Raw genomic sequence first — 72,089 nt, forward strand, 5'->3', positions numbered from 1 at the left:
ACACAGACACCATAAGTTTTGTTAACGAGGAAACCGCAAATGCAGAAAAACCCTGGGACTTAGTCCAGGTTGAACACACACTGTATTAAGCCGCTACAGACACTAGCCTACTACAAAATAACTTTGGTCTGGACTGTAGTTGAACCCCAATCAATATCACACTGATCCAAGGTACAATTGCGCTCCTTACGTCTTTGATCCCAGCAGGATACTACGTACTTGATTCCCTTAGCTGATCTCACCCACAACTAAGAGTTGCTACGACCCAAAGTCGAAGACTTTAATAAACAAATATGTATCACACTGAAAAGTCTATAGTAATAAATAAACTTGTCTCTCACAGAAATACCTACGAGTTTTGTTCTGTCTTTTGATAAATCAAGGTGAACATGAACCAATTGATATATCAGACGTATATTCCCGAAGAACAACCTAGAAATATCAATCACCTCACAATAATCTTAATCGACTAGAGATACAAGATATCATGGAATCACAAAAGATGAGACGAAGGTGTTTGTGACTACTTTTCCATCTTGCCTATCGGAGAAATTAATCTCGAGCCAATTTTACAATTGTACTCAATAGATAGAAACATTAAGATGAGATCACGCAACTACAGAGAAAATAGTTGGTTCTGGCTTCACAATCCCAATGAAGTCTTCAAGTCGTTAACCTACAGGGTCTCGGTAGAAACCTAAGGTTAAAGGTGAATCGACTCTAGCTTATACAACTAGTATCATACAGGAGGTGTGGGGATTAGGTTTCCCAATTGCTAGAGTTCTCCTTTATATAGTCTTCAAATCAGGGTTTGCAATCAATGCTACCTTGGTAACAAAGCATCCAATATTCACCGTTAGATGAAAAACTGATTAGATTCAAGATAATATCTTTCAACTGTTAGACCGAATCTTAGATTGTTATACAAAAATGAAATGCACGTTCATTTAGGTTTGTGTAATTGTACCTAAACGTGTACACCTAGTTGGTTCAACAGTATTTAACCAAATGGTTAGCCATATGAGCACTCTCATATCAACCTTATTCATCTTCACCATAACTAGTCCAAATGACTCAAATGAACTAGTTTGAGAGTTGTTCAATTTCTTAGATCTTATAGAAGTATACAAAACACAATCGAAGCAGAATCGGTTTTAGTTCACTCAAATCCATTCATGAACATTGTAGCCACGGTTTGCAAATTGCATTCCTTATTATATAAATGTTTTAGTTCATGAACAAACCAATTTTAGAAAGTAACACATTTAAGTATGCGTACGGGTATGCGTACTTAAGTAACCGAATTTGAGTTTGTTTTGGTTTTCAAAATCAGCAGAAATTCACGCACGTGAACTTTACGCCAGTATGCCTACGGGTACACATACTTAGGTAACCGAATTGAGTTGGTTTTGATTTCCAAACTCAGCAGAAATTCACTGTCGTGAACTTCCGCCAGTCTCCATCAACCATTTAGTACACACACAAGTATGCATACATTTGGTTCCCGGTTTTGGACTTATACACTAATGTGCGAACACATTATATGCTTATATCCAAAGATGGTTACATATTCTAAACTCTTTATTTCAATCATTGAAACATTCTTAGAGGATGTTATATAGAGGTTATTCACACTCTATTTTTCATCAAAGCGATTTTCAAGATATTGAAATAATCAACATGACTTTCGTCACTTGTAAAGATGAACTTGACCAAAGCGAAAGCTTACCAATAAATATTTCGAGAAATATATAAGCGAGATAAACTCGGCTCGAAATAGCAAATGTGTATAATCGAAGTCTATATAGCAATACGACTTTTGTCTCAAGATAGGAGATACAATAGATAGACTTTTGAGTGATAGATAAGTTCAAGTCTCCACATACCATTTATTCGATGAAGATCCACCAGTTCCTTGAGTAGTTCTTTGTCTTTGCATGATGAACGCCGTGGAGTCTAGATCTCAACTACAGTGTCTATCCTAGTCCGAGACATAGCTATAAGTAGACTAGAAATCAAGACTTATAGTTTTGGCAACTAAACTTGACAAACAAGCTTGAGATAGAAATGCTTGCGAGTTCGACCGAGCAGTGTTCTAACAATGATAATAGTTGTTTTCACGAACTATTAGCATCAAAGCAATTTTCAAGTTATTGAAATAATCATTACGAAATATTCCAAGTTTACACCAAATGATTGTATCACACAAACCATGTAAGATATTACTCGGCGATTTTCACATGATCATCTTTTGACTTTCGTCAAGAATATAAGATGAACTTGGTTGAAGAGAAAGCTTACCAACACATATTTCGAGAAATATATAAGCGAGTTAAACTCAGCTCGAAATCTCAAATGTGTATAATCGAATATTATATAGTAATACGATTTTTGTCTCAATATAGGAGATAGAGTAGAAATAGACTTTTCAAGTGATAGATGAGTTTTAGTCTCCACATACCTTTTGTTGATGAAGTTCCACAAGCTCTCCTTAGTAGTCCTTCGTCTTCTAATGATGAACGTCGTGAAGTATAATGCTCAACTACACAATCTATCCTAGTCCGAGATATCATTATAAGTAGACTAGAAAACAAGACTTATAGTTCTGATCACTAAAATTGACAAACAAGCTTGAGATAACAACGCTTGCGAGTTTGATCGAGTAGTGCTGTAACATGTACCCACATACAAACATTTATATTCTGCTTCAGCTGTAAATCTTGAGACTGTTGGTTGCTTTTTACTAGACTAAGAAACTAATGAATCACCAAGAAAAACTGCATATCCACAAGTTGATCTAGTTGTTTCAGGGCAATTTCTCCAGTCTGAATATGTATAAACTGTTAACTTTTCAATATCACCCTTTTCTCAATGTAATACTGTACCCAATAGTACCTTTCAAATACCTACGTATTATCTTGACCAACAACAGATGAACATCTGTAGGGGCGTGCACAAACTGACTGACATAGTTAACTCCAAAACAAATGTTAGGTCTAGTTAAACATAAGTACCGTAACAACCCAACTATAGTTCTACAGGCTGTAGCATCTTGTAACAAATGACCTTCATGAATAGATACTCTAGGACCTTTGGTTACTGGTGTACTACAAGGATTACACTTTGTCATGTATGTCTTATCTACTAACTCAAAGTGTACTTTTTATGTGTCAATAAAATGTCATTTTGTGTTCTTGTTGCCATTATATCTAAAAAGTAATGTAAATCACCCAATTGCTTTATTGCAAACACGGAACATAGATATTTCACAAGATGATCAAGTACAGTATTTGAAGTACCGGTAACAATAGTATCATCAACATATAACAACATCACCATCATATCTGAACCAACAACATATACAAACATTGAAAAAACTGAAACTGTTCTAACAAATCCATAAGAAATTAAAGCATAACTGAACTTTTGAAACCAAGCCCTTCGAGCTTGTTTTTAACCATATATGCTATTATTTAAATTACATATTTATTAGGGAATTCTGAACTGACAAGCTCTAGTGGTTTTTTCATATAGACATTTTCTATTTAATCACCATGTAGAAATGCATTTGAAACATATAATTGTCTAATAGGCCATTCTCTAGAAACAGCTATTCATAAGACTACTCCCACTGTTGTTGATTTGACAAAAGGAGTAAAAGTTTCTCCATAATCAATACCATCATGTTGATTATACCCTTGAGCAACTAGTATAGATTTGAATTTATCAACTGTCTCATCTGATTTCAGTGTAACCCCGTTTCAAGCCTAATATATTCATATGAGGTTCATGATCAACTAACTCCGAAGTACCATTTCTCTGTAATGAATTTTCATCTTTCATAGAAACTTGCCATTTTGGATCTTGCGTAGACAATTTAAAACTTTTTGGCTTTGAATGAGTATTGAGAATAGAAGTAAGAGTAAAAGAAAGAGGATGTTTAGTAGAATGATTTAAAACATGATCAGGAAAAGACTTTGGTTTGGAAATACCTCTTTGAGATCTTATGATAAATGCTGAAGAAGGAACATAAACAGATGAAATAGATTGAATATCTTCTAGAACAGGATAAACAAAAAGAGAAGTATGAAAAGAAAACTCATTTTATGAGAAAACAACATGTCTGTATAGAGCTTTTAGAAACAGGATTATAACATTTATAACCCTTATATATGTAAGGTGTTATATCCAAAAAAAAAACACATTTAACAGACTTTGGAGATAATTTGTCAACTCTTGAGTGTCCTAAAAAAGGATAACATACACATCCAAAGACTCTTAGGAAAGAATAATCTAGTGATTCATTATACAGAACTTGAAAAGGGGATTTATCATGAAGAATAGGTGTATGAGTTCTGTTTATAAGATAAGTAGCTGCCAAGAATGCATCACACCAATATTCTTTGAGATAACATGCATTAAAAAGCAATGTATTTCCCATTTCAGTAATGTGTTTATGCTTCCTTTCTTGGAGGGTCTCTGACTTTGTGAAAGATTGTGGGTTAAACGAGAGCCAGAGCTAGTTCATCATATTTAGGCTCAGCCTCAGCTTCAGCAAGACCATTCTGTTCTTGTGTTTTAGGACAAGTAATTCTCAAAAAAATACCAGAATTTTTTTTTTTTTAAAGAACCTTTAACTAGCTCACTAGCACCGCATGTTTGAAAAGCAAGAATTTTAGTATGAAACAAATTTTTATTTAAACATTTAAAATGTTGAAAATATTGTAAAGCTTCTGTTTTAACTTGCATTGGATAGATACAATGAGACCTACTAAAGTCATCAATAAAAATAATGTAATATCTACGTCCTGCTATTGAAGTAACAGGAGAAGGACTCCACTCATCACAGTGAACTAGTGCAAGTGGAGATAAAGCATGAGATGGAGAATGATGAAAATGAAGTCTTTTACTCTTTGCTAGTTGACAAGGATGACATAGAGTATGAGAATTAATTGACTTAACAATAATACTTTTGTGACTATGAAGCTGTTGAACAATTTTTGAAGAAGGATGACCTAACCTATTATGCCAAATATCAGAGGAAGCAACAAGAGAAGAAAAAGAATATCGTAGCATTGTAGAGTTAATAGGATATAAATTATTTATCAGTTTACCCTGTGCTAACAAATCATGATTGTGCAAACTTCTTATCTCATCATACCCATAAGGAACAAAAGTGATATAGCATGAATTTTCTTCCGTAAATCTAGCCACTGACAATAAGTTGTGTTTCATATCTGGAACATGTAAGGCATTATCTAACCTAAAGCAGGTTTTTGGTGTATAAAGATTTGCACCACCAGTAAGAGAAATAGATAAAGTCTTACCATTTCCAAGCATAACACTATCCTTGCCTTTGTAGTTAGAAGTATTTTGAAGTAATGTCCTATCTCCAGTCATGTGAGTAGAAGCACAACTTTCAGAAATCCACACTGTATTTGATGATGAAGGATCATCATTGACTGCAGCATCATTGATATTTAAGCTTGTGAATGCATGTTGAGTGTACCAGAGAAGGAACTGTACTAGTTGAGTGATTTACTTGACCATCAGAAGTAACAAAGTTTGCTTGAGCTTTCTGACCATTTGAACTACCAGTTGGTGGTGGTTGATATCTAAAAACGCAACTGGTTGGAATGTGCCCATTCTTCTTACATATCTGACAAAACATCTTTGAATAATCTATATAAGGTCTTCTGTCACCAGCTAGACCCATTTTGATATTGACCATTAGAGTTATTAGAAGTAGATCCATGTAGATATTGACTATTCTTGTAGTTTCCTCCACTAACATTCCCATTATTTCCACCACTTCTTATGTTATTATTATAAGCATTAGAACTATTTCTTGCATAGAAAGTTGTTGAATTATGATCATCATACATATGTGTACTTTGTTGTTGCCTCTCAGCTAAAAATCGCTCATGAGAAAGCAATTTTGCTTTCACTTCTCCAAAAGTGTATGGTTTTTCCCTACTCTGTGAAGATATCACAAAAATATCATACTCAATGCCTAACCCATTCATGACAAACATCATCAAATCTGCATCACTTACTTTCTCGCTAATTGATGTTAATGAATGATTTTCTGGAAAAATTGAACAATAGACATATTTCCCCTTTTAATGCCATTCAATTGACTCCTTAACATACTTTTCCTAGCAAGAAACTGAGTTCTAAAACTCATCTCAAGAGAGTCTCAAATTTCTTTTGCAGTAGACAAGCCAAGAACATCACCATTAACAATTGGTGTAAAAGTTGCTTTAAGACAAGTAGAGACAAATCTATCAAATCTCCTCTAAAATACCCATTCTGGGTTAACAGTTTCAACACCATCAACAATAACTTTCTGTGGTGGTTCTACTATGGCACCATTAACATATCTGTATAGATCACAAGAAAACAAGACACCCTCAAATTGATCTCGCCAAAGTAAAAAAATTGACGAATCTAATTTCATTGATACAAAATTTGATATATTCGTAAAAGGAAGAGCTTTAGAATTACCGGCGGAAGACGATATTGTGTTATGATTGTAATCAGGAAATCAATCATAACAGAGTGACAAAGATGAAAGAGAGAAAGCAATTGTATTATTGAAAAACAAAACTTACAGGCAGAATAATATTCAGACAAATTAAGTACTTGTCTGTTTACAGGACTAAGTCAAAGAGATTTGACAACTTATTGACTTTGTCAATACAAACTGACTTTGACTAACATTCCTATTGATGCAGCCGAAACACAAACCAAATTGCGGTCGCAAATGGACAACAGATACAGATAAATGGGTGATTATCTGTTTCTGGAGAGGATAAGTTTTGATTCTCAGGGCATAGTTTGGGTTAAGGTGTTTGGGTCGCTTGATAATCCAAGATGCTCGATTGGAGAAACTAGTCTTGCCTGCAGTGATGTTAAACTGGAAAACTCCTATGTAGAAATTTTATACAAAAACCTCTGGTATGCTAAATCAGAACCCATACAACCGAATAGTTATTATTAGGCACGGAAGCCAGAGAAACTAAAGTTTCTCCAAAATTCATCCCGAACGAAGGAAAAGACTGATCCCATGTGAACAACCAACCACTGGTGATGTTAAGAAGCAAAAACCTAAACTAAACTGAAAGTAAAAGCTACAACTACTCTTTACTTGGTTGTTACAACGAAAGACGGCACGAAGGCCACTCGTTAACTATAAAGACAAAAAAGACCAAGATATCTGTTTTAGTGAGGAGGTAGTAAGTAGTGGGTCAGATCACATCCGTGCGCAGCCTTCAGTTATTGTTGTAAGATGCCGTCATATTCCAAGGTTGGTTAAGGTTAGCTTCAGTATTGTTGATGCTGTTATTGAAGTGACTGCTGATGTTAAACGGGGTGGTGCTTCCATAAATCATACCCCGCCCGTAAAATTCAGATGGTGAAGACATTATTGGAGCAATGACCGGATGGGAGGAGGTGCCATTTGTGTAACTAAGCTGGTGGAAGAGATTCTGATGATATAAGGTGGCTGCAGAATCGTGGTACACACCAGGAACAGTGGAAATGCTGCTACAACAACTACCTGTTGGGGGTTGTTCACGGTGTACCTGTGGTGATTGTGTTTCTGATTCGGCTTCGAGGGAGAGCTTTAGACGCTTTGCAGCCCCACCAATGGGAAGTTCATTATTGGTGATGGCTTCAACATTGTATCTGTTCATCTCAAAATTGGTTACAGCATTCAAGCCTCTGAACTTTATTGCTGCTATGTCATATGCCTCCGCTGCTTCCTCTTCAGTTCCTATTTAAACATACACTTAACAGTTTAGCTTTTGCAACCAGAGATTATCTGAGTTCAACAAGAAAAACTCGTTACAAATGAGTTGAAAGACATAAGGCGCAAGTGTAGTCACTGAGAGTAACAAAACAAACAGATGCACCAACACAGAAGGCCACCAGCAAGCATTCTAGTTTTTACAATTGCCAATGAGGTGGGGTAACAGTCCATAGATCCTATTGTTAGCATACTCTACATAAGTCCCATTTTTCTTGCTACAAAACTCTCCAGAGATCGGACTTCGCAGAAAATGTTCCCAACAATTTTCAATTGTACCAAATGTCCCTTGTATTGAGTTATATGCACAGGTTTTAGTGTCTCAATTCTTAAATCAACAGAACTTTCAGTTGGAATATCTTCTCTAGATCGTTGATATCAAAATATCTTCAGTATTTTATGCGAAGGAAATCAATTTGCAGAAGAGTTAATTTGGTTGGTGAAATCTCAGAAAAGAGGTATTTACCAAATGTTCCAAGGTAGAGATCTTTATTCCCGGCAACTCGGCCTATCCTGGCTTGCCATCGGCCTTGCTGGTGATGCCTAAATAAATTTACAACACCATCCAGATAACAGATTTAGTAATCCAAAACATCAGGTATAACTTCAAAATGATGATGCAATTATCTCAGTCGACCATATAACTCGCTGGTCCTCTTATCTTACCTTGTTACTCCTCTGTACATAGAAGCTCCTCTTGAGAATCCACTACTCTTCCTGAGAGAAACAAATAGTTCATCTAATTAAAAAGAGATTCCAACACTGAAGGTGTCAATCGTTCGGCAAATATGCGATCGAAATTTAAAAGAGAAGGTATTTAACCTTCTAAGGGAAGCAATGAACTCTTGCTTGGTCATTGTCTTCATATCTTCCATTTCCTTGGAGTAATTTGTAACCTAAATAATAATAAGAAGAGAAAAAACCACCACCATGAGAAACTTAAGTTAGATTAGCAAGTTTTACATCAGGGATCAAAACCGTTGATACACTACTTTCGATATTTACCGGAAAATTAGTTGTTGCAGTTGGACCCCAGTATTTCAAAGCCGCTAAATCATACGCTCTTGCAGCTTTATCTTCCTTATCATACCCACCTAACCAAATTAAACACATATAACCCATTATTTCCGATTCCAGTTATAGTTGCATTACATATATTAGGCTAAACAAAGAAAATTACATATTGTAACAAGAATTTTGCGGCTTACCCAAGTACACTGTCGTAAGATAAGCCCAACATTTGAGACGCCCACGAAACAAAACCAAAATCAAATGTTAGACCATTAAATCAAAAACTGAAATCAAAATAAATTCACATTGAACTAATTAAAAAATAATTAACATAGAAATAAAATCATGAAAAAGTATTATCCTTTTTCTTCATTTAAATGTTTTTAGATGGTGGTCAACTAGTGATCTAAGGTAGGGTAGAGGGCTAAGAAAATCAAACAAGGAATTAGGGTCAAAGATACTGATGAGGATCTTTTCTATCACACATATCAAGAAAATCCAACGATGCAAATGCAAACAAAGGGACAACGTCGTTTCTTATTTACAGAAGTCATGTCAAATGAAAGACATCTAAGACAGTGAGAAGAAGAAGAAGAAAAGGAAAAAGCAAGGCTTGATTGAGAGTCTGAGAGATAAAAAACCAGAAGCCCTAATATTCAAAGATAGATTAAAATGGCGGCAAACAAGTACTATTACTACCCATATCCGTACACACTAGTCTATCTACCCATGACCCATATGCCCATCAATCACACCACTAAAAGATACCAAAAATTAATCCCCATCAACATCAAACTTATCCTCTGTCAATTTCCTTTGAAACTATTCATTGCCCATTTTATGCCGTTCAATTTAAATCTGAATTCCAAATCGATGGTCTAGGTATGAACACAGCTTATAGCTGAAGAAATAACAAACAAATACTCATGACAGTAATGGCGGTCTAAGAGAAACCTAGCTGGAGTGAGAGAGAGGACTACCTTGACGTCCTTTCCTACTTTGCCCTTCTCTTCTACAGCTATTATCCCATAGATGAGCTTCATATCTACCTGTCCATCTATGTCTGCAAACAATTTTTTTAACAGAAACCCCGATAGAGATTTTCAGAATCCAAATAAAATGAAGACTATTACATTTCTTTGTAGAGCTATTCAGAATGAAATGAGAAAACCATTAATGATAAACAACTGAAAATACCTTGTGACACCTCTGTAAATGGAAGTTCTCTGACCGAAAGTATCAGGAGTAATTTTCTTACATGACTCAGAATTAGCATCACCCACGGCCACAATAGCTTTTTCTGAATTCTGAGTTTTATTATTAGAAACCGCTAATGACAATCTCTGGTTGCTGTTGTTGTTATTATTGTTAGTAGTGGGTGTAGTGGTGTCTGAGTAAAGTAAATCATTTCTGGAGGATTCAAGAGATAAAGCTTGCTGGTGATGATGAGGATGAAAACCCATTGAACCAGTTACAGAAACAGATGAATCATCAACTTCAGAACCAGAATTAGCCGAAGAAAAAGTCCCCTGATGGAAACCAGTGATTGCTTTAAGATCTTGTTGATCTCCACCAAAATAACAACTACTTTGTTGTTCATGATAAACATTACTTAACGATGAATCTTCCTGAGTTTCTGTTTGACTATGTTGTTGATGATGCATGGATGAAGCAGACACAGAATCACCACCGAGAAAATCCTCAAGCTTCGGTACAATCTGTTGATGATTCAAACTTGTTAAAAATGAGAAATCCCCTGTTTTGATTTCTTTTATATCTTGAATTTCTTCAACTGCTGTGTAGCCATGAGAATCTTGATTCGTTGCTGCCCTCATACTATTCGTCCAGTAATCTGCAAATTAATAGCAACCCAGTAGTCAGTCAGTCAAATTAATGATTCACGTACATACCCATTTTTAACTAGGGTTTTACTTTGGATTGAAAAAGCAGAGAAAGTACTGTGAATGGGACTTACCATTGTTGTTGTTGGCATACAAGGAATCGAAGTTGTAGTACTGGTGGGAAGAATCAGAAGATAAGCTCTCGTAAGGCATGTATTTTGGTGTCGTAGCAGTAGTAGTAGGAGCAGCATCTTGATGACGATGAGTAGTATTGGTTGATTGGTAGAGGTCTAACGGTGATAGAGAAAACGATAGCCAGTTTGTAGGCGTCATTGTTTTCGGTGCTGCTGATGATGAAGTAAATAAAATCTGCAGTTTCAATAATGAAAACCCCAAAGGAAACTAGAGTTAATTAGATGAATGAATAATGATAAGTAAAACTAGAGTTATTACTATTATTACTTCTTCTTCTTGTACATATACTAGGTATTATAGGTAGAGGAAGGGGGTAGTCAGAATGAATGAGATTGATGAAGTAATAATGATACTGAAGTAGTAAGTAATAAGGAATCACAGAGTTTTAAGAAGATTTGTTTGAAGTTATAGCTTCCATGGTGGTGAACCTTAAAAACAAGCAAGTTGAGTAGTGTTAATAACGCATGAGAGAAAGAGAAAGGCCTCGATTGAAGGGTGAGAGAGAGATAGAGCTCGAAATCAAATGTGCATGTCGATGAATCCAATACAATACGATACTTTGAAGGAAGAGTTAGCAGTAGTAATACTAGTAGTAACAGAGAAGAAGAAGAGAGATGCACCTCGTAATAAACGGAAAACACGGATCAAGATATGGAGGAGCTCCGACACATAAAGAGAGATTTTGGCCACAATTTTAGACTATATCTCACTTCCAATCAAATTATATGATATCGTCTGGATTAACCGGCCCTTAAAACTAATTATTGTTTGTTTTCATTTCAAGCAGCTCTAGCTGTGTTGCAGATACAAAGAGAGATGAATATGGATTTGGGTTTTGAAAGAAGGGAGGATTAAAACAAGAGAGAAGAAGTAAAAACAAACTAAACTTAAAAAAATGAAGAAAAGAGCCAGGTGGAAATACTTTAATGGGAGGGTTTAGCGGTCATCTATCTCTTTCCTGACCAGAAATGAAGGTCCGTTTGATCATAGAATAGCATAGCAGTAGCATAGACTAGAGAGAGGGGTTTGCTTTGCTATTGAAGGTTAAGGTTTTGGTTTAATAAACTATTAATAAAAATAAATAATGATAGAGTGAATTTAAAATTAGTTACTGGAAGGTGGTGGTGACAGTGGAGAAATTTTGTCTGGTAGAAACAATGTTGCGGAAGATCGGGCGGCGTCCTAAAAGAGGAATTATCTATCTCTACGGAAGGAGGAGACTATGACTCTCTCTGTTTACATGGATTGAGTGCTCTGTATTATTACTCACTCCCCCAGTATCATCATCATGATATTATTATTATCATTATCAGGCATACAGGGTGACATATTCCATTTCTATTCTGATTTGCCCTTCTTATTCCCTACGGGGCATTACTTGTTAGGAGCAGTTACCAAAATTATTAAAGCTTGAGATATTAATCTTAATATTTTTGGGCCAACCGACCGGAGGATCCTGTCCCTTTTATGATCATTTTTTTTTTCTATGAAGCATAACACAAATTTGCAGGTTGATAAAAAAAATTGTAAATCGTTTGGTGGTAATCTTAATATCTTTCTACCTGAAATACCCAAGATCCACTATAGCCATCCCTTGAAATTTTGAAATGCCAAAAATGGAATGTGCACGAGTGGGTGCATTGAACGCCGATCCCACGACCGCTAATAATCCGACGGGTATAACGAAGCAAATAGGGAAAATAAAATAAAGCCCGGTATTCGCGCATTCCGTTTTACCGCCCCAAAAAACTTTACCTTTTCCGAGATAAAAGATTCAAAATTTATTTACTGTCCCCAAAACAAGGATAATTACGTCATTTTGTTGAAGCTGCGGATATACCCGTCATTGTAGTAAAAGCTGATGTCCAAATCTGTGATTTGCGCTAAAACAGAAAGCACGAGCGGGTTGAGCAATGGTGGTGGGCTGTACTGTTGTACGTATGCATCATTTCAACGATTGACACGGAATTAGGGTCTTGGACTGTGGCTTAAAGAGTGTGTGACATAGCGCAAACAGTTTGTTAATTTGTTTGGTTGATTATTCGGTGTATTCTATTCCAATCTAACGTGTCTCTCATGTGTGCCACGTGTGCAGTATCTGGTCTTTTTTTGGTTGTTCTTTTTTTGGGTTGCTCTCACATTATTTATTAAAGGTTTGTTTTGGTTGTTCTTGTGAAACAGAAATGAACTATAACAGTTTCTAGACCATTTGCATCTTCTTTCTTTCTTTCTTTCTCTTTAAGATCTAAACAAATGAAACGTTTGCATCTTTATTGGTTACTACGTCATGATTTGTTCTCTCATTCATGGCTCGATTTCGTTGGAACTGAGACAAACCAAAAATGCTTTTAGATCCAAGAAAACCTGCTTCAACACCTAGACGGGTTGGCAAATTGTCAAACATCTCATGTTTTCATGTATCTTCGGACCTTGGGTCCATTATAATGCGAACAGCACACGGTGATCCAAGAATCAACGGTCTCGCGTTCGTGTTTAGTGCCATTTGTATCTTTCTCTACAGGATATATGGAGATTACATGTAACAATAAAAGTACATGCCCTTTAGCTTCCCGTAGAATTTGCGAGGATAATAAATAAAATTGCATAACTAACTTTTTTTTCTTTTTTGTTTTAATAACCTCTATTCCAAAGACTTAAACAATTTTCGTAGATAAGAAACATGAAGGAATCCTAGCAACAAGCTGGGCCAATTCCTGAATAACAAAGTCTAATATGTGATAAAAGAAATTACATTTCTTAGCATTAACATTAAATCCAGACAGGTGATTATGTAATCTCGTATTAGGGGTGTGCATAAAATCCGGAACCGCGGATTTCATCCGCAACCGTCCGCAAAATTACGGCTGAAAACCAATTCGCAAGAGTCTATGGGCCGGTTACGGGTGAATTTTCAAATCCGCAAGGTTTAGCGGTTTGGTTGCGGTTGGTTTTATAAATCCGCGGATTTATCCGCACCGCAGGGTAGTGTGGGAATTTAATAAATATATTAAGGATAATATTGGAAGGTTCAGTTTTATATATAAACTTCTTTATCAGAAACCTAATTTCATCATCGACGATTCAAAACCTAACTCATGTCTCTCTTCCATGATTCCATCGATAAAATTCAAACCCTAGAATTTTCATTACGTTTTCCAAATTCGTTAGTTCCTCTCATTCTCGGTAAGTAACTCATCTTTAGGATTCTTCTTTGAGATTATGTAATGCGTAATAAATCAACCAGATCATCTCAGCTCACCAAAAGTCGTAAAAGTCAGGGCTCCAAAACCATAAACTTGAGCACAACATTTATCCATATATTTCTTACTTTGTTTTTGTAAACAATTAGGAAGTATTCACAAGATTAACAAATTCTATAATTTAGATTCAGATATGCGACTTCTAGTATATTATCTGGCCAATTATTCATAGTCAAAACATTTAATCATGGTTATATCATTTATTTGAGCAAGATTCAGATGCAGATCAAAATACTCAACGGATATAAACAGAAATTATACTTTCAAACAAGGATTTAGATCAACATTATCATATGATGATGCAATTTTCATCTCAAAATTCGTTTTTTCTCATCGGGAAAGGATTATTATATATCAGAATCATAATTTTAAAAAAAAAATCAAGATCAGAATCATTTATGATGTCCTCTTAGTCGGCACCAATGAAGATGCATGTTTTTCGTATCGTTTTATCGATCTTGCGAAACATGTACCTACACAATGTTATGATTTGATTATTGGTTTCAATCCTATTTTCAGACTCGATTTGCTCTTGAACTTCGTATGGAGATGATTAACATAGTTCACTGGGTGATTATTAAGTTATCTCTAAGTCGATGATCGCAATTTAGTAAGAGATGGAATGCGAGAAAGATAACTCTTATTTATGTAGTTAGACTGAATCATACGTATGTTCTGGTTACATAGTTACAAAAGGTCCAAATACTATGGCCTTGTTGAAACTTGGGCTTTCAATGAGTGCGGGTTTTCTCAGTTACCACTGGACCTGAAACCAGACTGGATTAAGAAAACTCTGGCCCAAATCCTCTTGTTTGAAGAAAACAGAGCACACGCCAAATTTTGGGAAATCAATTATGGATTTGAATAAAAAGAAATTTACCTTCTTTATGTTGACTTAAATCTAATTAATTTCCATATAAAGTTATTCTCGTATTTATATATGTTAGGAAACAGATTTACATCTGTGTGGAATGTGTGTTTGAAGACTGCATAGTCATGTGTCTTTGTACGTGTGGTAACTGTCAGGTGACAGTTAATATAAATGTTAGTCACCGGTTGAGAGAGTTTCAAGTTTCAAGTGTTTAAATACACAGAAGAGAATCATTGTTTGTAAAATTGAAATTGAATTTGAAATGAAATCAAAACCAGAAAATATTATCAAATGACATCTACTATTCTCGCATGGTATCAGATACCTTTCAAAACCCTAAATCAATTCCAATATTATTCAAAACTCAATAATCTTCAATGTATGATTCAAATAAACACACTACTTTAACCTTCAAACCTCCATCAAAGTTATCTACAACAAATTATCCTCTATGGAAATCTCAAATTATTCCATTACTTCGAAGTTATGATCTCTTTAAATTCGTTGATTGCTCTTTTCAGTGTCCGGTTAAATTTTTCAGAAAAATATTTGTTGGTGGTACTGCTATTGTGGAAGATCCTAATTTCATTGATCCAGATCCCGAAAATGAGTTTGTTCGCAATCCACGCCACACTTATTGGGTAAATCAAGACTCTGCTTGTTTATCTTGGTTGTTTACTACTTGTACTGAAGAGATTCACTCTCAGGTTGTAGATTGTACCTTTTCTCTAAAAACAGATCTCATAGGCTTAAAGAATAGCATAGATTGTATGCTTGTGTATTTCAATAAGGCTCGTTCAATTTCTCATTAGTTAGCTCAAATTGGTAGAGCAATTACTGATGAAGATTTGGTAATTCACATCCTACAAGGCTTACCTTCTGAGTTCAATTATTTTAAAACGTCGATCTGTACTCAACAGTTAAAGAATGAGAATCTCATCACTTCTTCAGAACTTCTTGGATTGTTGTTATCTGAAGAAACTAGAGTTGTTGCTGAATTTAAGATGGATCTCACTACTACTTCTGCGAATTTGACACAACCACAACAACAACACTCTTCTTCCTCAACACATGTAGGTGTAAATGCTTATCCTTATTATGAGTATCCACACTATTCAGGTATGTTAGAGCACTTCTCGGTCGAACTTGCAAGCGTTGCTATCTCAAGCTTGTTTGTCAAGTTTAGGTGTCAAAACTATAAGTCTGTATTTCTAGTCTACTTATAGCTATGTCTCGGATTAATATAAAATGTGTAGTTGAGCTTTAGACTTCACGGCGTTCATCGGTTGAAGATGGAGATCTACTAAGGGGAGCTTGGAGGAACTTCATCACCAAAAGGTATGTGGAGACTTGAACTCATCTATCACTCGGAAGTCTATTTTATTATATCTCCTATTGAGACTAAGTCGTATAGCTATATAGACTTTTACATTATACACATTTGATATATCGAGCAGAGTTTAACTCGCTTATATTTATCTCGAAATATGTGTTGGAAAGCTTTTTGCTTTAACTACGTTCATCATTATACTTGACGAGTTTAGTTGGAAACAATTTATTTGTTGGAAACTAAATAATGAGTCAAAAGATGATCATGCGAAAATCACCTTGTAACATCTTACATGATTTTTTAGAGACATTCATTTGATGTAGACTCAGAATGTTTCGTATTGATCATTCGATCACTTGAAAATTACTTATAAGCTGATAGTTTGTGTGAGACAGCTATTTTCGCCTTCTAAGGATGTTTCAATGACTGAAATGGGAGTTTAGAACAATTAACCATTATCTGATATAACACGGTATGCATATACGTACGCAAATTGTTGTAAGAATGAGTCAGGTTCGGGAACCAAATATAAATAACCGTATGCGAACGGTTTTTAGCTGTTAAAGTACGAGAACCAAGTTTGCGTACCCGTTTGCAAACTGTTTCACCTGAGTTCGGGATGGAACGACAGTATGCGTACTCGTTTGCGAACTGTTGGAAAAGATCAAAGTCCGAAACTCTAGTTTGCGTACCTGTTTGCAAACTGAGTTGGTTTAAGTTCTAAAATCGGTTAAGTATGATTTCATACTCATGAACAAATACATTTATAAATTAAGGAATGCAATCTTTGCAAATTGTGGCTAAAATGTTCATGAACTAATTCTTTTAAATCAATCTGATTTTGCTTCAATTGTGTCTTATATAATTCTATGAGAATATAAACAATTAAACAACTCTACGAGTAACACAATTAGGTTCATTTGATTATCATTTGATCTAGAAGTGTAAGATGAATGTTGTTAATACAAAAGTATTCATATGGCTAACTTCGGTTAACTATTGTTGAGCCAACTCAATATACACGTTTAGGTACGGTTACCCGTATCTAAATGAAGGTATATTTCATTTGTGTGTAGAAAGCTAAGACCATCTAACGGTGGAGATATATTCCTTTGGTTTTAAGCAAACTTAGCTTGAATCTTAAATCAGGTTTTCATCTAACAGTGAATATTGATTGCTTTGTTTCAGAGCTATCAAACCCTGATTTGAAGACTATATAAGGAAGAACTCTAGTAACTGGAAAACCTAATCCCCGCACCTCCTGTGTGATATTAGTTGCGACTAGAGTCGATTCTCCTTTAACCTAGGTTTTTCCTAAAACCATTATAGGTTAACGACTTAAAGACTTCATTGGGATTCTGAAGCCAGACCCAACTATTTTTTCTGTAGTTGCGTGTTCTGATCTTACTTGTTCTACCATATTGAGTACTATCTTCTCTAAGATTTGCTCGAGATTTAGCTTCGATAGGTAAGATACAAAAAATAATCACAAAGCTCTTTGTCTCATTCTTTGTGATTCCACAATAACTTGTTCTACTACCACATAGTTAAATTATTGTGAGGTGATTGATATTTCTAGGTTGTTCTTCGGGAATATAATACCATATTATCAATTGGTTCATGTTCACTTGATTTATCAAAAGACAAAACAAAACTTCATAGGTATTTTTGTAGGAGACAGATTTATCTATTAGAATACACATTTCCGTGGGAGACATATTTGTTTATAAGTCTTCGAATTTGGGTTGTAGCGACTCTTAGTTGTGGGTGAGATCAACTAAGGGAATCAAGTGCATAGAGTCTTGATGGGATTCAGAGACGTAAGGAACGCGACTGTACTTTAATCAGTGTGAGACTTGGTTAGAGATCAACTACATTCCAGTCTGAAGTTAACTTGTAGTAGGCTAGTGTCTGTAGCGGCTTAATATGGTGTGGTATTCAAATGTGGACCACGTAAGTTAACTTGTAGTAGGATAGTGTTTGTAGCAGCTTAATACAGTGTGGTATTCAAATCTGGACCACGTCCCAGGATTTTTTTGCATTTGGGGTTCCTCGTTAACAAAATATCTGGTATATGTGTTATTTCTTTTCCGCATTATATTTATTTATATAATTGAAATATCGCGGGTTGTGCGTAGTTCAATTAATTGGTAAATCCAACCTTTGGTTATTGATTGACACTTGAATATTGGTTTTTGATACCGTTCAAGTTATTTCTCATATCAATCGGGCTCACAGATTTCTATCTGTTCGATTGAAAATTGTGTTAATAAATTGAGATATAACTCTTGGGTATATTTCCTTGATTAAGTCTGACTGTCTAGTTGATTCTCTTGGAATTACATTGGAGTTAGTCCATGCAGATTGCCGAAAGAAATATTGGATGTGGTTGTTAGACCCCCGCTTTTTCAAGGCACCTCATATCCTAACCATTCTGGTTATTCACCTTGGAACAATACTTCAAATCGTGGTTATTATGGAAGAAATAGTAATTATGGCTTTAGAGGAAATAAAAATGGTGGTAGATTCAGAGGAGGTAAAAACTTTATTGGTGGTAGATTTGGCCATACTGGTAGATCAAACAATTTCTATCCTCCTTCACCAAGATATGACTATTGTAATAAACCAGGACACTTAGCTCCTGAATGCAGATACAGGTATATGTCTAATGATTATTCAATTATGCAAGCATATCATCCTTCTTATGACTCATATGGTGATGACTTTGAGGATTACTGGTGCTCTGAACCTGAGGCTTTTGTTGTCTATAATGAAGAGTGTGTTGCTTCATCATCTGGCTTGATACCTGACTCTGGGGTTATACATCACATCACTTTAGACTTATCCAATCTTAATCTGCATTCTGAATATCAAGGTTCTGATCAAGTCAAGGTTGGCAATGGATCAGGTTTGAACATTACTCATATTAGTTCTTCCACATTACATAATGATTCTGTTCAGTTTACCATTTCTAATATTCTTCATGTGCCATCTATTACCAAAAACTTGATATATGTTCTTCAATTTACTAAAGAGGATAATTGTTATTTTGAATTTTTCTTTGATAAATTTCTTATAAAGGATATGGGTACCCACAAGGTTCTCCTTCATGGTATTGTTAGAAATGGTCTCTATCACATGGAATTTACATATGCTGAGCTCAAGCAAGCACTATCTTCTGGAGTTTCCTTCATCACAAAGTTGGCATATAAGCTTTGTTATCCAACATATCAGACTCTCAAGCATGTTCTCTCTTCAGTTGATGAGGTCATTGATTCTCATTTATCTTCTACTATTTGCTCCTCCTGTCAATCAGCAAAAAGTCATACTCTACCTTATCCCACTAGTTCAAACAATAATGTGTCTGGTCCTTTGGGTTTGATATACTCAAATGTGTGGGTATCTGTTTTATTAATGGTTACGTATATTATGTGTCCTTTATTGACCCATTTAGTAGATTCACCTGGTTATATCCTTTAGCCTATAAATATGAATTACTTGCAACTTTTTTTAAATTCAAGGCATTTATGGAAAATCAGCTTAATAGGAGAATTAAAGTTGTTCAGTCTGATTGGGGATGTGAAAACAGGACTGTCTCAACTTATTTGGATACATGTGAAATTGGTCATAGAGTGTCTTGTCCTCATGCTCATTCTCAAAATGGCACGCTGAGAGAGAACATAGACATATGGTTGAAACAAGATTGGCATTACTTCATCATGCTTTTTTATCCTTATCTTTTTGGTCATATGCCTTTGAAACTGCAAATTTCTTGATTAATAGACTTCCCACACCAAAACTACAAAACTTGTCACCTATGGAATTCATGCTCATAGAATAAATTTCTTATATAGTTTTTCTCTATAGGTGGCATGATAAGAGCATAATTTATTGTGTTTTGATATCAGATCCATACCTTCAATTTCTTTTCCATTGTAAATTACTTTGTATTACTCTTGCTTTTTTTACTTGTCTTAGTTAAATTGGATAATTCAAATAATCTAAAGAGTACTAAAATGTGCTATGAAAAAAAGTACTACAAGTGCATACAGATCAAGTACCAAGTGGAACTCGTTCAGATTCAAAAATATTCAGCTTAATCTTGTAAAAAACCAAAGATACGATTTCAAGGGAGAAAGAATGAGGTCATGCGAACGTCTGACGGAAAGACGAGACTTTCTCACTGTATGGTTTCTGGTTTTATGAAACTGCAGACTGACTGATTTTGATGCTCTCTGTCTCTGTTTCAAAAACGGCTTTGACTTATCAGAACTACCTCTTGGATTTTCGGAATCCGGAGACATATGAATTTTAATAAGTTTTACATATTTTCGGCGCCTGTTTTAAAAATTGGCCTTTGGGTTTTCGAAAACTGAATCGAAATTAATTTCTCAAGTGAGAAAACTCGGTCCCGAGTGGATTCGATCCTTAGAATTGCTGGATCTATAAAAGGGGACTTCCACAACTCATTCACTGACGTTTTTCTGACAAAAAAGACAGTTTATGGGTCATCCCGACTTATTTGAAATCAAAGGACCCGTATTTAAACTGTCGTTCCAACTCATTCACCTCCCTAGACCCGGAAACGAAAGGGCCCGTATTTATTTTTAATACTTTTCAAAAAGAAATCAAATATTATATAATATAAAACAAAACAAAACAAAACTTGGATATCTTAGACAAGATAAATAGCGATCCACATTTATTCTTGCAATTAATAAATCTAAGATTGTAGTTGTCCATAAAAATGATGTCTTTGATTGAAAGTTTGAGATTATCCAACGGTATTAATTTATTTGTTATATTATTAACCATGTTATGCTCAACAAAAAAAAAACAAAAAAAACTTTGTTTCATAACAAGTGCTCCCTCCATTTGAAAATCATAGCCCGCTTCGATAAAGTCAAAATATTAAAGAGACCGTGGGATTTCCTATACAACTCATATCTGTTTTTATAAAAAAATTATTACAAAGAAATTACCCAAAATTAAAGAGTTTTAACTTACATAGGAAATGAAATAAAATAAATAAAAGATATTTCAAATTTTGAAAACTTCAAATCATATTCATGGAGTATATATTTTACAAGGAATCTAACTTTTGTAGTAAAAAAAGTTTTTTTTAACGGAATAAAGATAAAAAGATAAATAAAGATGTTAACCATATTTGTTACTCAATTAAGTTGATATTTTTAATGATATCAAATAGGTTCTTATCAAAATGTATTTCTAAAAGAATAAACTGAAGGGATAATTTAGAGTTTATTGAAAGAATATGACTATAAATAGAAATAGGACATAATTTTGAAACTAATGAAATTAAAATAGAGGACGGAAATATTTAAAAGGGGACGATATGTAATTAAGCATAATTGGAAAGACAGTTTATGGGTCACCCCGACTTATTTGAACATCTAGACATGTAATGGCGATGTAATAATTTACCGTAATTCTCTTATGGAGAATACGACCCTCTTTTATCGATATGTGATATGTAATACGAGGGAAACATTTTTTTTTCTAAAATAAAAAATTCTCCCTCCGTTTCAAAAAGACAATCCGCTTTGATTTTGTCAAAATATTAAGAAGACCATAATACTTTACTTGACTACCCTTAATTATTTACCTATTTTATGTTAATAAAAATGCAAAAATTAAAAACTGCCTAAAATTGTTAAGAGGAACGTAAATAGGAAATAAAAAAGAAAAATTAAAAGATATCGAATTTATGGAGTATAAACTCTTTAGGGAATTTAATTCTTGGAGCCAAATATATTGTATTTTAAAAGGAATGAAGGATATATTTGTTTACTTAATTGTACAAATCTCTTTAATATTTTAGATTAGGTCCCGTTAATATGTATTTATGAATATAAAAAAATAAAGGCTAAAATAGAGGCTTCATTGAAAAATACGCTTATAAACAGAAGTTGGACGCATTTTGAAATTGAGGGAAATGGAATAGAGGACGGTCTTTTTGAAACAGAGGGAGTATGAAACTTAATATAGGGACTTCATAATCCAATAGAAAGGCTTCACCCATGATCCTAATGTTTATTTAGTTAGTAGGGGGTGTCCTAAAGGCTTCTAAAAAGGCTAAATTTCCTTCCCTTCTATTTATACCTAATAATAACAAAACAACTAAAGTCAATATCAACTTTTATTTCATGTTTTCTCATAATCAACAACAATGGTACTACTAGGCAATAACCCAATAAAAAAATTGATAATCAATAAAACCAAGATGAAACTGATGCACAATTTCAAATTTCTCAACCGCACTCAACGATTTTGTGATGTTTATAGACCCATTTATTTTTTCCATGTTTTGCGTTTGAAATGGTTTGATTTATTGAAGTAAGTAGAAAAATTAGGTTTGCAGAACTAGTTACGGTTAGGTATGTTCAATTTGCTAACTGCAATTTTGTTCTATGAAGATGTTACAGTTAGCAAACTAAGAACCCCTAACCGTAAAATCAAAAATAATAAATGCATGTGTAGTTATGGCTAAACATTTTTATGGTTGGAATCGACTATCAGAAAAGCTAATCTTAAATATTCCTGAGTAACAACAGTTCAAGTTTTTGAGAATTTTGTGGTTGGGTTTGAATTCGTTATGGTTAGGTTTGAACTCGTTATGGTTGGATTTCAGTCGCGGTTACATTTGAATTCGTTACGACTGGATTTTAGTTACGATCGAGTTTTAATTACGTTTAAGTTTTAGTTACGATTGGGTTTTATTTATGGTTGGGTTGAAATCGTTATGGTTGGGTTGTAGTTACGGTTGAATTCGTTACGTTTAGGTTTTGATTACGATTGAATACGTTATGGTTGGGTTTTATTTATGGTTAGATATGAGAAATCAAAATCTCAACCGTAACTTGTTTACGATTGTACCAGGAAAACAAAAACCCACTCACAATTTTTTTATGATTAGGTTCTTCCCAATTTTAACAAGTTACGGCTAGGAGTTCATTATCACCTAATCGTAAATCAGTTTTATAGTAGCCTGATAATTTTGAGCAATAAAACGACATTGGAGTTAAGTTAGAGGTACACCTGATAATTTGTAGTCATTGGTTTCTTTACTTTGGATGAATCAAAATCTAGGATTTTGAAATAAAATGCCCCCAAAATAATTTTTCTATATTTTTTCTTCCCACTAAAACTAACATTAAATCTGATTCAGTTTATACACTTAGTATAAAAGAAAAATTAATTAGATTATGAACATTAACTAAATGGGGGTCGTTTAGTCATAATGAATAAAATTTAGATAAGGGGTTTAAAATTACTAACCGATGATCATTTTTTATCCTATTAATAAAGCCCCTCTATTAAAATATGATGCGCGCGTGTTAGGTTTCAAAAATGCTGGTTGGAAATCTATAGTTTATAATTAAGAAGGATATTATTGGGGCGTCACCATCCAATAGAGGGACTTCACTTGGATATTTAGTGACCAAAAATATGGTTTTGAGGTACTTTTGATTCAATGGTAACTGTCCAAACTACCCTTCAATTAAAATTTAAACTTAAAAACTGAAACAAAACCTAATTTATATTCTTCATTCTTCACATTTCAACTGCTCTTCTTCTTCCTATCATCTTTCTCTTCATCCTCTTCGTCGTAAATCCATTTGAATTCATTTCATCGAACAAACCCATGGTGCACGTAAGGTAATAATCGAACAAACCTATCTTTGTTTACTCGTTTTTGTGCTTAAAATAGGTTAGATTGAATGAAATTGAAGTAAAATTAGGGTTTCAGTAACGTGTCTGCTAGTGTTACGTCTAGGTTCGGTGCTTCTTTTCTAGACGTAGTTTTAGTTTATGAAGAAATCACGGCCAGGTTTGGATTAATTCCAACCGTATAATTTTTCTTGCATGTAGTTTTACGTCCAGGTTCCTTTTAATTCCAACCGTAGAAATTGATTTTACGTCCAGGTTTGGATTGATTCCAAACCGTAGAAATTGGTTTTACGTCCAGGTTTGGATTGATTCCAACCATAGAAGTTGATTTTACGGCCAGATTTGGATTAATTCCAACCGAAGAATTTTATTTGCATGTAGTTTTACGTCCAGGTTCCTTTTAATTTCAACCGTAGAAATTGATTTTACGTTCAGGTTTGGATTGATTCCAACCGTATAAATTGGTTTTACGTCCAGGTTTGGATTGATTCCAACCATAGAAATTAATTATTATCTAATTAAATTAAATTAAAATTAACTAAAAAGTTATTCGGTCATTATAAAATTATTTGAGATAAGAGATTTTTGATATTATTTATGGATGATTCATTTTTATTCTACTAGGTGACGTCCCTCTAATGGAATGTAACGCCCAATAATAGCGTTCATAATTAACCTAACTCGTGCGTACAGTATTTCTTAATTAGTCGAGTTTAATTCTGATACGAATATATGTTAACAGAGAACAGAAGCAACACACGCGGCACGGTATTTAACTTTTCTTCCTTTACGAAATAGCATGTGAGATTGCACGTGGGGTGTTAATTTAATAATAATTACTATATAAAATGATTACTAAAATGTGGACCCAATATTGATTGGATAGTGCTAAGTCATTCGTGAATCACCGGAAACAAATCTTGGTGCTGACTCAGCTAATCAAATATTGCCACGTTTAGGACACGTAAACGGATCTTTATGGTCTATCTGCACCGGTAGTAACATGCAATTTTCGTATCGAACTTTCGTATTTTACTCCTGTTGTTTGATTTAGTCAGCAAACTTAGAAACTTTTTTTTTTTTTTTTTGCTTTTCTTCTTCTTTATTTTTGTTGACTTGAAAGGTTAATTGAAGTATTGAACAAAACAAAATGTAAAAAAACGAGGCTCACGGTAAGCCCAGTTCCCATTTTTAGAGTATTACCTTACAATATTTGAGTTATCTATAACAACCTTCCAGAATGTGATTAGTTCTCTAAGCACATTATATGTAAACCAGTTTTGATCTTCACCCAGTTGTATACCAAAAGTTTGATCTTAGTAATTATATCTTCCTCAAATTTGGATCTTTTATGAGTCATTATCTTTTTGGTTCTTTCATTCCAAATGATCCAAACAACTGCAAATATGATGAATGGCCAGATCTTCCTACCCCTATTTCTATCTTTTCTTAACTTCCAAGCTTGAAGTTGAGTTGTTAGGGATCCTCCTTGCACCCATTTGGTGTCGCATCCATTGAGAAAATAGCTCCAGATTTTGTGAGAAAAACACAATGTAAAAGTAAATGAGTGACAAATTTTGGCTAATCATTGCAGAGAGAACATTGTAGGTTCCGGTTTTGGCAACCTCTTCTTAGCAAATTAAAAGTAGTGGGGATGGCATTTTGAGATGCATACCACCTAAAGAATTGTACCTTTGAAGGAACATGTTTGATCCAAATGCAAGAATAAGGAACATTATGCTGAGGATCTGGCGGTTGTTCTACTAACCATCTGTAGCAAACTTTTGTAATAAAACCTCTTGCTTGAGAATAAAAAAGTGAGTCTTCACTATCTTCATCAAAGTTTGGTGGAACTTCTAGTTCCTCAAAAAGTTGAAGCATGTCTGTGATTTCAGTTGGAAGCAGATTTCTTCTTAATTTGATATCCCATGCTCCCTGCAGAGTAATCATATCCCTGACAGCAACATCTTTCATAGTTGAGAGTTTGAAAATTCTTGGATATTGTGTTTTTAATACATGTGTGCCATTCCAAGCATCCCACCAGAAATATACAACACCCTCTTTATTCATTTGTAGGGTAGTCATCTTTTCCACTATTTCTTTTTGCTTTTGAATATTCATCCATACTCCTCTGCCATGAGCTTGAGTTGAATCTTTCACTAGCAATGCTTCTGGTTTTGTCTTCATTTTTTCTTGAATAACTTTCGTCCACAAAAACTGATTTTCTCTTGAAAATCTCCATGTTCATTTAGCTAAGAGAGCTTTATTGGTGGGCTTTAGATTTCTTATCCTTAGACCTCCAAGATTCTTTGGTTTGTTAACTTTCTCTCATTTAATCCAATTAGTCATTTTATTGTCAGCTATAAAACCCCACAGACAATTCCTCATGATTTGGTATAACTTTTTCTGAACTTTCACAGGTATTTGAAAGATGGACATGTAATATACCGCAGACTAGCTATTGACACATAATCCTGTGATAGCTTCAAACATCTGCAGAATTAGCACTAGATTTTCAGTTTCTTCTTCTACATACTTATAAACCTAATAATTAGCATTTCGGAGGCCAACGATAATTCGGGTAGATAAAAATGTACATATTCTCCAGCTAGATATTGTCATTCAGAAAGGTGTCGGGCCGAGCTTGTAGCTAGGCTCCACCCAGCTCCCTGTAAACCTTTCATTTCGATAATAACATGAAAAAAGTTTGATGTATTTTTTTTTTTTAAAACTTGAACTAAAAATAAAAATATTAGTTAAATTGATAACATGAAAGTTATTCGGAAAGTATAGATAAGACTTTCCTCAAGACGTTCATGTTTATTTTGGCATACTTGTGATATCTTAGATGGACTCAACATCTATGATAAAGACCCTAAAATTATTTCGTTTACATATTGCTGCAGTCCATGAATGCATGTTATCGAAAAGCCAGAGAATTATAGTTGTATTCCGGCAACCGGTACAAACGAACATGAAGACCTTATTATGGGTGCAGCCGTAGAAAATCCTTTAACAGTCAATACAATGTCTTCGATATGAACTGCTAATGATCTCTTTACTCAGGCCATTGAGATTGGTGAACCATGTGATACAATGTTTTTAGCCTCCGATGAGATCTTCTACTCCGACGGTTTTTCTGGAGCTATGGTTTATAACAATTTTCAGGCGAAAGTTGAGGGTGCTTCAGGTGACCTAGCTAAAAGTCAAGTCTCCTCTTTTGACCTAAGTCTTGGTCTGGAGTATGTGGATATTGGGCTTATGCGAAACTTCTTAGCCTGTTGGAGTTTATTTTACATGTGTGGTTTGCTGGGCTTTTCCAATGATATGAGTTTGGAAAGTAAAAGTATAAAGGATGTTACTGTTAGGTTAATGATTTTTCTTGGATGGTGTGGTAATTATCTGAGATTTTCAGACGACCTAGATGTCGGTCAAATCATTTTTCGATCTGTCAGAAGTCAATGCTTTGGTCAAGTCAAGGTTTGGTCCGGTCAATGTTAAAGGTTAGATCAAGTCAAGATTAAACTGGGTCAAGTCAACTTCATACCCTGCTTTCAGAACCTCGTGTTGCTAACAATTTTAAGCACAGGTAAAATCTTGGCAAGTATCAAGTACTCCTTTGATTGTACTTACTTCATAATATATATATATATACCTCTATGACTCCCTTTGCATAATTATCTCTAAGGATTCCAGACATATTAGACGTGACTTTTATTTGTTCTTGCCTGAGTTGAAGGGCTTAAACTTTCTGTCCTCTAAGAAGTATATTATGCCTTGTATATTCATCTTGGTGAGTGGTTTTGGTTTGTGGCTTTGCTGTCATGGTTGTACTTTGAGTTTTAAAAATCGACTGGATTTGTACTTGTTTGAGCTGGAGGATAAGGGTCAGAACTGTCAAACTTGTATGATAACCCATCTAAGAACTAACTATCTAATGATTTTTATTGATGAAGAAAATAAGAATGATCAGTATGATAAGGAGAGTTGTGGCTTAGGTCAAGTTCAAAAAGTTGTTCTTGTTTTTAGCGATACTCAAAGACCTTTTTGCTTGCTGGTAATTATTAGATTTGTTGGTTCTAGACAGGTCAAATTAGACTTTTACCTATTTTCTGATGATTGGATGGGCTTAACTTTGGTTGCTCTTTTGGAGTATGGAATAAGTTGTGTGATTAAGATAGAAGATGAGAGTGCTTGTTTGAAATACTTCATGAGTTGGTTCAGTATTGACTTTAGTAAGGGGAGTAGTTTATCATGGTTAGTTATGCAGGTTCTTGTTTGTTTAATTTTTGAAATAGATTTTAAAGAAATCGATATTACTTCTTATTGGCTTGGTAGTAAGTTTACTTTGGAGATGGTCAGTGGATTCCTTTAGAAGTTCATTGGGTTATCTATCTCTTTTTTGTATCGAGGGCTTTTAAAGATCATTCAAGTAATTGGGATCTTAAGCTGGATTAATTTTGCACTTATATTGGATATACCTCGACGTAAGACCTTTAAGCCATTTTACTCCTCCGGTGAGGGCTCGGGAATTAAGTACATATATTTGGTGTAAATACAAGGTATATTTTATTTCCGATTTCATTTGGCTTACTTGTTTGTTTAAAGGGTTTTTCTTTCCTTCTCGGTGGGCCTTTCAAGATCTATTAACCATTCTCTTTCTTTTGGATCAGTCTGTTATCTTAAATACTTGGAATGATTTATGGAATTTCAGTTTGCACTTCAATTAGATATACCTCGACATAGACCCTTAAGCCATTAGACTCCTTCGGAAAGGGCTTGAGCAGTAAGTACATATATCAACTACAGGTGTAGGTTGTATTCTGTTGGTGGTCAGAAGGGATTGCTTGTTTATGGAAAGAGTATGTGTTTGAAGTTCTTCTTAGATTGTACCCTAACTATTTAGTCTTTGGAAAATGCAACTTTGTGGTTGTATCATCCAATTTCTTTAGATTTTTTTTTTGCTAGGTATCAATTTCTTTTGAGGTTGATTCTGTTGTTGATGTTTGAGTTATTAGCTGCAAGTTTTCGGATTTACAACACTATTATTTCTTATATTATTACTATCATTCTTCTACTAGAAGCGTGACATTATTCCTTTAAGTCAGAACTCCTCGGAGGGCTTGGGAGCGGTATGGTGTGAGTCGATCTTCCTGTTGGTTGTAATTCTTTGTTTCCTCAAAGTCATCCGGGAACTTATCTATCATGATAGAATTATCGTGTGGTTCGAGTTATTCTCCTACAATTGGTTTGTAGTTTTGGCAATATTTTTAGTCGTGGATCAAGCCTCTACAGTCTTTGATGTTTTCCTCTCTTATTTAGTTGCAGCATGGAGGAGTAGCATCTATCTAGATATTTATCTATGTTGTCTTTTGTTGTTATTTTACACTTCTTGTTGTTCCTTCTTTTGCTGGCATGTTATCTATATACGCCTTGTTCTACTGCTTGCCTTTTTGAATCCCCTTGATTAAAAAGAACAAAAGAAAAAAACAATCACAAAATTGGTTTAAAAGACCAAAACCAATAATTCCTGGAGGATACTTAGATTTTGATACTGTTTAAATGGACAAAAATGTAAAAATAACCATGATGTAAACAGTTTCATCCTGCCAATTTTCAAATACTTTTTCTTAGTTTTTAATTTACACAGGATGCATCCAGTTTCATCCTAGCTATTTTTTAAGTTTAAGCAAGGATGAATCCAATTTCGTCCTTGCTAATTTTTTTTTGTCCATTTCACCTATACTAATTTTTACTCGTACATTTAAATCATGTTTTAAAAATATTTGGACAAATGACCCATTTTCTAATTTTTTTTTAATATTCTTATTACAATTTTTAAGATGTGTAATAATTCTGGACGGAAACTTAACAGAAAGGTTTAGATCGTAGGTATTAGATTCCCTATCCCACCTCTTCCTCCTCATGATCATCATCATCAACGATCTTATCTTGTAAACACGTCTCTACAGATGAATGCCACGTCGAGTAAGCCGCTTAGAATATTTAACTACCTGCCACGTATGCAGCTTCTTTTGATTGCCACGCGTAACTAACTTTAAAGCGCAGTAGCTTTTGACTTGCCTTACAATGATCACTTTTATTTTCAACTCTCTGCAACAGTACCCGCACGTGCACATGCATGTGAAGTCATTTTTAATTCATTAATTACTTTTAATTAGGAGTAGTTAATTAATCAGAACTTATACAATGCTAAAATGTAACAGTGCCCAACGTAGTTTGGCTTCTACGGCCCTAGTTGAGCTAGCTAGTAGTGATAGAGCTATGGGGTCCACAAGCAGAGACACGTAGGATACACATCGAGAAAGAGTGGAAGACAGTGGGTAAAACTAAGAAAAGTTTTACTTTTTGCTTTTTACTGTTAAAGTAGATATTTAAAGTAAGAAGCTGTGGTTTGATGAACTGAGAAGACAAGTAAGTAAAGCAGATATTTAGGAAGGGATTAAGTCTAAATTGTCGGGGAAGATAATTAGAAGTAGATAGTTAGGAAATATTTATCTATCTGGGAGTCTACAAAAAAAATATTTGGCGTTGAATGGGAATTGTGGTATCCCATGTTTACTTTTTACTCAGAGTAGTAATAAAAACACATGTGGGTCATTTGCCCCCCTATGATAAAGAAATACTAGCATGAAGGAGTACTCCTTCAGATTCTCTACCTATCGGTAATAAAGATGAGATACCACATTTATAGTTGTATATAGTTTTGAGTTCATATAGGAAATCATACTTTTATCCTTTAAAGTGGTTCGCTGGTCCCATCCTTCCTTACGACGTATAGAGTTTGGGAGTATTTCATATTTGTCAATTTGAATGTTGACATGGCTTCTAAAGGCAACAGATTTGCAGGCATTCGAGGAGTCATTTGTCGGGATAATGGGGAAGTTTATTGTTGCTTTTTCCGTATTACTTCATATTCTGTATTCAGAAATGGCAACAGATAGTTGCAATTAGCCGTCAACCTAAGCTTTAGGGGAGGGAGAGCTACTCTCTAGCTAAGAGAGCTGCAAATGAAAGTCTCAACAAATGCGTTTTGGTCCAGTTGTCCTCGGAGAGCTAGGTTAACGTCTTAACGTTTTGCCGGATGCCGGAGGTTTATGTAGGTTGTGCGGAGGTCTACCTCGATACACACGAACGAGGCCCAGTTACGTTTTGTTAAATGAAGTGAGACAAATGTAAATTTCAATAGAATTCAGGAAACTGAAACAAAAGAGATTTAAAAACTAGCAATCATGAATCATCTGTATATTGTTGTAAAATAGTGAGATAGCGGCCCAACCTGAACGTCTAAATTAATCTCTCCTCAACGGGATTTACAAAAAAACATGCACCTCAGTTGATTATCGTTCAATGGTACAAAATTAACGGAATCCTAGCTTTGATTTACTTACTGTGCGAGGAACATGAAGCTGGTCTTTTCTACTCTTTGGTCAAGTTCAACAATGGGCAGGCATGCGAGTTGGTAGCTGGTTCAACCAATCCAGACACGATCGTTACGGAGAAAAACCTTGGTCATCTTGAATTTCTATTTTGGCATCTTGAAAGCTTTGTTTTTCTTCGTCCAGAAACCTTTCTAAACCACTTGCGGTTGCATTTTGTAATTCAGAATTCTGAAGAAACCCTTGGTCATTTTCTACTTCCATTTTGATCTCTTGAAGGCTTTTTTGTGCTTCGGCCGGAAACCATTCTAAACCACTATTTTGTAATTCAGAATTCTGAAGAAACCCTTGGTCATTTTCTACTTCCATTTTGATCTCTTGAAGGCTTTTTTGTGCTTCGGCAGGCAACCCTTCTAAGCCACTTGCAGTTCCATTTTGCAATTCAAAATCCTGAAGAAACCCCTGGCCATTTTCTACTTCCACATTGATCTCTTGAAGGCTTTTTTGTGCTTCGTCCAGTTCTAGACCACTTGCACTTCCATTTTGTAATTCAAAATTCTGAAAAAACCCTTGGTCATTTTGTACTTCCATTATAATCTCTTGAAGGCTTTTTTGTTCTTCGTCCGGTAACCTTTGTAAACCACTTCCACTACCATTTTGAGAAAACCCTTGGTCATTTTGAACTTCTGAACTGGTCTCTGGAAAGCTTTGTTTTGCTTCAGCCGACAACCTTTGTAAACCACTTCCAGTTCCATTTTCTGATTCACAATTTCTTGAAAACCCTTGGTCATTTTGAACTTCCATTTTGATTTCTTGATAAGTTAATTTTGCTTCAGCCAACAATGTCTCCCCACCACTTTCAGGTATATTTTCTGAACCACCAATTTGCACAAACCTAGGATTCACAATGGCCTCGGCCACTCCCAAACCCTGGGCTTGGATTTGGTTGGTATTTTCAGTGTTTCCAGAAGCTTCTCCTGTTGCCATCCTTTCTAAACCACTTTCATTTGCTAATCCACCAATTTGCGTACACTGAATATCCATATCCAAATGGGCCTCCGCCGCTGCTGCACCATGATGGGCTTGGATTTCGGTAGTATTTTCTGTGTTTCTAACAACTATCATTCCACAGACTTCTCCTGCTGGCAACCTTTCCAAACCACTTCCATTTGCTGATCCAACATCTTGTGCAGTTCGAATTTCCATATCCATCATGGTCTCCTCTGCTGCTGAGCCTAAGGTTTGGATGTCGCTAGTATTAAGTGTGTGTCCAGAAGCTTCCTCTGTTGGAAACCTTTCTATACCACTTCCATCTGATGATGTAACGTTTTGCATAGACTGATCATTCATATCGGCATCCAACACCCCCGAACTTTGGGCATGAATTTCGTCACAATTTCCAGCATTTACTATAACTGTACTTCCAGAAGCTTCCCCTGTTGGGTCAGTAGTTACCTGGTCACCATTCTTCTTGAGGAATTTCATTTTCTGCCATCGTTTCTTAAATTTATTCTTTCTCGGTTTGAGATTTTTTTTTGTAATATCAACTGCAGCAGCTGGCTCAGGAGCCTTCTTAATAGGTGGGAGAACTGTAAGCTGACAGTCACCACTAGGATTTGTGTGGGATCCATTAGTACTGGATTGGATTGCTAAGAGAGCAGTTCGGGCAGCTTTGAGTTTCGCTTCCTTTTTGGTTCTTGCAGCAGCTCCTATATACTTTATTCCCCCAATATCAACAGTAGAAGTATAAGATGTCCCTTTTCCCCGTGTTTCAGTCATCCGACACACATAAGATGGAACCGCATAGTTCATTTTCTGCGCGTATTCTTGGAGCAGATTTTTGCATAAACCTGATTCATGCTTTACAAGACAAAATAAAGTTTTAGTAGGAGAAGTTTTAGTAGGAGTCCTGACACAGAAGTCATTCCAAGAACAGAAACACATGCATGCTGATTGCAAGTAAGAAAAAGAAACAGCTATAATTTAGTATAACAGGCGTCAGAGAAAAATGCAATGCCATATCAGCAACACAAAACTAGATGCTTTGCAAATTAACTATTTGCTTCATTCGTTTATCAGTGTCACCATCAACTTTTTTTAGTGTGGTGATCTTCAAAATTAAGAACTCAGAGGCAGAGGCAGGAAGTAGCTCCATTCGTGTTTTAGCAAAGAAGAGAAGTGAAATATACTTGAAGATGAACTTACCACTGGATTCCTGATGCTATCATCAGTGTTTCCCAACTTAGCTAATTCTACAAGCGCAACTTCCGCAGCTGATTGCTCAGCCGCCTTGCGATTGCAAAATCCAGGGAGAGAATCATATTTAAAATCATTTACAATCACTGAGGATCTGAAGTAAGGCTCATGAGGAGGGCCTTCCTTCAAAGTTTCATAAACAGGAGCAAGAAATTTATTCTTCTGAGCGTATTCTTGCAACCGGCTCTTAAAGACATAGCAACTAGATACACCTGTAAAAATGACCGTTGTGAGTCCCGAAATAAGTGTATAATTCAATCCACATATCCATGTAACAGAAACAAACATGCTTCAAAATATTGAAAACGTATTTTACGGCTATGCCTAATGCTCAGGGTATACTTTGTAACTTAAACTGTTACACATCACAATATGTAGTATAAACATATTTATTTTGTCACTAGCATAAGTATTCCAACTACAAATTAACAGATTTTGTGCTCCTAACATATATATACTTATATATCATATTTAAGTAGGTTATTGCTCCAACCTTCTTGACTGTACAGTTAGGGAGTAAACATTTATTCTGTAATTTGGACCCTAAACTCGGTACTGAGGCAGCGTGTTGCTTAGCAAAACAAACCCACCTTACCTCAGAAAAACAGATTTTTAAACATTAGGTTTTCAGTTCCATTGCACACATGCACGGTATAACTACAAACATACTTGTTTTTGTTCTTCCAGTTCAAGTCTGAATAGAGTCTAACATAACATAAACACCGATCAATGATATCGAGAACCATACAAATCATATAGACACCGCAGAAAGTAACAAAGTTAATCGCTCATCCAATTCTTTGCTTAAATGAATCTTTGCACTATGTTCATACACTGAATTAATTGAAATAGAGAGTACCAATATCAAATCAAGTGCTCAGGACTTCTTTGTTCCAAGGAAATGTGGGTTTTAGGGTAAAACAAGGGTTTTAATAAAGAAATCTCTTTTTTTGTTTCTTTCTATCATAACATTAAAAGAGAAGCCAGGAAACAAATTAATCACAGCCCAAACTCAGAGCAAACTAAGCATACAAAGTAGTAGCAATTGAACATGAGAAAAAGGAAAACAACAACTGACCTTGAAATTCTTTAGAGGTGGACATATTTTCTTAATCACTTCCCAGGCAGCTAAATTTAGAATCTCTACCACACCCAAGAGAAGCAAAACCCTAGATTCTTTAGAGTTTGATTTCACCAGAAACCCGTAAATTTGACGAGAGAAAAAGGGCAAAAACCCTCGTCCTTTGCTTTTAAACAGAAAATACAGACTTCAAGTGGGTGCTCCTAGTAAAACAAAACATCATACCTCTCTTTAGTTTTAGGACAGTTGGATTTTGGTTGCACAAATCTCGAAGTGTATCATCCGACGGCTGTCCAAAACTTTAACTGTGTTCGATTACAGAAGTAGCACGGAAACCCTAACTTTCAACTATTTTTGTCCCCAATTTTGTTGTGTCTCTCTACTTGTCTTTCTTACACACAGTCTCGCTATCTTGGTCTAATCGGGCATTACGTATTTTTAAGGTAAGTGTTTCATAAAATTGAGAAAATTATATATCATCAATCTGATCTTATGATTAAAGAGTAGTAGAAATTTCTAGGGTTTGTATTGGCATTGAATCACTGAAATTCTAGGTTTTTTCTTATATATAAGTTCTAAAGTTTGTATTGAATAGCAGAACTATTTATTGGTAGTTCTGATTGAATTTGTGATAATAAACAATGTGACAAGGTGTTTTACCTATGCAAATCCACCTCCTCATCCTTGGTATGATTGCCCAACTCAATTTTGAATTCTCATACGTCTCTAGCATAGATTTGTCAAATTAGCGTAGTTTTAGAAGTCAGCTTCTTACTGCCTTATTTTACTTGTTTCCTAGTTTTAGGTCTCTAGTTTTATGCTTATATATAAGCAGGGCGATGATTTGTCTTATGGAATCTCCAGCAATCTCTGTATTGCTTTGTCCGAGTTCGACATTGTTGTTTGCCTTTGTTAGAATGATAACAGTCCCCCTATATCAATCTGTTTTGCTAATCTACGTTCTGTTTGGATTAAGTCTTCTCTTCAGCCTTTTGTAAGATTTTGCTGTTGGTTTTATTAATCTAATAGATTCTATGGAAGAGTCGGAGAAAAGAAGAGAAAGATTGAAAGCAATGCGTGAAGAAGCTAACTCTGAAGCTTCTCACAGTGTTGGCACCTCTACGCCAACTATTAACCTTGCTAATCCTTTAGTAGAGACTTCTTCAGTTCCGCAGAGACCAACTGGTGCTCGAAGGTTTGACTATTATACGGATCCAATGGCAGCTTTCTCCGGAAATAAAAGGACTAACAACCACTTGTACCAGGCTCCACCAAATTCTCTTCCTTCTCCTATTACTCAGCCAACACAATCATATCCTTCAGGTTCCTTTCACAAACCATTTCTGTTCTTCTTTTTAAGTATTATATTGATACAATAATGTTGAGTTTTGATTTGGTGCTTCATCATAACTATGAAGTTCACTATTCAAGGTTGGAAATGTTTTGGTCTATACGAAGAGTTGAATTATAGTGGCACAAAGAGAATTTTCCTTGTAATTATTTGATTAACTATAAACTATATGGACTCAATAATATTCAGGTCCAACAAACATCAAATATTTCTCATTATTCTCATACTGATTCAGCAGGACCAAGGAACTTTTACCCAATTCCTCCTCCCAGTCATCAACCGCAGAGAGCGTTTGAAGCTAATCCTCATCACAGTCCCAATTCTTGGAGAAGCCCTGTTGCCCCTCCATTTTATAGGAATCGCGGTCCTCCACCTGAAGCTTGGAATAGACCTAGTGGCACAGGTGGGTATGGCTACCCATCCAACTCCTCGGGTTTTGGTGGTTATCGGGGCACTGGTTTTGGGCGTGGAGTCAGTCCTCGCCCGAGTGTCAACCCCTATCCAGGAAGCGGTAGTAGTTACACGTTCAGCAACAGTCCAAACCATGGTACAGGACGAGGTGGTGGAAGAGGAAGGGTTTCTCATGCTTGCACATCTGCAAGGGAGAGACCTGAAATGTTTTACAACAAGTCCATGATGGAAGACCCATGGAAATTATTGAAACCTGTTGTAAGGAATTCAGTTGGATCAGAGGATTGGCTTCCGAAATCCATCACTAAGAAAAAGCCCAGAACCTCGGAATCTACCAGCAATGTGGGTTCTCAACAAAGCCTTGCCGAGTTCTTGGCTGCTGCTTTAGTGGAGGCTACTAGCGATGCCTCCAATTTATAAGAGGGTTTGTGTGGAGGAAGTGGGCAAACATATTCGTAGAGCCTTCGTTGAACTTCTCACCTACTTTCGTAAATGCAGCAGGATCCATCGATTTATGTACTTTCTGTTGGCATTTGTGACGTCTACAGAAAGCTGTAGGAGCTGCAACTATGTTCCCCCACCCATGTCAATGACACTTCCGACATTTCACATATTTGAAATGAACCGGTTACAACAGAACAGATCGCGGATAGGAAAGAAAATTTTCTGTTGAGAATTCTCTTTTCCCAAATTCTATGAGAAAACAGCAATTGAGGTGATGAATTTTATCAGTTCATAAATTCTAAGAGAGTGCTGTTTTTGAGTTTTTTGATTCTTTTTCTGGTTGATGTAAATGTATGAAAAGTTTAGGTGTTGGTTGCACTAAGGAATCCTAACTGCTAATGATTCAAGAAATTCATATCTCATTCCCTGTATGAATCAGAGATAGTTGGATGAAATTGAAAACTCACAGAGCAAGTAATCCGACTCTTTCCCCCCTTATATATTCTACAAGAATACATGAAAAATTGAAATGTTGGTACAACTTGTGGCATTTACTGTCTCGTGATAGAAGGTGTGGGATATAGAACCATAACGGATAAATAAGTGTAAAGAAGCCAAGGCAAAATAGTCCAAATGCAGTTTACTTAACCCCTCTTGATAGAGGGTGTGGGGTGTAGAACTATAACGGGTAAATAGGTTATAGATCAAAAAAACTTTGTCATCCCTCCTTGAAACATGAAATGGAGGTGCGGGGAATCGAACCCCGTGCCTCTCGCATGCGAAGCGAGCGCTCTACCATATGAGCTACACCCCCTTGTGTCTTGGCTTCATCTAACAAGCTATTGTTGAATATCGTATTTGCGTTTGCATCGACATTACACGGAGACCACAGCAGTGATAAATTTTTTAACAAAGAGCGATAGAACCGGGGTCCTTTTTCCATTATCAAAGTGGAAAGAAGGAAAAAAAATGTCATTTTCTCACCACACGACATGTAACTTCAAGATTTAATGGAGGCTTTTTGCTATTGTTTTGCGGTTATTTTTTCCACCTCAAGAACACTAAGATTACCCGGCTAATTTGGGGTCTAGTGTGATTATTTGAGACCTACGACTACAAGATAAAAAAAATATTTTTGAAGTAAAATGGATAACCCCTTATCCAACTATTTTTCTAAATGGCAAAACTATCACCGATTAATTAGTGCTAGTTTGGGTGATTAAATAATGTTTAATTCATCGTCAAAAGAAAAAAAATTAATTTTTTTTCTTGAAAACTCGAACCAGAATCGGTTGATGTTAGTGCAGTTGTAAACCGATTATGGGTTGTGTTTTTTCAAATGACGAAGTAAACCTAGAATCGGGTTTTTTTCAATACCCACATAAACCGATTATTGGAATCGGTGTTTAATGATGTTAACATAATCCATTTATACCTTACTTTCAGAAACAAACATAGTTTAGGAATTAGCGCATTACATATATAGAAAAATTCATTATGGGACTTCTAGATTTTGACAAATCAAATGTTCTTCAATGAATCTCCGAGCACGTCGGTACAACGTCGTGTATTCTTTGTGGTGAATGAACTTAGTTTCCCCATTACGAATTCTCCATAACCCATTGAAACCTTCCAGCTGAAATTCAATGAATTCTTAAATGTTAGTATGCGAACTTTTAACGATGACAGAAGTATAAATATTATCGGACTACTCACTTTTTCCATAAGAGGAGCTTGTGGATGATGTTGGTACACCATATTTCTAATTTTAACATACTCTCGCATTGCACTTTTTTATGTTGTTGAATCGAAATGCCAAGTCTCTCCATTTGTGGTTATTGGGATTCACGGTACGCCCCTAAAAGAATTCTTTAACTCTCTTCCAAAACATTGAATAGATTTCTTTCGGACGTTCACGAAATGTATTAGCAAATGATTTGACGAGACACAAATCTTCATATGGTTCCCATTTCACGAGATGCTTATCTACTTCTGATGTAGTTTTTACAGTGATAAGTAGGGAATTCATTTCTCGGACTTGGGAATATATTGATTTTAGACTTAATAAAAGAAAATATTAAAACTAGCAAAAATATGCAACATAAGGTAACAAAATGAAGAGTTACTAGGACTCAAAATTCCACCAAACTCATGATCTTATGGTTCAATTATTAATTCTTTGATAATTATAGCTCCAAAAATAATAACTATTGACTCTAAATCTTTGTCAAGGTAGATTTTATAAAACATTAATTGTAAATGGTAAGCATGGGTTATCAAAACACTAAAGCTAATTAAGCATAACGCATCAAACTAAATGACAACTATTAATTTAAAATCATAATTCAATTTATATTAATGCAACAATCATAAAAATAAAATAAATAAAGTTACCACAGTGATGAGAATTGGCTTCCTCCGTCATCCCAGTGATGGAGTTTAGCTCCTCATGCTCAAAACACACTCAAAAGACTGATTCATGGCTCAAAAATGTGTTTTATTGAAGAATAATAATATTACAACGGATTTGCAATGTTTATAAATGTTGCAATATACTGTTACAGGAAACAACAATACAGAAGTGCAGTAAAATAAACGACATTTCTGAAGCGTTATTTGTTCTTCATGTTCTTGAGTTTCTGCAGCAGCAGAAACTTTTCCCGCAACTCTTTTCTTCAACTCTGCAGCTCACCAATCTTCTCTATCTTAACGCCAAACTCTCGATAACCTTTATCTGCTACCCAAGCATCCTTTTTATACACCACAGGACGTTCAAATCTTCCTGCAGTTACTCCAAATCTTCGACACTAAAGAGAAAATATTTTCTTCATGTTAGGGATTTGCTTCCCATTTTCTCTCTTTCACACGTCTAATGGTTGTGTAAACTCCTCATAGAGTGATACACACACGCCAACCTTCACCTAATAATCCCGAGCATACTCCAAACTCTGTTCTCACGAGAGAACCACATAACTTCCCTGTTTTATAGAATCTACGTGGAAACTTCCTTTGTTTTCGAATTCAACCCAATTACCAGCTTTAGTCCAATCCAATCCAAAGAAACACGCCTGTGAACCCGAGATTAACATCTCACTGTGTTTCTTCAACTCCACGATTCCATCCAATTTTAGAAAAATTAATAGCCACTACCCTCTCTGTTTAACTCATAAAAGTCATCCCAAAATTATTCCAGCCATTGAATCTCTCTGATTCACGTTCAATTTCCAAACAGAAATATCCCATGACCTCTATTCTATTCTCACCGATTTTCCAACCAATTTTTAACAAATCAAAACCCATTAGTAGCCCTGTTTAACTCAATAGATCAATCCCACCAAGTTCCAACGATTTAGTCTCAGTGGAACACCTCCAAAACGTAAACCCTAATTCTGTTTATTTCAAACCAAATTTTCCATCCAAAATTTCAGACTTAAAAGGTTGAAGATGACTACCCCTTATCCAGTTCCGGTGTCCCTTTAGCAATTTGGGGGCATAAATAGCAATTCCTTGGGTGTGAATAACAATTTGTGAGGTACAAAGAGTAATTTTTGGGCTGTAAATAGTGAAACACCTGTGGTGCCTTTTAACACATTTATGGGGGTGCCTTTATCCAAATTTGGGGTGCCCTTATTCCCTTCAAAAGACTTAAAAACAAGTTTATTAGCAATAAAACGAGTCCTAACTAATGTAATTATGGGTGAAAAAATGCCGCAATTACGTTCTTATCAAATTCCTCACACTTACATTTTGCTAGTCCTCGAGAAAAACTGAAAATATATCTGCTCAATAGCTGGATAAATATCCGCTAAACAGCTGGATATGGAGAGATGTCTGCTAAACAGCGAGACGAAACCACTAAACAGTGGTTTAGGTATATCTGCTAAACAGTGAGACAGATAATCAGAAAGACCCGCTCAAGAGCCGGTCATGCCGTAATTAAATTTTTTTTTAAAAAAACCCGCTCAACAACTGATCATATATATTATTTTTATTTTATTGTTAGACCCGCTCAACAACTGGTCATAAAATGCAAGAAAACGATTACAAATATATATCTTTTTCCTTTCTTTTTTTTTTAAATTTTTTATTTATTTATGGATTTAACTTGCAAGAAAATGCATATGCCCTATAATAGACCCGCTCAACAGATGGTCATAAAATGCAAGAAAATACAATACACCAACAGCTGGTCAGAATATGCAAGGAAATACCCAAAAGTTAACCGCTCCCCCAGACTTAAATCTAACATTGTCCTCAACCTAACTAATATAAAGAAAATACTCAATTGTTCGGTGAAGCCTTTCTTTTTGGTGAAGCTTTTTCTTATGACAAAAATTACCCTCCTAATTTTAATTTTCAGTTCCTAAAGTCACGTAAAAAAGAAATGCAGAGAGGTTAGTTCTGTCAAATGTCGACTTAACTGTTTCGAGTTCGAATCCCGGTGTCTCCATTTTCGCTTTTGTTTTTTTACCTTTCCTTTTTCTTCAACTTTTTTTTCTTTCGTATCTACAGAAAACCAAAACTTCTTCATCCATGAAAGTTTCTTCATCGTTCTCCTCGATTAACTATGAAATTGAGAATTTTTTTTATGAAAACGTCTGTGTTCTTCGTTCTCCTCGATTAACTTAACATATCACCGAAACAAAAATACAAAAAAACGAAGATTTGGGTTTTTTCCCCCTTCCCGATCATCCATGACAAAGGTGGTAGCAGATGAACAAGATAAAACGACGAAACTTCGGAGAGATTTCCCAAGTAAGTGAACATGATCTACGGCCAATTTGTGGCTGAAAACTTTTTTGATTTTTTAATTTCAAATTTTAGGGTTAGGTTAGGGCCAATTTGTCGCTGAAATTTTCTTTTGATTGTGTAATTTCAAATTCTAGGATTAGTTAGGGCCAATTTTTAGCTCAAGATTGCTTTTGATAGTGTAATTTCAATTCAACTTCTAGGGTTAATTTTGTATGTGCAGCTCGGGCCAAATTTTTTTTCGTTTTGATTTTGCAAATTGTTTTTCATCCTTTTCTTTCACCTGTTACTTTCCCAGCTTCATTTTGTTGTCTTGATGTTTGAATGGAAGCAAATGTTTGAATTGGGTATCTGGGTTTGAATTTGGTAGATGGGACTACAACATGAACCATAGTGACATTAAAAAACTATTTCGACTAGCCAATGACCCAATAATGCTTATCTTTATTTTACAGTTTTGAATTTAGTACTGTTTCGACTAGCCATTCATGCAACTATAAGTAATCTGATTAGTTCCACTTTAAGGAGGCCGAATAGCATTAATAACTATCAGGAAACGAAATAGGAACAAATTATAGATAAGATTTCCTTTGAAGAAAGTCCCGTGTACATATAACTTTACATCCAGAGAAGTATTGTCGTTTTCACTTCTCCTCCCAAGTTGCTTGGAAACTCAAAAGGTTGAAGGGGCTTTGGTTTATTATTTCAGATCCGCCTCTCTGCTGTTTCTTCTTCTTCTTTCAGCATTTCTTATTTGTTATCACTACATCATCACAACAGGTATGGATAGATAGATTCATCACCAGCACAATAGATGGTGTTTCTAATGAAAGCACATTACCAAAATTTTTGAGGAATCAGTAAAGAGAAAAGTCAGAAAGATAGTATCTGGATGAAGCGTAGTAATCCTTCCATGGGGAACAACAAAATTCCACTAATGTGCAACAAGAGTATGGGTTTCCTCCCATAGAGCGCTAAGTTTAAAGTCTTCAGCCAGACATCAAATATCATAAAATGGCTAGTCACCTTGGAAAATCATATACCAATAGCTGAAACAACTATGGATCAGCAATACCAAATAGAGATGACACAAATATAAGAGACCTGCACTAGATTAGATAAATGAACAAATTGAGCACAACCTTCTCCAAGGTTTCTAAGGTTTTGTTCAAGACAACTAGACTTATATGGGGTGCCCCTTTGGGATCTATATGAGTGTCTATAAAAACAAGCTCAATTGAAAGGCGGGTCTCTAAAAGATGGATTTTCTCATGGAAAATATCAGGAGGATCGGGTTGCAGAGTTTGAAGAAACTCAAGTAATACCTTAGATGCACAAAGTTCGAGTCCCAAGTTAGGGACTTCAATAAAGGACACTTGACGATCGCAAGAGTCATCATTACCCCAAACATAGAGTAAGCAATATCCTCAAATGGACCCAAACCTATAGGATGGTTTCTAGGGTCTGTATGGTCATCACACTGCCTAGCTTACTTTGTGGATTGGTCATCTAAATGAACACCATCATCAAAATCATATAATGGATTATCAAAGAAAGTCTCTCGCAAAGGATCATCGACTTCCTCCAACTCACTGAAAGGTTCATCAAATAAAGGATTGTCAAACACAGTGCAGGCAAAAGGAACATGGACTAAAGTGTTAATCATGTTCACCTATTCTAGATCATCCATTTCAGAAGACTTAATAATATTAAAGAAATTTAGCTCAGTAGTCATATTACCAAAAGATATGTTCATAAGCCCATTTCTACAATTTATGACAACACTAGAAGTGGCTAAAAATGGCCGACCTAGAATCACTGGTATTTGAGCACTAGGGTCCTGAGCTGGATGTGTATCCAGAACAACAAAATCCGCTGGATAAATGACACCACGAGGGACTTTGACATACCTATCAGCTAATTGAAGTGTCATTTTATTTGGCTTCAACTCCCCAAGACCTAGCTGGTTATACACATGCTACGTAAGTAAGTTAACACTAGCCCCTAAGTCAAGAAATGCCTTATACACTAAATGATTACCGATTACACAAGATATAGTGGGGCATCCAGGGTCTTTGTACTTAGGGGCTGTTTGGTACAGAAGAATTGAACTTACCTGACCAGCTAAGAAGGCTTTCTTGTGGACATTAAGCTTACGCTTTCATGTACAAAGATCCTTAAGGAACTTGGCATAAGCAGGCATTTGCCTAATTGCTTCTAATAGTGGAATGTTAATGTTCACCTGCTTAAATATTTCCTTTATTTCGTTGAAAGTCGATTCCCTCTTGGTTGGAGCTAACAATTGCGGAAATGGGGCTCTAGGAACAAAGGTAGTCCTATCAGGGACCGCATTGGACTCTTTAGAGACTTTACCAGTCTCTTTAGCTATGGGATCTTCTTCGGAAGTAGAGGGTGGAACTACAGTATGTCCATTATCAGGTATATCTACCTTATTGTCAACCGTTTTACCACTTCTAAGGGTTACTATAGAGTTCACATGAATGAACTTTTTCTCTCTAGAGGATATTTCATAAATTCCTCTAGGATTGGATAGTGGTTGATTGGGGGACTTTTCTTTTTCTCTTTCGCTCAAAAACTCTGCAATTATACTAACCTAATTTTATAGCTCTGAAATAGCCTGAGAGTTTTCCTGTAAACCTTTCTCAACCGTTTGCTTAAACAATGCACTGTTATGAGATAAGATGGTGAGAGACTCTTCTAATCTCATGATTTTTTTATCCGACAGGTTCTGATATATATCTGGACCTAAATGGCTTTTAGTATACCCAAAACCCAGGAGAGTATGAGAACTACTAGGCTGACCTTGACTCTGGCCCTTAGACCAACAAAAATTAGGGTGATTCCTCCAACCAGGGTTATAAGTATCTGAATATGGATCAAATCTCTGACGGTTTTGCAAACTGTTTGAGGGTGAAAACAGTTTCTGCTGGTTTCGGTAATTTCGTGTGTTGTGGGTGAGAAACGAGTCTTAACCCTAAACAATGTACTGCAAGGGAGTAATTTAGATTCGAGAGATCAATCTGTACAAATCCGGCCTAAACTAAGAAATGGCCATTCCAGACTTGCTTCGGTCACAAAGTGAAGGAGAAGGGTTGGTTTTGGGGAGGGAAGCGAAGAGAGTGTTGAGACAGCAGTAGTTGATTCTGGAAGAGTAGTTGTGTGACTTGTATCAGAAAGTGAAAGCTAACATATGGGAAAGCTAACAAGTGATTTCTGAGTGTTGTATGCTCTTGACCAAAACTTGTTGTTTGGTGGAAATAGGTGAAACCTATTTATACAAGTCGCAACGAAACGTACCCTGGCCTCGTAAGAATTGGAACGTTTTGAGTAAATGGAAGGAAACGGTAATGGGTAACGCCTGGAATTGATGTTTCCATAATGAAGGAAATGTTTCACCATTACTCCTTGTATTTACTAACCGCCTCATTCTTATGACACTTTCTTGTAACGGGCGTAATGTACGCCACACGCTGTAAACCGCCAAACCAATACCCTAATGAGCATCCCCCAGTTTGCGACATGTGTTGATATCTCGAGTGTTTTCATGGAAAACATGTAGCATGTTGCTGTTGTTTGGAAAGTTGAGCTTGGGAGACTTGCCGGCTCGGTAGTGACCCTCGACGGTCGAGATTTTGCATCTTGAGAGGAAGGGTAGCCGTTGATTATTGCAACCCTTCATTTGGTAGCCAGCGACATGAAATCATGGCCGGCATGGCTTTGACCTAGTTAGGTGTGGCCAAGCTAGGATTTTGGCATATTTTAGGCGCGGCCAAAAACTAGGGTTTTGGCATAGTTTGGGCGCGACCAGAATTAGGGATTGGCGTTGGGCCAAAGGCTGCCACGCGTTGGCTGGTGACCTTTGACGGCTATGATCTGCATCTTAGATGGAAGAGTGGCTGTTCATTATTGCAACCCTTCGTTTTGGCAGTCAGCGACGTGAAGGAAAGGATGACATGGTTTTGGCACAGCGGTGCGTCTGGCATGGTTGGCATGACTTGGCGCGGAGATGTGGATGGCACGACATGCCTTAGCGCGGAGATGTGGCTGGAAAGGCATGCCATTGGCACATGCGGGATGGTTGGCATGCCTTGGCGCGGTGATGTGGCTGGCACGGCATGCCATTGGCACATGTGGCATGGTTGACATGCCTTGGCGCGAAGATATGGCTGGAACGGCATGCCATTGGCACATGCGGCATGGTTAGCATGCCTTGGCGCGGAGATGTGGCACGACATGTCATTGGAACATGCGACATGGTTGGCATGCCTTGGCGCGGATATGTGGTACGACATGCCATTGGAACATGCGGCATGGTTGGCATGCCTTGGCGCGAAGATGTGGCTGGCACGACATGCCATTGGCACATGCGTCATGGTTGGCATGCCTTGGCGCGAAAAAGTTGCACTGCATGCCATTGGCACAGGTGGTGCCACTGACATGGTTGGCATGCCTTGGGTGGCGAGCTTGGACGGTTGATATCTGCATCTTAGATGGAAGGGTAGCCGTTGATTGTAGCAACTCTCCATTTTGGCAGCCAGCGACATGTGGTAGGGCCGACATGGCTTTGGCATAGTTTAGGCGCGGCCAAAATTAAGGATTAATACAAACCGTGATGTTTGGCTTTGGTACGGAAGTTGCCATGAGTTAGGTGGCAAACTTGTGTGGATGAGATTTGCATCTCAGAAGGAAGGGCAACCGTTGATTATTGCAACCCTTCGTTTTGGCAGCCAGCGTCGTGCATGGCTTTGGCATGTGTTAGGTGCGGACAAAATGAGGGTTTGCATGAACCGTGATGTTTAGATTTGGGCCTCAAGTTGCCATGCGTTAGGTGGCGAATTTGTGTGGCTGAGATTTGCATCTCAGAAGGAAGGGCAGTCGTTGATTATTGCAACCCTTCGTTTTGGCAGCCAGCATCGTGCATGGATTTGGCATGTGTTAGGCGCGACCAAAATTAGGGTTTGCATGAACCGTGATGTTTGGCCTTGGGCCGCAAGTTTCCATGCGTTAGGTGGCGAACTTGTGTGGCTGAGATTTGCATCTCATAAGGAAGGGCAGCCGTTGATTATTGCAACCCTTCGTTTTGGTAGCCAGCGTCGTGCATGGAAAGTTGGGACTGCTGGCATGGTCGGCATGCCTCGGCAAGAATATGCGGTTGGAACGACATGCCATTAGCACATGTGGCCTGGATGGCATTCCTTGGTGTGGAAAGGTTGTACGGCATGCCATTGGCACATGTGGTGCGGCTGGCATGGTTGGCATCCCTTGGCGCAGAGATTTGGGTGGCACGGCATGCCATTGGCACATGTGGTGCGGCTGTCATGGTTGGCATGCCTTGGCGTGGAGATGTGGCTGGCACGTCATGCCATTGGCACATGTGGTGCGGCTGGCATGGTTGGCATTCATTGGCGCGGAGACGTGGCTGACACGGTTTTCCATTAGCACGGTGGTGCGGCTGGCATGGTTGGCCTGCCTTGGCTCGGGGACGTGGATCGCATGGTTTTCCATTGGCACATGTGGTGCGGCTGGCATGGTTGGCATTCCTTGGCGCGGAGACGTGGATGGCATGGTTTGCCATTGGCACGGTGGTGCGGCTGGCATGGTTGGCATGCCTTGGCGCGGAGACGTGGATGGCATGGTTTGCCATTTGCACGGTGGTGCGGATCGAATGGTTGGCATGCCTTGGCGTAGAGATGTGGCTGGCGCGGCATGCCATTGGCACATGTCGTGTGGATATTAGGGTTTGTCCTATCGAAACCCTAATTAGCATTAAAAAAGGTACCCTGGTAATTTTATCGCAGACATATTAAAGGGCTCAATAAATGCGCTTGGCGGAGACATTATTACTCAAGTTCTGTGAAGTCACTGTCTGAGTAGGGTTTTACGATTTTAACCCTAAGCTAAAAACCACCATCAACATTAAGTCCCCTGCTTAGCTCGGAACAGGGGCATTGTTGCGAGGTAAGCATGAGATGGTTACAGACGAGGAAAGAAACGAAACGCAAGTCATGAAAGATGGTCGGGAAGATTCGTCTAACCTTTTTCGAGAAATAAGGAGGATCCGTGATCCTTGCATTTGGCGGCTTTGCATAAATTCTGCTCGTGGCACTGCAGGTTAGGCCGCGGAGTGGTGGAGACGATTGCTGGCCGGGATGCAGACTGTTGGCATCGGTTTGGAAGGGATCCATTAGCATTCGTCGGCTTGGAATGGATCCGCCAGCATTGGTCGGCTTGGAATGGAGCCGTCAGCATTAATCGACTTGGAATGGGTCCGCTTGCATTGCGCGGCTTGGAGTGGAGCTATCTTGCGTTCCCCGGAAGGATGATGACTGGCTTCAGTTCCGTGGAAGGATGGCAACTTTGTCTAAATTAGGGTTTGGCATGCCGAAACCCTAATTAACTCCCTTTACTAGAGTCTTTGTTGAATTCTCGTACGAACTCGTATTTTGACAGTCCGCCCCTCCATTCTGAACGGAAAAGAATTTCCTATCTCCGTATAAAGGAATATTTAGGTTTTGAGCTCGTTCGGGAGGTGAAAACAGCTCGACAGTAAAATTCAGGAAGAATTCAGGAGGAATGTTGCGGGCCCGAGGTGGCATAGTCGCGCCCAGTCACCTATTCCCGCTCATGGAGCAAGAAGGAATCTTCATTCTGTTCAAACTCTAGAAACTCCGTCCGCATGAAAAGAGGTATCGACCTTCTTCTGTTGCTCGTCTGGATCTGTGCTTTGCAGTGTCTCTCCAGTGGATTCCAAAATTTACCAAAAATCCACTGCATTCTTGGGATGGATGGATGAAATATATGCTCGGCAACGATCACGTCAGGGCTAATCTTGGAGATTGTTGTTGCGTTGTCGGTCCATCCTTGACTTTAGGTTGTTCAGTGTCTGGACCTTCTGGCGATGATTGATATGTTGTGGATGATTGTATGGTAGAAATCTTCCGAAGACATAAGATGAAATAGATGAGTTGGGAGACATTTTGTTGCCGATGTGCTGCTATCAAGTCTTCAAGGACTTTGTTCCAAGAGACATCCTTCGAACCAGCTTCTGAATCTTGGAAAATCGTATGGAATGGGATGCAGTGAGCAGTCCCCAGTTATATTTATGTTAGATCTGATGGCATGGCCGAATATGTGAATGTATCTTTGTGGCATACTTTTGGAGTTTTCGATGCACATGTACGGCTTCATGTTGAGAAATTCCCGCGGCTCGTAAAACTTTGGCAGTGATGATGTTGAAATCAGAAATAACCAAGTTGAGGGGAGTGAAAGCGTCTCATGCTGGTAGTCCCCACGTGTAGCCTACTTTTATCGCATCGCCTTGAATCCATGTCCACGGGATTTGATACAAGCTTATTGTACTCTTCTGAATGTGACGCTGGGATGCACATGGACGAAATATTCTGTATAACGAATATGAAGGAATGAGAGGGTTATGTTGTTTATCGTGGCTCCCTCTGTTTCTTCAAGAAAATGTTTCATCCGCGTCTCTGGAGTTATCTCATGAGTCTTTGATGGTCGTCGGGATGGACTGTGATGAGTAGTCCCCGGTCGCATTTTTCTTTAGTTTCTGAAGTTGTTTTCCTCTGAGAAGGCTTGGGATCCGCCGCGGCCTCATAAAGTGTTGAAAGCATCTTCTATACAGAGAGGTGATGATATTCTTGCGCTACACCCTTGAAGAATATATGACTTTGTTGTGGTTATGGCCTTTTGGTTGACTGTGTCTTATGAGCTTTGACAATGAAAGGATTCTGTGTGGATACTCAGTCCCCAAGTATGGTTTAATGTTTCCATCTTGTATGGTCAGTGGGTTGACCATGATAAAGACATCACTATCGTGCGTTCGTACTGGTGATTTTGTTACTTCTTCCACGTGAAACTAAAATATGGAGGAGTACGGGTTACCTTTGTAGTGATTGCTGCTGCGGTGAAGCTCTGGCTAGTATTAAAAAATGAGCGACAACATTTCTTGGTAGCAGATGTAATCAGAAGGGACTACATTGTCGTGGGAACAAAGTAGGTTGGCTAGAATTGTATGGACATCCATGGAAGTAAAAGGATTGGATGGATGCATAAGCGAGCAAACTGTCCATGGTCACGAGTTTTGGTGGGATTGATCAAAAGGTGGCCATGACTACGAAGATTGGCTGGATGCGATCATGATCCTTGACATGGGGAGTGTGGTGGCACAACCCTTTGCAGGAAGGAGTGGTGTTGAAGCGGCTTAGGCTCTTGGAGAGGACGTTGAAACTTAAGGAGCCAAATGATGTTTCGGATCCTGGAGCAGCTTATGGAGATATCTCTGAAGCGGAGCGGCTGCTGGAGCGAACGTTGAAGCGGAACCGCTGCTGGAGAACGTTGAAGCGGAGCCACTTCTGGAGAGAACGTCGAAACGACGCCTTGAAACTCTTAGAGCCTTGACGGTTACAATGTTGAAGCCGGAGACTGCGTCACTAAGCGTTCTGTCAAACTAGACATCCCTCAAGTGAACAGTGGTTAGGAGTCCCCGGTTCCATCTATCGATCGTGCTTTCCAAGAGAGGTTGGGGTTTGGGAACGGCTTCCCTGGCTGGAAATAGATGCTTTTCTGATGCAATGCGGTTGAGGGATGCAAATATGTCTTGACGCTACGCCTTGGAGAAATATAGAATCTCACATAACTGTCTCATCATAGACTGCACAATTTTGTGGGAGAAGTCCCCAGAAATCATGCATCTCCTGACGGGAAGAGGGTCTCTGTGAATTCAGGAGGGTTGCTGATTTCCTTTGCCTCGATTTTGGAGAAGTCATTCCTGATCTTTACGTGTGATGAAATTGGATTGCTGATTCCCTTCTACTGGGCGTTCAAGAACAACGCGAGCCCCTTCATCTATAAACGCACGTCCTTCTGAAGGGCCTGCGCCGGATGTTAAAAGTATTCCTTGTCAGATCCATCTTGGGTTGACGTGACTCTTATGGTGGCCGCTCCGTCAGTTTCTTGAGGAAATATGTATCTCTTTCCCAGTTATAAACACGTCTGTCTGAACCTTATGAGAACCTTTTGTCTTTCCATCGAATCAACACTGGTAAAAGGAGGTCGGCTTCTTCCGGCTCTTCCATTATCTTGCCATGATGGTGGAGGAGCAGCGTATCTGGTGACGGTTGGAGCTGTCATACTTGAAGAACGTTGGGGTGGCGGAAGGGGCTCTGGTTCTGGTGATCGTAGGTGTATCGTGCAGAGATGGCGCGGTTTTGATCACGGAGTGTTGGAACCATAGCGCGGTTTCGAAGAGTGAGGATGGCGCTGATTTGGCTGGTTGTGCAGCGAAGAAGATGGCGCTGGAAGGGTGCAAGTTGTTAGCGTTGTAAAGGATGCAAGCTGCTGGCACTGGAAAGATGCAAGTTGTTAGCTGGAAGGATGCGAGCTGCTGGCGCTAGAAATATGCAAGATGTTAGTGCTGGAAGGATGCAAGTTGTTAGCGCTGGAAAGATGCAAGCTGCTGGCGCTGGAAGGATGCAAGCTGTTAGCGCTGGATCGGCTTGGAATGGGCGATGTCTTGGCGTGGCGCGGATTGTTGGCTTGGCACGGTGCTGTCTTGGCGTGGCGCGAATTGTTGGCTTGGCACGGCGCTGGCTTGGCGTGGCATGGACTGTTGGGCACCGTGAGGCTTGTTCTTGCGGGCCCAGTTGTCTATTTCCATACGTAGCTCAAATAGGAAATCCTTTTCTTATTCAAATTCCAAAAGTGTTATGCCTATAAAAGGGGTTGGCTCTCCTCTTTTTTTTGAAAGGCAAACAAAACGCCTGGTTTATGGTTTTATTTGAATTGATAGATAATTGTTATCTACGAGGGTTTTGGATTATTCTTTTGGAATGAATTGTTTTAGAATAATGTTGTTTGGTTATGACTGTAAGTAGCATAAGTACCCTGGGAAAGCTATGGAATTGTGAATGTTGTGCGACAGTATAAAGAATGAAATGAAACATAAGAACAATATGGATATCGGTTTTTATCATCTCTGTGAAGATTTGAAGTAGTAGAACATGTATTTTGAGTAACAAGACTTACTCGGTTTTTTGGATCTCCTAACGAAACTGGATCTCCCGGGTACAAGTACAAGTTTTGTGGGAAGCACCGCCGCGATTATGGAAAGTCCCCAGTCGTCCTTGAGTCACATGATAACCGAATTCTCGATCCCTGGGCGGATAGTGTGATACCATCATCTTGGAAGTTCCCATTCACCTCTTGTCGTGTTATGACTGGTAACTGAGTCGTCGATCCCTGGGAGGATCGTTTGCTTCTACCATCTTGGAAGTCCCCACTCACCTCTTGTCGTGTTATGACTGGTAACTGAGTCGTCGATCCTTGGGCGGATCGTTTGCTTATACCATCTTGGAAATCCCCACTCACCTCTTGTCGTGTTATGACTGGTAACTGAGTCGTCGATCCATGGGCGGATCGTTTGCTTCTACCATCTTGGAAGTCCCCAACCACCTCTTGTCTTGTTATGACTGGTAACTGAGTCGTCGATCCCTGAGCGGATCGTTTGCTTCTACCACCATGATGTCTGGGTTGAAGTATGAGATTGGGAGTTGGAAATCGATATTGTAACCGAGATATTAATCTCTCACTGTGGTCGCCAATTGCTTGAGGGTGAAAACAGTTTTCGCTGGTTTCGGTAATTTCGTGTGTTGTGGGTGAGAAACGAGTCTTAACCCTAAACAATATACTGCAAGGGATTACTTTAGATTCGAGAGATCAATCTATACAAATCCGGACTAAACCAAGAAATGGCCGTTCCATACTTGCTTCGGTCACAAAGTGAAGGAGAAGGGTTGGTTTTGGGGAGGGAAGCGAAGAGAGTGTTGAGACCAGAGAAATTGATTCTGGAAGAGTAATTGTTTGACTTGTATCAGAAAGTGAAAGCTAATAGATGGGAAATCCAACAAGTGATTTCTGAGTGTTGTATGCTCCTGACTAAAACTTGTTGTTTGATGGAAATAGGTGAGACCTATTTATACAAGTCGCAACAAAACGTACCCCGGTCTCGTAAGAATTGGAAACAGTTTGAGTAAATGGAAGGAAACGGTAATGGGTAACGCCTGGAATTAATGTTTCCATAATGAAGGAAACGTTTCACCATTACTCCTTGTATTTACTAACCGCCTCATTCTCATGACACTTTCTTGTAACAGGCGTAATGTACGCCGCACGCTGTAAACCGCCGAACCAATACCCTAATGAGTATCCCCCAGTTTGTGACATGTGTTGATGTCTCGAGTGTTTTCGTGAAAAACATGTAGCATGTTGTTGTTGTTTGGCAAGTTGAGCTTGGGAGACTTGCCAGCTCGGTAGTGACCCTCGACGGTCGAGATTTTGCATCTTGAGAGGAAAGGTAGCCGTTGATTATTGCAACCCTTCATTTGGTAGCCAACGGCATGAAAGCATGAACGACATGGCTTTGACATAGTTAGGTGTGGCCAAGATAGGATTTTGGCCTAGTTTAGGCGCGACCAAAAATTAGGTTTTGGCATAGTTTGGGCGCGGCCATAATTAGGGATTGGTGTTGGGCCAAAGGCTGCCACGCGTTGGCTGGTGACCTTGGACGGCTAAGATCTGCATCTTAGATGGAAGAGTGGTCGTTGATTGTTACAACTCTTCGTTTTGGCAGCCAGCGGCGTGAAGGAAAGGCTGACATGGTTTTGGCACAGCGATGCGGCTTGCATGGTTGGCATGCCTTGGCACGGAGATGTGGCTGGCACGGTGCCATTGGCACAGGCGGGATGGTTGGCATGCCTTGGCGCAGTGATGTGGCTGGCACGTCATGCCATTGGCACATGTGGCATGGTTGGCACGGAGATGTGGCTGGCACGGCATGCCCTTGGTACATGTGGCATGGTTAGCATGCCTTGGCGCGGAGATGTGGCATGACATGTCATTGTCACATGCGGCATGGTTTGCATTCCTTGGCGCAGAGATGTGGAACGACATTCCATTGGCACATGCGACATGGTTGGCATTCCTTGGCGCGGAGATGTGGCTGGCACGGCATGTCATTGGCACATGCGGCATGGTTGGCATGCCTTGGCACGGAAAGGTTGCACGACATGCCATTGGCATATGTGGTGCGGCTGGCATGGTTGGCTTTCCTTGGGTGGCGAACTTGGATGGTTTATATCTGCATCTCATATGGACGGGTAGCCGTTGATTGTTGCAACCCTCCGTTTTGGAAACCAGCGACATGTGGTAGGGCCGGCATAACTTTGGCATAGTTTAAGCGCGGCCAAAATTAGGGTTTAGTACAAACTGTAATGTTTGGATTTGGGTCGGAAGTTGCCGTGCGTTGGGTGGCGAACTTGTGTGGCTGAGATTTGCATCTCAGAAGGAAGGGCAGCCGTTGATTATTGCAACCCTTCGTTTTGGCAGCCAGCGTCGTACATGGCTTTGGCATGTGTTAGGCGCGGCCAAAATTAGGGTTTGCATGAACCGTGATGTTTGGCTTTGGGCCGCAAGTTTCCATGCGTTAGGTGGCGAACTTGTGTGGCTGAGATTTGCATCTCAGAAGGAAGGGCAGCCGTTGATTATTGCAACCCTTCGTTTTGGCAGCCAGCGTCGTGCATGGATTCGGCATGTGTTAGGCGCGGCCAAAATTAGGGTTTGCATGAACCGTGATGTTTGTGGGAAGCAAGTTGCCATGCGTAAGGTGGCGAACTTATGTGGCTGATATTTTCATCTCAGAAGGAAGGGCAGTCGTTGATTATTGCAACCCTTCGTTTTGGCAGCCAACATCGTGCATGGAAAGTTGGGACGGCTGGCATGGTCGGCATGCCTCGGCGAGGAGATGCGTTTGGCACGACATGCCATTGGCACATGTGGCGTGGTTGGCATGCCTTAGCGTGGAAAGGTTGCACGGCATGCCATTGTCACATGTGGTGCGGCTGACATGGTTGGCATGCCTTGGCGCGAAGATGTGGCTGGCACGGCATGCCATTGGCACATCTGGTGCGCCTGGCATGGTTGGCATGCCTTGGCGCGGAGACGTGGCTGGCATGGTTTGCCATTGGCACGGTGGTGCGGCTGGCATGCCTTGGCGCGGGGACGTGGCTGGCTGATGTAGTTTTAATTGTTGTAGAAAAAGTGGTAATAAGATTCGTTCAACTCGGACTCGATAAGATTGGGTTCTAGACTTAAAATAAAAATAGAAAAAATATATACAAACGGTTTGTCACAATGTCGAGAGAGACTGAGACTCAGGATTCCACCAAATTCCATTCATGCGACTCAAATAATAATTCCAATCAATTATAGTTCAAATAATAAAAATATGGACTCTTGTTCTTTGCCAAAAATAGATTTTTGAAAAGCAATGACTGTAAATCAAAAGCATGATGTATCAAAAATACATAGACCAAGCATACACCATCAAACGAAATCACACTCATTCAATAAAAATCATAAATCGATTAAAAATCAATGCAAATAGTCATAAAAGAATTATTAGAATTACCACATGCGTGAAATAGGGCTTCCTCAGTCATTCCAGTGTTAGGGTTTAGCTCCTCATATTAATCACTTGCTCAAAATACAAGTTTATAGCCCAAAAGTTGATTAAAAGAGTGAAAAGAATAAAATCAGTGAATCTGCGACCCACAGAAGGCGTCCAGAAAAGAATGATAAAACTGAAGTGCTTATGTTGCTGTTGTTTTAAGACTGCCAGGAGTTTGTCCTTGTCACTGTAGAAGAACGACTGTCTGTGGAAGTCTGTTCTTCGTGTTCTTCAGGATCTTCGTGTAACAGCAGCAGCAGCAGAGACGGGCTTCCTGTAATCTCCGATTCTCTCCTCCTGAGCTCTCCTTTCGACCCCAAAACTCTTGAATTTTCTTCTAGGTGACCTAAGCATCCTATTTATACACAAAAGGGTCATTGAATCTTTCCCAAATCGCATCAAAATTCTTCTTTCCTTCCTTGGCAGTCACGACAATAATTCCTTCCATAAATTGTTTCACGCGTTTCTGAGCCTTCCCACTTATCTCAAACTCTTCCTTAGATAGAATATGTACCTTTGGAACGACTTTCTTGCCTTTAATCTCTTTGAATATCCAGAAAAAAACCCAACATGACCGTGTTTCCTTATTTGCTCTGTTTCCTTTTTCCGGCCATTCCAGCCCAATTAGATCGATAAAAACGCATGTATTAAACCTGTTTTGCTCTATCAAGTCCAGCCCAATCGATTTCCAGTGTTGAATCACTTTAAAACTGCTCAAAGCTTCACGTCCAAAATCTACAGACGTGAAGTCTCTTTTCCCGCCAAAAACCGTTTTAAACGTGAAGAAGAAAGGTGTCCCCCTATCCAGTTCCGGTGTCCCTTTAGCACATGCCTAAAAATGGGTTACCCCTTAACCAAAGCGAGAGTCCGAATAGCAAATTTCCTCCCAGGTGCCTTTAACAACTTTTCGAGCCAATTTCGCCGCAAAAGCTTATTTTTCCAAAAACACCTACAAAGAGATAAAATACCGAAATAAGTACAAAAATGGGTACTAACAATATACACAATAGAGATGAAAATAGACACATAAATGCGTCTATTAAATACCCCCAAACTTATTATTTGCTAATCCCGAGCAAATCAAAACTACAAAATAAAATCCTAACTCACTGTCGCAGGCATCGTCGATTGCATTTAGCGTATGCAATAAGCCTTTAAACCCCTAGGTGTCCCTAGTGGCCGAGTTATAGTCTCGGGAGGGCTTACTAGAGATATACCCACAAAACCTTTATACTCCATACCTTAGTTATCTACGCAGAACCTTGGAAGGCACTAAAGAATCTCCTTGGTTGGCATACTTATTGACTACAGGAGAAAGTACCCTGATGCGAAATTATAATTGTTGTACACGAGTTTTCACTCAAGCATACTAAAATTCATAGAAAGTGACAGAGCTCTACTCAGATAGTTGCACTATGGACATCATATTCAGAGTCAAAACTAATCACATGGATAGATCAAGAAGATGGATATAGAAAAACATAGATGGTTTTGATGTTTACTAAGTGAACGGCGTTTCCCATATCTGTCTGAAGGCCTCCGCCAAAATGAACCTATCCTAATGGATTGAGATACTAGTCTGACTAATATCAACACACTGGCATGTACAAGGGAACCAGTGGTCATAACCTAACTCTAGGTCAACACAACTGGCATATACAAGGGTACCAGTGATCGACTTTATTGATTTTGTTCCTTTTGGTCAAATGGTCTGGTCTCAATTTTATTTTAATCTTTCTCAATCACTCTAATTCACCCTAGCATTGGTAACAACTTGAATCTTGGGCCCCACCTATCACTTAGAGAAACATAGTTTAAAAACAAAATAAAAATAGAAGTGAAAAGGACTCAACGAGATATGGTGAAACTATCATGTTATTCCTAACAACTGAGCTCTGTGCTTTTATGAATAGACTCTTCTAGATGTTGCCATCTAATCAGATTGGTTCCTCAACTCCTACAATCAAAATGCTTCCATCCACTTAGATTAGTTAGTGCAATCCTAAATAAACATAAATTTCTAAGCTCTGGAGTTTATTAATGCAACTAAAAAGTTTCTCCCCTACCCCCAAACTTAAATCTAACATTGTCCTCAATGTTCTAAAGATAAAATTAAAATCATGAACAAGGAGAAACTGTTACCATTGAAGCACAAGAGTTAAGGAAAGATATTACCGTGTTGCATGAGATTGGGTTACCTCCCAAGAAGTGCTAAGTTTAAAGTCTTCAGCCAGACTAAGAAAGGATTAGTCACCTCATAGAATAAAGTAATAGACGAAATTTTTGTGGGTCATCAAAACCAAATAGAGCTATCACAAATAAAAGGAATCTGCAACCTGCCAAGAAAATTAACAAATAAAGCGCACCCTTGTCTAGTTTCCTGTTTAAGACAACTACATCTAGCTGTGGTTCAGGTTCAGGTTCTATAACTGGGTCCAAATAAAATATTTTCATGGGTTGTAATTCCTCAAAGCTAAGATCCGGTTCAGGTATTAGAGTCTGAAGAAACTCAAGTAAAAATTTAAAAGCACATAATAATAACCTGAATAATTGAGGATCCTTAAAGTCAATCAGTTTTGACTCACACAGCTGACCACAATGAGAGTGGTGGTCTATCTTAAGCAAATGTATCGACCCTAATCTCTTAAAGTAATTAGGTTTAGTCTCAAAACTAAATAATTGACACATCTGAAATTTATATGTTCCCACAATTGGTTGAAAAATATTTGGTGGGAAAACAAAGTCGATCTTGGTATCATAGCCTGGTCTAACCTCATCAACCATAGGATGGGTTTCTAACAACTGAACTTCCTTATGGACATCACTAGGTTCAGGAAAACGTGTGTGAAGATAATCTTGTAAAATGGTTGAGGCACATATGTCAAGTCCCAAGTGAGGGACCTTTCTAATAGTTAAAGCACATGGAGAATGATAATCACCCCCAAACTTAGAGTTTTCAGTGTCTCTAGAAAGACTAGTCACAACTTCCCTAATTTCAAGGTCATTAGATTACTGAAAATGGTCAATTGATTCTTCTAAGTATGGTTCATCCTCACTCATATCTACGAGTTCACTTTCTTTGTCTAAGACTAATGTTTCTAAATCGCTAGACTCTAAAACAATATTCTCAGAAAAAACTCGTTCCTCTAAACCATCGTTGGCTTCGTAATCATAAGGAAATACTACATCGTCTAAAACAGGAGTATCTCTAATCAAATCCTCGTCCTTTTGAATAGGTGAATAATTATTAAAATTATTTGGATTTGAACTAGAAATAATATTATTATTAAGCTCAACCGGAGTAACAAATTCCTGATCGCCATGCCTACTTATTTCAAATTCTTCATCAACACTATCCTCATCATAATCATCATTATAATAACATGAAAATGGTTGAACCTCATCTAAACAAGTAGTGTTACCAATTTTATCCTCGTCATCTTGATTATGAAAATTTCTATCCTCAGTTTCAAGGGTATTATTGGAAACACTGTATTGGAAATTAAGATTATTTCGAGCAATTCTTTCGTTCGTCCCAGCTATCAGCTTGAAGGATTCCTCTATAGAAAGTTCTCTTTCGTCATAAACTAAGTTATTCATCTCAGCGAACTTACGTGTCGACTCCTCTAATTTCCTGAGGGACTCTTCTAAAGGAGAAATATAAGAATTTTGCTCGTATGACCGATGCGTGTGTCGATAGTAATTGGGCTCATCAAGGTATGAGCCATAACCTTGAAAAGGCTGATGTTCCCAACCACTATTCACATTATGGTCAAAGTAGTAACGTCCATTTTGAAACTCAGTCGGATATTCGTTGTATTGGCTATCGTAATACCAGTTCGACATTCTATTGCAGGGGTGTGAGTTGTCACACAAAATAAAACCCACTGACAGGGGATTCGTGGGTGGATAGAGTCTTACCTCCCGTACCAGACGGGCGATGAACCGTTGAAGTCGACTCAGGCCACCGACTCCGATGTCAGTGTACGAACCCGAGGGGCCGAGACAGTATCGTAACTGTCGTCCTTCCCTGCAAACAGTTTATATTTAATCTTAACCCTTCCGTAGGGTTTTAAAAAATAATGTCCAGTCCAAAAATAAAGTCCAAAAAGTGTCCAAAAATAAAAAAAAAATTACAAAAACTAAAACCCTATTTACAGTTTCTAAAAATAAAACAAAATAACTATATACAAAATATTCTTCTTCACTCCTTTTGGATTCCTCTTTTCTTTCCTTCTTTGGCGATGCTTTCCTTTTATAGCACTTTTTCTTTCCTTGTAGCTTCGCTCGAAATCTGAAAAGAATCAAAAAAATACCAAAGGCGTAAAAGAGAACAAAAATTCTAAAAGAAATAAAATAAATCTAAAACCTAAAACCTAAAACCTAATACAAATCCGCGTCGGCGGCGCCAAAAATTGGTGAGAATTCAATTGTTGTAGAAAAAGTGGTAATAAGATTCGTTCAACTCGGACTCGATAAGATTGGGTTCTAGACTTAAGATAAAAATATAAAATATATATACAAAAGGTTTTTCACAATGTCGAGAGAGACTAAGACTCAGGATTCCACCAAATTCCATTCATGCGACTCAAATAATAATTCCAATCAATTATAGTTCAAATAATAAAAATATGGACTCTTGTTCTTTGCGAAAAATAGATTTTTGAAAAGAAATGACTGTAAATCAAAAGCATGATGTATCAAAAATACATAGACCAAGCATACACCATCAAACGAAATCACACCCATTCAATAAAAATTATAAATCGATTAAAAATCAATGCAAATAGTCATAAAATAATTATTAGAATTACCACATGCGTGAAATAGGGCTTCCTCTGTCATCCCAGTGTTAGGGTTTAGCTCCTCATATTAATCACTTGCTCAAAATACATGTTTATAGCCCAAAAGTTGATTAAAAGAGTGAAAAGAATAAAATCATTGAATCTGCGACCCACAGAAGGCGTCCAGAAAAGAACGATAAAACTGAAGTGCTTATGTTGCTGTTGTTTTAAGACTGCCAGGCGTTTGTCCTTGTCACTGTAGAAGAACGACTGTCTGTGGAAGTCTGTTCTTCGTGTTCTTCAGGATCTTCGTGTAGCAGCAGCAGCGGCAGAGACGGGCTTCCTGTAATCTCCGATTCTCTCCTCCTGAGCTCTCCTTTCGACCCGAAAACTCTCGACTTTTCTTCTAGGTGACCTAAGCATCCTATTTATACACAAAAGGGTCATTGAATCTTTCCCAAATCGCATCAAAATTCTTTTTTCCTTCCTTGGAAGTCACGACAATAATTCCTTCCATAAATTGTTTCACGCGTTTCTGAGCCTTCCCACTTATCTCAAACTCTTCCTTAGATAGAATATGTACCTTTGGAAAGAATTTCTTGCCTTTAATCTCTTTGAATATCCAGAAACAGACCCAACAGGACCGTGTTTCCTTATTTGCTCTGTTTCCTTTTTCCGGCCATTCCATCCCAATTAGATCGATAAAAACGCATGTATTAAACCTGTTTTGCTCTATCAAGTCCAGCCCAATCGATTTCCAGTGTTGAATCACTTTAAAACTTCCCAAAGCTTCACGTCCAAAATCTGCAGACGTGAAGTCTCTTTTCCCGCCAAAAACCGTTTTAAACGTGAAGAAGAAAGGTGTCCCCCTATCCAGTTCCGGTGTCCCTTTAGCACATGACTAAAAATGGGTTACCCCTTATCCAAAGCGAGAGTCCGAATAGCAAATGTCCTCCCAGGTGCCTTTAACAACTTTTCGAGCCAATTTCACCGCAAAAGCTTATTTCTCCAAAAACACCTACAAAGAGATAAAATACCGAAATAAGTACAAAAATGGGTACTAACAATATACACAATAGAGATGAAAATAGACGCATAAATGCGTCTATCACTGGCATGGTTTGCCATTGTCACGGTGGTGCGGATTGCATGGTTGGCATTCCTTGGCGCGGAGATGTGGCTAGCACGGCATGCCATTGGCACATGTCGTGTGGAAATTAGGGTTTGGCCTATAGAAACTCTAATTAGAATTAAAAAAGGTACCCTGGTAATTTTATTGCAGACATATTAAAGGGTTCAATAAATGCGCTTGGCGGAGACATTATTACTCAAGTTTTGTGACGTCACTGTCTGACTAGGGTTTTACGATTTTAACCCTAATCTAAAAAACCACCATCAACACAAACCTAGAAATGTTATAAAGAGGATGGGCTTGCTCTTCGTATCTAGCATGGTGTGACCCTTGATTTATTTCTTAGGCCTCTAGACGCCTAAGAATATCAGACTCATAATCAACTCTATCGACCCTATGGATATGATTTCTAGGTATTTCTGGTTCTTTCATAGATGCCTATTGCATAGTTTTCTCATCAAACTCGATAAACTCGTCAAAACAAGCATATGGGTCCTGATGGGTGAATTCTCCACCAATAATTGTTTCTACCTGCATACGGTTTTCACTATCAAGGCTCTCATATAAAACTTTGGACGTGTGAGCTTTCTCAAATCCATGATGTGGATATCGGTATTACAATTCACTAAGCCTTTCTTCATAATTATGAAGGGTTTCACCTAATTTTTGCTTAAAGGTTTGGATAGACTGCCGAACAACAACAATCTTATGGTGTGAGTAGAATTTATTAACAAATACCTCTACAAGACCATCTCATGTGGTAATTATTTTAGAAGGTATAAAATGATACCACTCTTTGGATTTCTCATCGAGAGAGAAGTGAAACAAACGTAACCTAAGCACATCTTTGGAGACATATGGGTAGTTCATTGTGTCACAAATAATTTCAAAGTCTCTTATGTGGGTATACGGGTTTTTATTCTCTAACCCCCTAAAGGTACGAATCATGCCAATTGTCTCATGTATAATATCAAATTGGACCGTAAAAGCTGGTAGAACTACACCCGGGTCACGCATTACTCTATACGGGTTCAAACGATCCCTAAGGGTTTTTAATGGGACCTCCTCATCATTTTCATTAACCATTTCGACAAATACAGAAATACCACCTAAATATGTGTCACGGGTTGGACTTCGAATTAAGAAGGTCGTTATCCTCAAGTCTATCTCCTACACATTTCCAACGTCGCATACACAGACTAAGAATACTAGCAAGAAATTGTGCACATGTAAATGCTGGGGTTCACTAATTCAGGTAAGCTTGGGTTACCTACAACAAAAATATACCTACAGTCAAAGACTGGTCACAGGTACAAGGCTAAGGCTTGTGGTGTTTCGGGTGGTAACTCCCAGAGAGTACACCTTACTAAACCACGTGTTTTCCTGAAATCGGTGCCAGACGAAATATGCAATTGGTGTGTGTTTTTTAAAAAAATATAAAAAAATAAAATAATGAAATAGAATATTTACAAAGAAAGAAATAAATTAATTATGTACAAATAAATAAAATCTAAAAAATAATACTACCTTATTTACAAAAATAAAATCTTGAGTTCGCTACTTACCTTTTTATTAGGCAAATCCACAATAAATGCGAGATATAACCTGCACAACAAAGACAAGACTATACCCAAAGTAAAATCAAAGAAAAGAAAATAAAAATATAAAACCTAACCTAAAGGCAAGTCCGCGTCGGCGGCGCCAAAAACTGATGTAGTTTTTACAGTTATAAGCAGGGAATTCAGTTCTCGGACTTGGGAAGGTATTGATTTTAGACTTAATAAAAGAAAATATTAAAACTAGCAAAAATATGCAAAATAAGGTAACAATATTAGAGTTATTAGGATTCAGGATTCCACCAAACTCATGTTCTTATGGTTCAATTATTAATTCTTTGACAATTATAACTCCAAAAATAATAACTATTGACTCTAAATCTTTGCCAAGGTAGATTTCATAAAACATTAATTGTAAATGGTAAGCATGGGTTATCAAAACACTAAATCTAAGCATAACTGATACAGGAGTATCGTAACATCAGCTGAGCCGTGTTAAGGCTAGATAGTGACGTGAAGATGATATTCATATAACGAAAGTGATGTGAAGATCATATGCACATAAATTTAAGCAAGAAAATACCAAGAGTATCGTAGCATAGGGACAAATAAAAGCTGCCAAATTAGGATGACTGTTAGCCTAGGTTTAGTTGAGCCATATTACGGCTAGAGAGTATCTAGAAGGTACTAGAAGAGGTGTAAGTTTGATAACTTGGCCAAGAAGTTTGAGGTTTCCTAACTTAGATAGGATTCCTAGTTTAGATGAGTTATAAAAACTCATAGTTTTTTTTTTTTTTTTTTCCGGAAGTATAAACTCCTATAAAAGGACGAGAATTCTAGACTAGAAAGGTAGAGAAAAACGGGAGAGAAGGAAGCCAGTTTATGGTTTGTAATAGAGTTTTTCTTTCACAGTTTAAAGAAGAAGAAGTTAGCAGAATCAATCGTGTTATTTACTTTGTGTTCTTATTATTTTCTTTATACTTCTCATTCTTTACATTAGTATTGACTCTAGGTACCACTGATCGAATACGTATCAAGTGGTATAAGAGCCACGTTCTGACTTCTAGGGTTAGTTGTGGTGTATGGTCTTAACACGTGAACAGTATAGGCGATCAGGAGAAGAAACTGTTGTTCAAACAGACACAAGAAAACCTAGAGGAAGTATTAAAACCAAGATGGGAAGTGAAGATGATAAGAATTCTAAACTAACAGATGAGGACAAGTTTGCTAAACTTGAACTTAAGATACAATATTTAGTAGATACTTTTGCTGCGTTCATGAAAGCAAGTACTGTCAAACCAAAACCTAAGCATAGAAAAGGAAGTACAAAGGGAAAAAAGAAGAGTTAAAGGAAGATGATTAAGAAAGCTCATCTGAAGAAGAAGAAGAAGAAGAAGACGACATAAAAACCAGAAACCCATATGGAGGACTGAAAATTTAATTCAAGCTTGAGATCTCTGATTACGATGAAATCATGGAAGCTGAAAAACTTGATGGTTGGTTAGACAAGTTGGAGACATATTTCACTGTACATCAACTAGTGGAGTCACAAAAGATTAGTTTTGCCAGTTTGAAGTTATCAAACCATGCTTCAACATGGTGGAAAGCTTACAAAAAGAGGTATGAAACAAAACATATGACATGGAAACAATTTAAGGAGCTTATGAGAAAACACTTTTATCTTGTGGGTTACTTGGATGAAAGATGGTATAAGTGGCAACACCTTCGACAACGGTATCAGCAAAGTGTCCAAGATTACACTACATAATTCTACAATAAAGCTTTAGTTTTATATGTGGATATTACTAGTGATGAGACATCCCGGAAGTAAAATGGTGGGCTCGTAGATTATATACAAAGAGAATTAAAACTTTTCAGTGTACAAGACATTTAGGATGCTATAAACAAAGTTGTGGCCATTGAACAGAAGGTTAAAGGTGCTGCAGGATCAGACAACAAGAGAGTTGTTACGGGAGGAGAAGATATGACCCAAAGAAGGGTTGAGAAGAATAAGAACAAGTCTCTATTAGATGAACAAGAATAAAATGGGTGTGAGCATTGCAAGGAGAAAGGTCACATAAAAGTCACTTGCTGGACTCTTTATCCTCATCTCAAACCAAAGAAATTGCGTGAGGCTGAAGGACAAAGAAGTTTTACGAAGAACACTATGATAGCAGAAGCTGTGGATGCCGAAACAATATCTGAAATAGATCAGACATACCCAAAGCTTTTGCTGATGACCAAGATAACAGACGCAAAATAAGTGAATCTACATAAAGAATTGTTCCATGTCAAGATTCAAGTAAAACAAAGCATCGTCGAGGCTATCATCGATTCTGGCATTCAAAAGAACTTAATTTCAGAAAAGCTTGTAGAAAAAATGGGATTATCAACAAATCCACATCCAACCTGTCCATTAGGATGGATACATAAATATACTGAACTCTAGGTATCAACAGGGTGTCGATTCAAACTTGCTATCACTGACAAGTTTATTGATGAGATTGTCTGTGATGTTGTGCCATTGGATGTAGCACACATCATTTTGGAAACCCATATTTGTGGAAACGTAACGTTGTTCTCTATCATAGAGAGCGTGTATGTTTGTTCAAGAAAGATGGAAAATATTTTCGGATTCAGGCTAGTAAAACCCATTTACCCTTGAAACTGGTTACCACTAACCAAGTCATGAGATTGATTAACGCTTGTGGGAAGTTCTCTTTATTAATCAACACTTGTGGGAAGTTCCATGAGTGTATGTGTTTGTGAGAGGAAATCACAATTTAAGCTCAACAAGCAGTCTTAAGATAAAAAGAGTTTCAAAGAAGGAAAAAGAATCTAAGGTTGAGGAACCTTTAACCGCACAGGTTTACGCACGCACAATTCACAACCCTAGAGAGAGTCAAATTGTCGAGAATAAACCTCTTTTATTAATTAAACAGGGAAGTCCCTTTCAATATCAATTAGATATGAAAGAATTCCAAATCTTGCAAAACAGGCAAAGCTCAAAAAGAAAATAAAACAAACTTAACCATTTTTGTTTTTCAAAATCCTGAGGTGTGCAGAATCTTGTCTCTTTTAATCAGGCACATGAGAAAAGATACACTAACCAACACAATTTAATTTGTGCCGGGATGGACAATAATCTATCTATCACATTCTTTTTGACCGGAACTCATAGAAACCTGTCTATCAAAATGTTTAGACCTCTTTTCTCTAGTGGTCTTGACCTATCTTTGGAAACCAACTTCTTTGAAGAGGATAAAATCTTACATACCTCAGCGGTTTTTTTGAACAAGTTTAAGCTTGTTTGCTAGGCGATTTGCTCTTCGTTGAAGTTTATTGACATATCTCATCTTGTTTTTGTACTTGAAACACTTTGAAAGTTCATGACCTTTGAGTGAACAATAAGAGCATGTCAATGGATAAGATGATTCAGACGCCCGAGATGTACAAGATGCTAGACACAAAGTGGAACCTGAAAAATCAGACAGAGAGTTTCCAACAAAAAGGTTAATTTTTTCTTCCAGATTGGTTGAGTCTTCTTCTGGAAGAATATGGAGATTGATGTATGTATTGCTACAATTATCAAAATCAATATCTTCACTAAGAAGTGCAACACTTGATCTTTCATCTTCATTAGAATCATAGTGATTAGACATTTCATCAAGAGTTGCAGCAAGACCTTTGTTCCCAGTGTATTTTATACGGTTTAGACACTCATTTGCAAAATGACCAAAACCTTTACACTTAAAGCACTGTGGCATATCCTCATCATCAGCCTCGTCAGCATCCCTGTTTTTAGGAGGAATGCGATTGTGAGGTTTAACTGGTGACCTAGATTTGTCTCTGGTAAACGTTTACTTCTCTTTAATAAGATATATCTAAACTGTCTTGTGATCGGACTGACTTGTCAAGATCTTTATCTGATGAATCAGCATCAGAAAGATCATCCTCAGAGACATGAACAACTTTACTTTTGTTAAGTAATTTAGTGTTCTTTTGTGCTTTGAAAGCAACATCCTTTTCGATTTTGGATGTATGCTCACGATCAAAGATCTTTAGCTTTCCAACTAGCGTGTTTATGGAGAGAGCATCAAGGTTATTTCCTTCAATGATGGCATGCTTTTTAGAATCAAATCTAGAAGGCAGCGATCTGAGAATTTTCATCACAATATCCTTTTCAGAAATAGTCTTACCCAATGCAAAGGATGCATTAACAATTTCAGACACTTTGTGATTAAACTCATCAAATGAATCTTCATCTTCCATACAAAGTTTTTTCCAATCAGAATTAAGGTTTTGAAGCTTAACTTCCTTTTTAGTGGTATTCCCTTCGAATACGGTTTCTAAGATATCCCAAGCATCTTTAGACCGAGTGCACGTAGTCACATGGTGCTAAAGATCTGGGGTAATGGCATGTATGACGCCATTCAAACAGTCGGAGTTTTGATTTGCAGCAAGAATCTCAACAGCGTCATATGCACCAATATCCATAGGAACATTCGCATCCCCTACTGCCACAATGGGAGCATCATAGCCATTAACTACATGTTTCCATGATTGAAAATCACGCACTTGAAGAAAGGCACGCATAGAAATTTCCCACCACAAGTAATTTGAGCCATCGAAGACTGGTGGTACGTTTATAGAGATAACACCTCTGTCCATATCATATTGCTACAAACACAGACTTATGAGGTCTTTAATGTGTTTGCCTGCTCTGATACCAATTGAAAATGTGGGGGGTCTGACAACCACACCCAACAACTCATTTGGAAATATGAGAGTACTTACTGCAATATACTTTCTAGAGAATCAACTAGACAGTTAGACTCAATCTAGAGTAAAGTATATCAAAGAGCTTAATATCTCTAACTCTTAATTCAATCCGCAATCGAGAAATAGAAATCTGCGATCCAGAGACCAATGTTCAAGTGTTAACCAATGTAAATCAGCAACCAAAGGTTGGATATTCTAATTGATTGATCTTAACGCACAACCTGTGATATTTCAATTATATAACAAAATATAATGCGAAAAAGAAATAACACAGACACCAGAATTTTTTTAACGAGCAAACCGCAAATGCAGAAAAATCCCGAGACCTAGTCCTGATGTAGTTTTGAAAGTGGTAATAAAGTTCGTTCAACTCGGACTTGATAAGATTGGGTTCTATACTTAAAATAAAAATATAAAATATATATACAAAAGGTTAGTCACAATGTCGAGAGAGACTGAGACTCAGGATTCCACCAAATTCCATTCATGTGATTCAAATAATAATTCCAATCAATTATAGATCAAATATTAAAAATATGGACTCTTATTCTTTGGCAAAAAGTAGATTTTTGAAAAGTAATGAATGTAAATCAAAAGCATGATATATCAAAAATACATATACCAAGAATACACCATCAAACGAAATCACACCCATTCAATAAAAATCATAAATCGATTAAAACTCAATGCAAGTAGTCATAAAAGAATTATTAGAATTACCACATGCGTGAAATAGGGCTTCTCCGTCATCCCAGTGTTGGGTTTAGCTCCTCATATTAATCACTTGCTTAAAATACATGTTTATAGCTCAAAAAGTTGATTAAAAGAGTGAAAATAATAAAATCAGTGATTCTGCGACCCACAGAAAGCGTCCAGAGAAGAACGATAGAAAATAAGTGCGTCTGTTGCTGTTGTTTAAGACTGACAGGCGTCTGTCCTTGTCACAGTTGAAGAACGACTGTCTGTAGAAGTCTGTTCTTCGTGCTCTTCAATGGCAGCAGCAGCAGTGTACAGAAATCTCTTGATTCACGCCTCCTGAGATCTCCTCTCGACCCAAACTCCTCGTTACTTCTTCTAGGGGACCTAATCATCCTATTTATACACAAAAGGGTCATTGAATCTTTCCCAAATCGCATCAAAATTCCCTTTTGCCTTTCTTGGCAGTCACGACAATAATCGCTTCCCAAATTTGTTTTACGCGTTTCTGAGATTTCCCACTTATCTCAAACTCTTCCTTGGATATATATGTATCTTTGGAAAGAGTTTACTTGCCTTTAATCTCCTTGAATAACAGATTTTGAACCCATGAAGCTGTGTTTCCTTATTTGACTTTGATTCCAATTCCCGGCTATTCTAGCCCAAGTTGATCGGTCCAATTGCTTCTAATGAACTTGTTAAGTCATATCAAGTCCAGCCCAATCAATTTCCAGTGTTGAATCTCTTTAAAACTGCCCAAAGCTTCACGTCCAAAATCTGCAGACGTGAGGTATCTTTTCCCGCCAAATCTTTTTGATTCAAATCGTGAAGAAGGTGGGTGTCCCCCTATCCAAAGCGAGAGTCCGAATAGCAAATGTCCTCCCAGGTGCCTTTAACAACTTTTCGAGCCAATTTCGCCGCAAAAGCTTATTTCTCCAAAAACACCTACAAAGAGATAAAATACCGAAATAAGTACAAAAATGGGTACTAACAATATACACAATAGAGATGAAAATAGACACATAAATGCGTCTATCAAGTCCATATTGAACACCATACTGTATTAAGCCGCTACAGACTCTAGCCTACTACCAATTAACTTCGGACTGGACTGTAGTTGAACTCTAATAAATCTCACACTGATTTAAGGTACAGTTGTGTTCCTTACGTCTTTGATCCCAGCGTCATACTACGCACTTGATTCCCTTAGTTGATCTCACCCACAACCAAGAGTTGCTACGACCCAAAGTCGAAGACTTGATAAACAAATCTGTCTCACACAGAAAAGTCTGTAGATTGAATAAATCTGTCTCCCACAGAAATACCCAAGAGTTTTTGTTCCGTATTTTGATAAATCAAGGTGAACAGGAACCAATTGATAAACCAGACTTATATACCCGAAGAACAGCCTAGTATTATGAATCACCTCACAATAATGTTAATCGACTAGCGAAACAAGATATTGTGGAATCACAAACGATGAGACGAAATTTTTTGTGATTACTTTTATCTTGCCCATCAGAGAAATTAATCTCGAGTCAATTATTTCAATTGTACTCAATATGATAGAATCGGGCAAGATTAGAACACACAACTACAAAGAAAATAGTTGGGTCCGGCTTCACAATCCCAACGAAGTCTTTGAAGTCGTTAACCTACAGGGCCTCGATAGAAACCTAAGGTTAAAGGAGAATCGACTCTAGTTTATGCAACTAGTAACACACAGGAGGTGTGGGGATTAGGTTTCCCAGTTGCTAGAGTTCTCCTTTATATAGTTTTTCAAATCAGTGTTTGCAATCCAAGTTACCTTGGTAACAAAGCATTCAATATTTCACCGTTAGATGAAAAACCTGATTCAACCAAGCTAATATCTTTCAATCGTTAGACCGAACTTAGCTTGTTACACACAAATGAAATGTACCCTCATTTAGGTTTATGTAACCGTACTAAACGTGTAGACCATGTTGGTTCACAAATAGTTAACCGAGGTTAGCCATATGATTACTCTCAAATCAACCTTATTCATCTTAACGATAACCAGTTCAAATGACTCAAATGAAACTAGTTAAAGAGTTATTCAATTGCTATATTCTCATGGAATTATACAAGAACACAATTGAAGCAAAACAGGTTTGATTCAATCGAATCAATCATGAACATTATAGCCACGGTTTGAAAAGATTGCATTCCTTATTATATAAATGTTTATGTTCATATTTAAAACGGATTTTAGAACTTTAACCTTCAAGTATGCAAACGGGTACGCATACTTAAAATACCCGGACTAAGATTGAGTTACGCCAGTATGCAAACGGTTACGCAAACTTCAAATCCAAGCAGAAATTCTCGGACATGAACATGTATGCCATTATGTAAACGGGTACGCATACTTAGGTTCCCGTATTTCTAAAACCAACAGGTACGCGAACGGGTGCGCATACTATGGTTCCCGGACATGGATTACATATGTGCAAGAGTGCAGAACATGACATATCCGATAATGGTTAAGTGTTCTAAACTCTTATTTCAATCATTGAAACTTTCTTAGAGGATGACAATAGCCGTTTTTCACATACTATTAGCATCAAAGCAATTTTCAAGTTATTGAAATATTCACTACGAAACATTCCAAGACAACACCAATGATTGTATCACACAAACCATGTAAGATGTTACTCGGAAATTTTCAAATGATATAAGATGAACTTGGTCAAAGCGAAAGCGTGCCAACACATATTTCGAGAAATATGTAAGCGAGATAAACTCAACTCGAAATCTCAAATGTGTATATAGAAAACTATATCGTAACACGACTTATGTCTCGATATAGGAGATAGAGTAGAAATAGACTTTCTAAGTGATAGATGAGTTTAAGTCTCCACATACCTTTTGTCGATGAAGTTCCACAAGCTCCCATTAGTAGTTCTTCGTCTTCAAATGATGAACGCTATGAAAACGAAGCTCAACTACACAATCTATATCCTAGTCCGAGACATCTATAAATAGGCTAGAAATCAAGACTTATAGATTTGATCACTAACATTAACAAACATGTTTGAGATAGCAACGCATGCGAGTTATACCGAGCAGTGCTCTAACAATATGTGATAAGAAATAGTTCGTTCCACTAGAGGCAATTGTTGTTATTGTATTTTCAATTTCTTAAGTAACCAAGGGGGGAGTTTTCTGATTTTTATGCAAAGCAATGAAAAATATATCAAAAGCAAAGTAAATAGCAGAAAATAATTAAGAGTTGAGAATATTGGTCAAGGAATTCATCTTCAATCTTAAACATGTACTTGAATATATGATTAGAATTGCGATGTAATCTCTTTATCATCAAAAGCCCTAGAGTGTCAAGTGAGCAAGATTTAATTTTCTAAGTTCATCAACAAACACATTAGAGATGTGGGTGTTAATTCTACCTAAGGAATAACCTAATGCTTTATGCTAATTAAAAATTCAATTCCTAGATAGGAGCATTAAGTTTTCAGAATTAGGATAATCAATGGAATTGTCATACATTGCACAGAAAATTCGGAAAAAGGTCAGACTCTGCATATGATTACAATAAGGTATCACTACAATCAGTAATCATATCATGTTATTATGTCCAGGGTTCATCACTTTTACGTATGGAAGAATCCTATATAAGTACGGATATGTATGTGGTTCAATTAATTGACCACTCAACTAAACAAACAACTAATTTTATTACAATACATCAATCATATAATTGTGAATATCTATAGAAGTTTGAACGACAATAAAGAAAGAAAACTAATACATAAATTAAATACAAGTGGTCAATGTTAAGGAGGTTGAAAATAATAAATTGGTTTTGATTAGACCGTTGGAATGTTAATGATAATATCAACCCGCTGCCTCTCCGGC

General features: G+C 37.5%; 3 protein-coding genes and 1 non-coding gene across 6 annotated transcripts; 1 reads left to right on the top strand and 3 right to left on the bottom strand.

The window, feature by feature from the left end:
* Positions 1-7,111: 7,111 nt before the first annotated feature.
* On the bottom strand, positions 7,112-11,655 carry LOC113354240 (AP2-like ethylene-responsive transcription factor AIL7). 2 transcript variants are annotated; one of them, XM_026597641.1, is made up of 10 exons: positions 11,478-11,655; positions 10,797-11,031; positions 10,019-10,673; positions 9,802-9,884; positions 9,019-9,027; positions 8,816-8,904; positions 8,633-8,706; positions 8,477-8,527; positions 8,277-8,353; positions 7,112-7,777 (listed from the first exon to the last, which is right to left on the bottom strand). In XM_026597641.1, exons 2-10 carry the CDS (start codon positions 10,993-10,995, stop codon positions 7,275-7,277), a joined length of 1,740 nt encoding a protein of 579 aa, XP_026453426.1. In that variant the 5' UTR covers positions 10,996-11,031; positions 11,478-11,655; the 3' UTR covers positions 7,112-7,274. The 2 variants fall into 2 exon arrangements, with proteins under 2 accessions (XP_026453426.1, XP_026453427.1); XM_026597642.1 differs by having other exon boundaries at positions 10,797-11,064.
* A 19,577-nt stretch (positions 11,656-31,232) lies between these two features.
* On the bottom strand, positions 31,233-34,941 carry LOC113349709. Its single transcript, XM_026593738.1, has 3 exons — positions 34,745-34,941; positions 33,616-33,878; positions 31,233-33,270 (listed from the first exon to the last, which is right to left on the bottom strand). Exons 1-3 carry the CDS (start codon positions 34,767-34,769, stop codon positions 31,525-31,527), a joined length of 2,034 nt encoding a protein of 677 aa, XP_026449523.1. The 5' UTR covers positions 34,770-34,941; the 3' UTR covers positions 31,233-31,524.
* A 137-nt stretch (positions 34,942-35,078) lies between these two features.
* Positions 35,079-37,384, top strand: LOC113349710 (protein SICKLE). Of its 2 annotated transcripts, none has more exons than XM_026593739.1 (3): positions 35,079-35,190; positions 35,777-36,070; positions 36,334-37,384. In XM_026593739.1, exons 2-3 carry the CDS (start codon positions 35,782-35,784, stop codon positions 36,927-36,929), a joined length of 885 nt encoding a protein of 294 aa, XP_026449524.1. In that variant the 5' UTR covers positions 35,079-35,190; positions 35,777-35,781; the 3' UTR covers positions 36,930-37,384. The 2 variants fall into 2 exon arrangements, with proteins under 2 accessions (XP_026449524.1, XP_026449525.1); XM_026593740.1 differs by having other exon boundaries at positions 36,337-37,384.
* A 310-nt stretch (positions 37,385-37,694) lies between these two features.
* On the bottom strand, positions 37,695-37,767 carry TRNAA-CGC. Its single transcript has one exon. It is a non-coding gene; the product is annotated as a tRNA-Ala (tRNA).
* Positions 37,768-72,089: the final 34,322 nt, after the last annotated feature.

The sequence above is a fragment of the Papaver somniferum genome, chromosome 2 (assembly GCF_003573695.1).
Source record: "Papaver somniferum cultivar HN1 chromosome 2, ASM357369v1, whole genome shotgun sequence".
Taxonomy (NCBI): Eukaryota; Viridiplantae; Streptophyta; class Magnoliopsida; order Ranunculales; family Papaveraceae; genus Papaver; species Papaver somniferum.

Bases quoted from the DNA above. Each gene is read 5' to 3' on its own strand.
- LOC113354240 (XM_026597641.1), bottom strand. From the start codon at position 10,995: ATGACGCCTACAAACTGGCTATCGTTTTCTCTATCACCGTTAGACCTC. The intron at 9,885-10,018 runs GTATTTTCAGTT...AATTGTTTGCAG, and splicing joins ATTTACAGAGGTGTCACAAG to ACATAGATGGACAGGTAGAT. The intron at 8,707-8,815 runs GTAAATATCGAA...ATTATTATTTAG, and splicing joins CTGCAACAACTAATTTTCCG to GTTACAAATTACTCCAAGGA.
- LOC113349709 (XM_026593738.1), bottom strand. From the start codon at position 34,769: ATGTCCACCTCTAAAGAATTTCAAG. The intron at 33,879-34,744 runs GTCAGTTGTTGT...TCATTTTTACAG, and splicing joins CACCTCTAAAGAATTTCAAG to GTGTATCTAGTTGCTATGTC. The intron at 33,271-33,615 runs GTAAGTTCATCT...TGTCTTGTAAAG, and splicing joins ATAGCATCAGGAATCCAGTG to CATGAATCAGGTTTATGCAA.
- LOC113349710 (XM_026593739.1), top strand. From the start codon at position 35,782: ATGGAAGAGTCGGAGAAAAGAAGAGAAAGATTGAAAGCAATGCGTGAA. The intron at 36,071-36,333 runs GTTCCTTTCACA...ATACTGATTCAG, and splicing joins AACACAATCATATCCTTCAG to CAGGACCAAGGAACTTTTAC.